Here is a 72,089-nt window from a genome sequence, read left to right as displayed (position 1 = left end):
ACCACGAGCCCAAATATATAATTTATTCCTAATTCTATATCCAATTTTGTGGTCAAAATCCAAAAATAGCAATTCTAGATTTTTTTCCAAAATCCCACAATTTCTACAAAATTTAATGTTTAAATACATATATAATCCATGTATTTAGCTCACAATATATAGATATTAATTACCTCAAGATAGATGATGAAAGTGGCTCCTCCAAATCGTCCAACAATTGTCCAAAAATCACCCAAGCAAGAGAGAAACAAGTGAAATGAGCAAAAATCCAGATTGGCTAACTTATAATTTGCCTAGGTGTCCTTCGTGAATGCGGTATGTGCCTCATGTTCGCGAAGCAAAAATTCAACTACAGTCCAAATCCTTCTTCGCGATCGCGAGAACAGGCCTGCGAACGTGATGCCTTACCCGGCCTGACCATTGTGAAGGCGGCTTGTCTTTTGCCAATGTGGAGGCCATGACCCCAAGGCCCAGCTTCTCTTACGCGAATGCGACAAGGCTATCGTGAGCGCGGAGCACCATTACCCAAACCTTTACGAACGCAGCTGGCCTATCATGAACGCGATAAATGAAAGACCTCCAGCTCAAATCCTTCTTTATGAACAAAACCAGAACTAGCAATCAGCAGCAATAAATTGTTACATCTCGCATTTTTATACGTTAAAGTTTTGTCGTAAGTTAATCGACGTAAGTTCGAGAATGAGATTTTTTTTGGCAATTATAAGCATTATACTATTTCAAACAAGTGATGAGTAAATTCGTGAAGGTGAGCGGGTAAGCAAATCGAAGAAAATGAATTTCGTCATAATTTGATATTTTTGGACAAAATACGGCCGGAGCTAAAATACCTGGTATTTATGGACTAGTACCATAAAAGATGCCACATGGCCATGATAGTAAGGTGTATAAGGTGTGCTAAAAGTGAGTAGTATTTTAAGTAATTTGAGATAATTCTTAGTTATGTGGATAATTGGTTGATTATTGGTTAATGGAAGATTAATTAGTTAAACAATGAATTAGGGAATAATTAAGATTTTAGATAAGGCTTAATAAACCCTCCTAAACGTGGCAGCCCAAGAATATTGATTTACGTGACTCTTTTGTCACATTGCTAGATGGCACACATTGGGAAACACGTGGTGCCCACATAAAGACCAACCATTTATAACAATTTCATCACCTCACGAATGGAAACAATCTAACCATTTCTAAGAAAAATCTCATCAACATTATGAATGAAGGACATGCTACGGATGGAGCTCCATAGCTCACTAGAAATTTCATAACATAATATAGTGTGAGATTTTGCAATTTTAAGGAATACGATGTAATCATTCTCAAGAATATCATACGAATTATTTCCTATTTAGATCCACCGTTACATGTTGTCGCAGTTGACATGTGTTAGGGGGGTCGTCAAGAGAATCAGCTCAGGTATGTGAAGGCTATCTCTTCTTTCTTTTTGGCATGATCCATACGATAGAAACGAAACGAGTAAATGCATAATTTTCATAAATGACTCTATTCATAGAAGTACTAGGGGTGTCTATATTCTTGATTTCCCGTGTGAATTATTATTATATCTTCTGTTCATGGGTCTCAGAAAAATATGTATTTGATAAAGTTTATCCGAAAAGCATATTGATTTTATGATATTCCGAGAAATCTTATTAACGTATTTCTTATGCATTTATACATGTGCATTGATCCCTGACCAAATGGCATTTAATACGCGTATATGTATGTATATATATGTATATGGGATATGAGAAATGGTTACGGCGTTATATACGCACCACCGCCTGATCAGCTAGTATACGTTGATGATTTGCCCACAGTGGCCGAGATGATATGATGGGATGCCCTAAGAGGCTTGATAATGTTGTGAACGCATATACCTAAGTATGGTATGATATTTATACGCATATGCATGACATTTTAAATATTAATGATGCACAGAGTTATTCAGACATACATGTGGAGTCTTTTATTCCATGTTTTTCTCATGTCTATTATTTATTGATTTTCATTCCTTACATACTCGGTACAGTATTTGTACTGACATTCCTTTTTCCTAGGGATGCTGCGTTTCATGCCCCCAGCTCCCGCTAGATAGGTCGAGAGTCCTCCAAGTAGGCTATCAGCTCAGCGGAAGGTGTTGGTGCGCTCTATTTACTCCGGAGTTGCTTGTTTGGGCAGTATGATTTAGGCGTGCATTATTTGGTATGGCGGGGCTCTGTCCCGACCTTTATGACAATTATGTATTCTTAGAGGCTTGTAGACAGACGTCATGTAGGTAAACGATTGTATGGCCTTGTCGCCCTATGTTCAGTGTACGAGTGATTATTTTTGTCTTATAGGCCGTATGTCTCACGTCTGCCTCTCCAGCTCAGTTATCTATGATAGTATGGTACGAAAAGATACGTTATGTTGGTACTCGGTTGAGTAAGGTACCGAGTGCCCGTCGCGGCCCATCGGTTTGGGTCGTGAAAAAAGTGGTATCAGAGCAGTTCTATCCTAGGGAGTCTACAAGTCGTGTCTAGTAGAGTCTTGTTTATGGGTGTGTTGTGCACCACACTTATAAGCAAGAGGCTACAGGGCATTTAGGATTGTCATTCTTTCTTCTTACTCGAGATCATGTGATAGAGCTCACTTATAAGAATTCAAACTCCTAACTTCTAATTTATTCATAACACGGTGATGCCTCTATCCAGAAAGATGGTTGGCAAGAGTTATAGTTGTGGAAGAGTTGAGTCAGAGGAACTCTATTTGTGCATCATGCTTATGATGGATAAATATGAGGTATCCAGCAGATCATGTGTGTACTAAGATGTGTAAGTTTCTTGATAAGGAACCCTAAGGAAAGAATGTCTATCCACTCTTACGGTAAAAAAAGGAATAAGAGAATCAGAAGGTAGACACAAGTTTCAGCAAGTAAAAGAAGCAAGGTGAACAAGGGCACAAGGTACCCAGTTAATGAAGATTAACAGTATTTACAATTCAATTAGAGAAATATAATCATTTTGAGTTACCTTCAATTGTAACAGAGGTATGTACAATTAGTCACACCCATCTCAGTTATGCTCCATGGGAGCCAACAGATATAGTTTAAGAGAAGGGCGGGATATCAGGAACCGACTGGGGTTAGAGTGACCCAAAATGATGGTTGGATTTTTGCGTTAGTTGACATTTCCGAAGGATATTGTAAATGTGCTAACAAAATCTCCTTGTGAGACACCCAGATGGTGCACTCTAGAATAGTACATCTAGATATGAATACAAGAATGATAAAATATTACCTTAGTATGGCTCCTGTCCCTAATAGAGCGAGATTGTTAGGCAACCCTAAGTGCTAAGGGATGTAGCAAGGGGAGCTAAAAGAAAAATAATGTCTTGTTGGAGTTTTCCGAATAAAGTGATAGGCGTAAATGTTAGTACGAAAATAAGAAGAGAGTTAATGAAGCATTATGAGTAAGATGTGATACATGGATGACAACGGTAGAAATAAAATCAAAATGATGACATTATTATAGAGACTATAGCCAAGGGAAGGAAAGAAGAGAGGTGACAGGCCTTAAGACAACAAACGAATATAGGCCATAAAGTCATATCTTCATTTCAAAAAATAAGTTTGTGACTCTAACATGATTACCAGAAGGAAATATTAGACCCCAGAGTAATGGAAATCAGCATGGGCTGGTGAACAAGATAAATTAAACATGAATTAGGGACTGAGTGATTTGATAATGGCCAGCATCATGAGAATTTCAGAGATTACGTTCCGGTAATAATAGAATGGACAACAGAAGAATAATCTTTAAAGGTCATTCAGGAAGACGCTCCCCTAAAGCAAGCAATGTGAGCAAAGTTAAGCTTAAGGAGGTATGTGTGCCAGTTACACTAAGTGTCACCCTCGTGAGTAAGGAAATTTGTTATCCTTGGTACAGAAGGATTACTGCAAGGCGCGTAAAGATGCCAATATGAAGAGGTAAAACATCTATACTTAGATCATCGTAGCTCTAGATCTTAGCACTCCCCTAAAGAGGGGAAATATGGAGTGATGTAGTATTAATTAAGAATTAAGTGGTTCTAGTAATTATGGAATGGTAAGGGAAGAATGCGATAAAAAAATGAAAAAGGGATGAGATTGCACTTATTCAAAGCCTACAGATATGCTACGATTCCAGAAAATTATGCAAACACGATGTCAAGGAAAGGAAGTAAGGGTCAATGCCCGAGATTTTATTGATAGATAAGGAGCCAGTGCGAGACGTAAGTTAAGACAAAGAAAATAACCCAATATAGATTATGCAGAATATTGATATGAGAATGGGCCAACGAGTAGTTAGTAGTTGATTCAGGAAGAGCCTAGTTATGGCTAGACGAGAGGTTACAGACAGATCAGTATATCATGCAAGATGAACATAGTAAAACCCGATATAGTGAATTCAGCCTCGCAGTTATGATATTGTAATACTTGAGAAATATTCAGATAGGAGTTGGGTAGTTAAAGGTACTATATGAGTGTTACTGAAATAAAAGAGAGTGCCACTGGAATGACAGTCAAATATCAAGTTCAGAAGCAACCCTACTAGCACAAGGATAATTATAGGCGAGGAAGGACATCAAAAATTTCATCGAGTATACGATGTAATAAGCTTGCAGCCTTGCAAGAATCAGAGGGTCCTCCCTAAGTACTACAATGAAAGTCTAGCTTAGGGAATAAGGAAGATGGATTTAACCTAAACATAGTAACTTGAAGGAGAAATGGTCATGTAAAAACAGTCTCACTACAAAATTGTATGCATGCCAAAAGAAAGTGGCACCTACCATGGGTAATGAACTGGAAGTAAAATCAAAAGTAATATTCATGATCATATGAGTCGCACGAATCTTCTGGTATGAGTGGGAACTAAGATAAGCCAAGTATTCACGCAACAAGTGGCAGAACAACCAAGAAAAGCAATTGCTTGCAATTAAAGAAAGTTGGGAAGGAACAAAAGGAATTATTCGATCAATGATCCAGAGATAATTACATTATGAATGCACCTAAGATTTCGGAGTATTATCCATGCAGCATATATGTTAACAACCATATGGCCGTAAAAGACTTTGTTATAAGTTAAAAGAAAGAATTGATTCTAGGTCATAGACGAAGGATTGAATTGTTAAAAGACTATATCAAGGATATTCCATAGCATCCGTGAAGGGCTAAAATAATAGCTAATACCAGAGCGGGAGATAGCTTAAGCCTACATATAGGCCGATCAGAAGGAAAAGGAAACTAAGGACTTACATCAACTAAGTAAATTAGGAGTCTAATTATTGGACCCAGAAAGTTATAGACATCATGATTGAGAACATTGCAGAATCACACTTAATATCTGAGGTACACGAGATATAATACAACAACCATATTCTACAACGGCTCTACGATAAAGCCTGTTAGAAGAGTACCAGACTCATAAGAAGTGAGTATGAAGCTCCCAGCGGATTGTGTATGCACCAGAGGTGCAAGTATTATAATAGAGCTTCAAGTTGTGGAGGTTAATTATACTATTTTTAAGGGAGGTTATGAAAGGAATAGAAGAGGTGAAGCAATATTTTAAGGTAAGTAAGGTAAAGGTGAACAACGTATGAGATACTCAGGTGCAAAAAATTGTGAATAATTCATACTTCAGATAGAAGCACTGAGATTTAGTATCCAGTAATGGTAGCGGCATCGTCAGTGGCATATTTTCTGGCCTATGATTTCTATGTATCAAGAGGTCTAGTTAAAAGAATAAAGAAGAGTTGGAGACGATATGATGTCTCGCTTGATGTTCTAGAATAACATAAGGAAAATAGATACGTATAGGTCGTAATCTAAAGTATAGTAAAGCAACAAGGTTTTATGACATGAGTAAGGATGAGAAAGGCCGAGTGAGAAGGAGATGAGAATGGATAAGTCCTCAGGATTAATCCCATGTAAACAAGAGAGCTAATTGTTTCTCTAATTTATAGAAAGTTTAGTGTACCCTGAATGAACGCAAAGGAATCTAAGACTAATAGCATTTAGAAGAGATGGAATGCTGCCTGGTAGTAGAATAAGGGTGTAATTGTGATAGATAAAAGATGACGTTTGGACCTTCGATTGAGTAATGATTTCATGAATTGTACAAGATTAAAATACTCACATAAGGTAAATCGCATTGGGATGCTATGAAATACGATTGTCGAAGTATAGTATCGTATTGCCTCCAGGTGGATCAGGAAAATCACTTCACATGTTCCACGATGCAACGTGAGCCCTAGTGATTACGTAAGAGATTTCAAGTTATCAGTGGTAGATTGAAGATCAATATTGAGGTGAATCAACAATGGATGAACAAAATTCAGAAAGTATGACATGAGATTAGGCCATCATTCTTAAGATGAACAGTAATGAGGAATCATTAAAGGACTTAGATTTATACATATAGGATGAGCAACGATAGTAACCCGGAGTTTGGTAGCAGACCTCAATAACAATAAATTGAAGTAAGAGTTACGGTATAGTATGATCTACCTTGGTGCAGTAAAGCCATACAGATTGATAAACGAATCTATGAAACAAGATATAGCAATATTCGTAAGTTCAACAAAGTACCGAGTGAAGAACCTCATTGTACTTATAGATTCCCAGAGGGACATCTTATTAAGCTCTGTATATGTTCACAAAATGAGGCCTAGGGATTGGCTAAAAGCTGAAGGAAAGAGGATAGAAGAGTCGCATAGGCACACTTACAAAGTCGGAGTCGTACAGGCTGCATGATAAAAGATAGCAACAGTTACAAGATTTGAATGATTCCGACCACGAGTCATGGTGTGAGAAAGAGGACAAAAGGGGGGAATGCCCTGTCCTTTGGATTTATTCACATAACAGTTGCCTAGATGGCAAGGAGAGTACTAAAGTATTCGCAAGAGTTATAGGTTATGATAATGATAAATGCACCAGTCAACATTCGAGGACGAATGTTCCAAAGGGGGGAATGATGTTACACCCCATATTTTCATACATAAAAGTACGCCATAAATAAATTGATGAAAGCTCGGAAATGAGATGTTACATCCCGCATTTTTGTACATTAAAGTTTCGTCGTAAGTTAATCGACGTAAGTTCGGGAATGAGATTTTATTTTGGGGATTATAAGCATTATGCTATTTCAAACAAGTGATGAGTAAATTTGTGAAGGTGAGAGGGTAAGCAAATCGAAGAAAATGAATCTCGTTTCAATTTGACATTTTGGGACAAAATACGGCACGAGCTAAAATACCCGGTATTTATGGACTAGTACCATACAAGGTACCACATGGCAATGATAGTAAGATGTATAAGGTATTTTTAAAAGTGAGTCGTATTTTAAGTAATTTGAGATAATTCTTAATTATGTGGGTAATTGGTTAATTATTGGTTAATGGGAGATTAATTAGTTAAAAAATGAATTAGGGAATAATTAAGATTTTCGATAAGGCTTAATAAACCCTCCCAAACAGTGGCGGCCCAAGAATATTGATTTAAGTTACTCTTTTGTCACATTGCTAGATGGCACACTTTGGGAAACATGTGGGGGCCACATAAAGACCAACCATTTATAAAAATTTCATCACCTCACGGTTGGAAAAAAGCTAACCTTTTCTAAGAAAAATCTAATCAACATTATGAATGAAGTCTATGCTACGGATGGAGCTCCATAGCTCACTAGAAATTTCATAACACAATATAGTGTGAGATTTTGCAATTTTAAGGAATACGGTGCAATCATTCTCAAGAATATCATACGAATTTTTTCATACTTTGATCCGCCATTACGTGTTATCGAAGTTGACGTGTGTTGGGGGGTTGTCAAGAGAATCGACTCAGGTATGTGAAGGTTATTCCTTCTTTCTTTTTGGCATGATCTATACGATACAAACGAAACGAGTAAACGCTCAATTTTCATAAATAACTCTATTCATAGAAGTACTAGGGGTGTCTATATTTTTGATTCCCCATGTGAATTATTATTATATCTTCTGTTCGTGGGTCTCAGAAAAATACATATTTGATAAAGTTTATCCGAAAGGCATATTGATTTTATGATATTCCAATAAATCTTAGTAACATATTTCTTATGAATTTATACATGTGCATTGAACCCTGACCAGATGGCGTTATATACACATATATGTATGTATATATATATATGTATATGGGATATGGGAAAAGGTTACGACGTTATATACGCACCACCACCTGATCAGCTGGCATACGTTGATGATTTGCCCACAGTGTCTGAGATGATATGACGGGATGCCCTCAGAGGCTTGATGATGTTATGAACGCATATACCTAAGCATGGTATGATATTTATACGCATATGCATGACATTATAAATATTAATGATTCACAGAGTTATTCGGACATACATGTCGAGTCTTTTACTCCACGTTTTTCTCATGTCTATTGTTTACTGATTTTCATTCCTTACATACTCGGTACATTATTTGTAGTGACGTTTCTTTTTCCTGGGGACGCTGCGTTTCATGCCCGCAAGTCCCGATAGACAGGTCGAGAGTCCTCCAAGTAGGCTATCAGCTCAGCGGAAGGTGTTGGTGCACTCCATTTACTCCGGAGTTGCTTGTTTGGTAAGTATGATTTAGACGTGTATTGTTTGGTATGGTGGGGCTCCATCCCGACCTTTATGACAATTATGTATTCTTAAATGCTTGTAAACATACGTCATGTACGTAAAATATTATATGGCCTTGTCAGCCTATGTTTAGTGTAGGAGTGGTTACTTTGGTCTTATAGGCCGTATGTCTTATGTATAAGTTGGTATTTCATGTTGTATTCTACTTATCTCACATCTGCCTCTCTGGCTCAGTTATTTATGATAGTATAATACAAAAAGATACGTTATGTTGATACTCGGTTGAGTAAGGTACCGGGTGCCCATCGCGGCCCATCGGTTTGGTATGTGACATAAATCATCTAAACTTGGTCCGAAACCATGCCGAAACACACCCGAGGCCCCCGGGACAATGTCCAATCACACCAACCAACATTAATACCTTGTCCCAAATTATCCAAAGGCTCGAAACGCCACGAATAACATCAAAGCCATGAAACGACGATCAAAACCTTCTCTTAACTTTCAAACTTCGCCGAATGCATCCGAGTCACACTTAAACATTCCGGAACGATGCCAAATTTTACGTACAAGTCACAAAATCACAATACGAACCTATTCCAAGGATCGGAATCCAAAATGGACCTCGATAACACCAAAGTCCACTTTGAATCAAACTTGGTAAATTCTAAAACCTACAAAATGCCAACTTTCCAGAATAAGTGACGAAACGCTCCCGGTCCACCCGAAACTCGATTTGAACATGCGCCCAAATCCATAATTATCATACGAACCTATTGGAACCGTCAAATCCCGATTCCGATATCGTTTACTCACAAGTCAAACCGTGGTCAACACTTCTAACTTAAAGCTTCCGAATTGAAAATCATTCTTCCAGATCAACCACGAACTTCTCGAAAATCAAAACCAACCACGTGTGCAAGTCATAATACATACGGTGAAGCTACTCAAGGTTTCAAATCGTTAAACGACGTGCTTGACCTCAAAATTACCGGTCGGGTCATTACATTCTTGCCTACTTAAATATACATTCGTCCTCGAACGTGCCAAGAACTACTCCAGTGTTGCCCAAAATCACTATTAACACCTCGTGCACCTACCTGTGCCACCACAACCCATATGAGCACACTAGCTCAAGCCAAACTGAAGATCCTTCCTGATACCTTAGCCCGCAAGCCTTAGAACCAAATTCAAGCATCCGGAATTCTTTTATAAGATATGATTCAAACATACATAAACCATAGAACTCTTAACATGCAGTACCAAAGCATGATCATGCACCCATGCTGAAATCACACAATGCACTGCATAATTCGTATGCCGATAATAACATCCCCAACCACAATAGGTGCAAATTCACAAACTTGATGCTCGTAATATACCTCATAACACAAATAAGCTCTGTTCTAACCCTCGCAGTACCACAACAATGAATGAGATGTGTAGAAACTCATAACCACCTACCAAATCGATAACTCATGAAGTCTCTCCTCTTGACAAGTATCATTACCTCGTTTTGAACTGATTAGTGACATTTTCCCTCTAATATACATTATATAAATCTGATTGCACTAATTTCAGTCCAACAGCATCGTCTCACCCAGTACAAGCTGCTCAGGCAATAAGCCACCTCAAACAACAACTAAAATATCATAAAACGCCATCAGTGTGGCAACAAGCCACAACTCAAATATGACCAATAAGGAAAAAAATGAACTCTAGTAAAAAACTACGCAGCCCGCATATCATTCAAATCAACCAGACAAACGTTATGAACCTACCTCACGGTAAGAAAAAAAACACACGAAATAGGTATAAGGAACCGTACTCAACATTTCACTGTTGAGGCATGCAACCCGATCTAAACATCATGCCCTTAGCGGTGTGCCACCCGGTTCACACATAACAATCGATAAGGGAATACTTATCGAGCCAAGATGTTCATACCCACAAAATGCCCAAATATCGACCACAAGCATGCGAAGTGCATAAACACAACCTTGGGGAGACAGATAGTGTCGTACGCTAAAAAATGCCAAGAACGACTAAGGTGCAATAAAGACATGCGTCTCGAGAGCCATCTCGCTCATATAACACCACAGGCTACAAAGGATCACAACACATATGTGAATAGTCAAGTCCTCTTACACCCACATTGCATAAGAGAGTAGCACTTGAAATAGACGAAGGCAGGAATATTATCTACCACGTTCGAAGACTCATCCATAAGCAATGGTATACCGAGTAAGCTTAAATGATCTGGTATAGAATATAAGTGCATATTAAGCCTACCCAAGGACCTCAAAGTCGACTCCGATCATCCCCAAATAGGTCCAACACACATACAATCAATCGTCAAATCAGGAACAAACTTCCACAGTCTGCAACCAAGGAACAAATTGTCTCTCAGACATAAACTCTTCAATTAGTGACAGTACCAGAATCTTCATACCTGATTTCAATCTCTACCGCATAAATGACTGACACGTGACACTTATATGATCATCACCCGGGAGATACTCCCACGGTCTTCCGCACCAGGTAGCAAAATCTACATAACCATGGCTACCAACCATACTATTCCTGCAATACAAATCAAGAATCCGCAATTCAATACACAATGCCTTTTTCACATAACATTATTCTCATTCGACAATAGAATAGTTCCAGCATGCTCTAGACATCTAAAATTTCTCCTCCGCTCATCCGAGCTCATGACATTACTATCAAAACTGGACCGCAACCTTAATCTTCAAATTCTAATTTCCAAACTACTCACTGCACCTATTATGCTATTACACAAAAGCGCAAGAATCCCATCATAAATAGTGAACCACAGGAGGAATTAACACTCAATCGGCTAGAGCCTTTCACTTAACTCATTTCAGGAGAAAACATCGCAACACACAACCAACTCCCCATAACTACATAAAATGCAAACCTCAAGTCGCGGTCTAAACTACCATATCTTTTTCGGGACCAATTTATACATAGCCCAAACCATCCTAATTGAATTCCTCCAACTTGATCAAATCACTGAGACTGCCAAGCCCGCAAGTATAGCCACGAAACATCTGTATAAAATTATCATACTTAGGGGAACAGATCATTTCATTTACCATGCCGCTCCAATCCATCACAAAACTGACTCAACTTCTTCTGATTCCTTCATGACATGCCTCCATAATAAGAACCTCTCCTTCCCATCACACAATGGAACTCATTCCACACTCATTGTGAATGAACCCAGAACACAAAAATGCCTCGCCTCAATACCCATAAGCCATTTTATTCTCTCCTCATGCACTATGTAGTACCTCCAATGGATACACCTGTTCTGATTAGATCTCCTGCGAATGCGAAGTTGTAACTCTCATTTCTCTAACACTGCACTACAGACTCAATGATAACATAGAAATACTCCAAATACTTCTTCACACTCTACTGCAAAACCCAAATCCTCAGCCGCATAACAAACCCAAAAATTCTTAAGCACCACACCTTAAATCTTGAATCCACTAGAACCATTATTGAGAGTCGCCAACTCTAATCCAGTCCCGATATTTAACCATGCAACTAGTGCTCCGTTAGCACCTAAACACTCCAAATAAGGCAACAGGATAAATCCTTTCCCTTGTACATCACATCCACCAGAAGTATAAAGCTGGAGTCATCCCACAACCTTCACATAACATATTAAGGTTAAACGTAGCACACATCCATCAAATCCCTTGCTCGGATTAACCCTGATATTTTCTTCCCTTATTCATAACTAATCCACCAACGTACTAACAACAAAAAACTTCAAGGACAAATAACCACGTAACCCAATCATAAACGGTAGCTCCCCTAATTAGCTTTAAGCCACAATACCATGAATCTAGAACTCACAATGACTCCTCCTTCTCCGTTACCATGATCTCACACCCTTATTCAGCAAAATTCTCACTATCTCTTATTGCACTAATTGTGACACACCCCGACTTACCAGTCGTAACATCTTCTTTATGCGATCCAAGCCCACATCGTAGTACATGCCTCTGGCTGGATAGAACGTAGAAACCTTCATTAGAAGATCATCAGAAATCACACAACTGCTATCCTACTCACAGGAGATAGCCCACCTGTGTAATTCCATATTGACATCTTCCAACAACATTTCCCTGGTTACAACCACCATGAAATCAGGAAATCCTCCTGAGCCCATACTAACCCACCATCTGTAAGAGTCTATTTATTTCCATTAACAACAGCTAATGATCCATCAATGCGTTCCAGAACTCGAAGTCATATTGCATCCCAAAATGATAATCAAGCATCCACGTTCCTCTACTTTACAAGAAAACTCTCCCCATCACATTCAAACTTCCTACGTACAGAAATCGCTGCCCCAAATAGAATACACAGACTTAGTCATTTGACAACCATGACCCCAATCGCTCTAAACTTTCTCAAAGCACGTGGCTATCCTACCACCAAAAATCCAAATGATATGCTTCCACTCCTATTCCGGTTAATCCATGCTCCTAAGCAAACTACTCAATATCTGCTGCTCGTACTTGAACTGCCAACAATTCAACCATTGTGAGACATATTCCCCCCCCCCCCCGTGTCCTTTCTTATCCTTTGCTACCAACAATGCTGTCTCTGTAGTATCCGGCGAAATATATTACCATTAATTCTAAGACTCATTAAGATCATTTTTCTCGAGCCATCGACACTAGAAAGACCGATTTGACCTTGAAGTCACAACACCCCGCCATATCCGATAACCACTTTATAGATACCATTTCACAACACCGTGCCCCAAAGGTAAACAACTAAAGACTATCATACCGACGAGCCTTATTGTGTCAAAACAAGGACAACAACAACACAACACAAACAAGATTTTCACCATGTTCGAAAATACCCAATCTCGATACTCCTTCAATCAAAGCCTGAACATCCATAGTCCAATTGCCTCTCCTCTACTGGGATTAAATGTCGAACCACTAAACTATGAACCGAATAATCCTCCTCTCAAGTCATTCACTACCGCAACACATAATTATGCATCCTACCATTTACAACATCATTGCGCAGGTAACAACGCATGAACATCACAATACATTGTGCAAAGCCTCGAAACCGTGGGCAACACTAACACTGGGTTGAAACGACAGAACACCACTCCACAAAGCGGCGATGATAGTTCCCCCGAATACGCAGGGAAAAAGATCCTGCACCACATCTGCAGTACCACTACAACTCTTAGATGCCCAATTGATAACCAGAGCTAAACATCGTATATGAACGAGTAGCAAGGAAATGAAGACATAACATTCAGTGAAATCAAATCGCACAATAAGGAATCAACAAGGGAAATTCTTCTAACAGCCACGTAGCCTCTCGAAGATAAGTACATACGTCTCTGTACCAATCCGCAAGACTCTACTAGACTTTCTCATGACTCATGAGACCTAATTGAATGACCTAATTCCCGCTATAGATCCCGATGGTGCCCAACATCGTCGTTAGACAAGCCAACGATAAACTATCAACTTAATTATTCATTTTATTTTTTTAAAAATTATGGATTTCATTAACTAAAGAAAAGTAAGTGTAGAAAAACATTGTGATGTAAAGCATTAATAAAATCATAAAAGGAAAAGATAACAACACTAGATAATTAAATACCATAAACAACTGCTAGAAATTTCCAAAACCCGACGGCACAAGTCCATGAGCATCAACTAGGAAGTACGATATTACTACTACATATGGAATGTAATAGACATAACAATATTAATTAAAATGATGGAGATACCGTGTACTTTAAATCGTAATATGAAATACAGCTCACCGTAAAGTCCCCTTAACAGCTGCGCGCATGCGCCCAAATGACCATCAAAATATATCTGCACAATCAGTGCAGAAGTGTAGCATGAGTACTTAAATCAACACGTACCCAGTAAGTATCTAGTTTAACCCCGGAGAAGTAGTGACGAGGGGCCGACATCGACACTTACTAGTGATCCAATAAACCAGTACAATAAATGATAAATAGATATGAAATACGATGGTAACAATGCTGTAAGAAACTGTACCTAACATAATCTTCCGACATAATAACAAAATGAATTCCTCAAACATCAGGTGCTATTTCAAATAAATAGGAAGTATTATGTAAATACCATGTCTCCAAAAAAGGGAAAATCTCAAGACTATTCGGACTCCTAGCGATATTACGCACGGGTTATGCCGAGGTCGTATGGTCTGATCCATAAAGTTGTGTACATACACTGCCGAGGTCATACGGCCCAATTCCTGGATGCATCTCATATTTCTATTTCATAGCACTGCCGAGGCATTCGACCCCATACCCAGGAAGAGAAGAAACTTATTGAATTGTGGACCACGTATTTGCAACACAAGGATAAGAGCATAAAGTAAGCATGACTTTTACCAACAATTAAATACTCCATCAAAAAACTCAAAGTCATGAGTTTGTACTAACTTGATCTCTGATCAAATTTGAATTATAAGTTTTAGGTAATCAAACTAACAAGTTGAGTTCAAGTAATATAAATATTGCATAATAACGTCCGAAGTCTACCTGGACACGAACATGATTTTAGCCACATATGGACTCTCGTCATCTGGTGCGTACATAGCACCCACAAATAGTAGCACTAAACAAATATAGCACCTACGGGGTAAATTGCCCCCTTATAAGGTTAGACAGGAGACTTTCCTTTTCTCAACAAACCTAACTTTCTTTTGAGTTGCTTGCGACTTAGCATTACATGAATCTCTTTAAAGTTACCAATGTTATCATAGTATGTGCGAAAATGATTTTCAAGGATAGGGAGATGCTTACTTTTGGAACCATATGTGGTCTTAACTTGTAACACTTCTGAGGACCTGGTCCATTGAAGTGATCTATCTAGCTCATACTCAGTCTTATTCAGATTCTCCTAAAGCAAACTACTATTTTCATGTTCAACACAAAGATCATTTGTACCTTTTCATTTTCTAGGTTTTCTTGAATCTCACTAGAATAATTCTTTCCGTTAGCAGGTGCATCAAGAAGAATTTTATCTCAATCTCTAATACTGTTTTTTCATTACCTTGAGTAAGAACCTGGTCATTTAGATCTTTAATAATTCCTTTTTAGGTTTTCTTTACTTACCTCTAGGTCTATAAAATTGAAGAGACACATATTCGTTTATGAGTTTTTCCTTTTCAGCACAGAGACTATGATATGCCTCAATGACGATCTTAGATAGAGAAACCAATTTCTTTTAAGAGTAAGTATGAACCTTTTCTTTAACATCAAGAAAACATACCTCATCTTGAACATCTTCCACTTTTGAATCTAAATTTTCCATCAATGCAATGATATTTTAATTATCTCACTTTCATCCTTAGATTCGCCACTGGAGGTATTTCCCATGGTAGCTAGTGTCTTTCTCACAATCTCATCAGTTGTCCTCTTCTGCATCTTTCGATCAAGGACCCGGTTCTTCTTCAGTTCTTTCACTTTATCAGAATTATTTCTTTTCCATATTGAATAATACCTATCAAAGTGATCAAGGGTGCAACACTTGTAACACATATCTGAATTGCTCTTGTATAGAGCCTTCGATATGTAGGTGCTATCTTTTTTTCTGGAACCCACCTTTTCTGATCATCTTTTGAGACCTATGTGTCAATACTGCCATATCATCATCATCAGTTCCCAGATTTTTAGTGTTCTTGAGAACCGGGTTATTTTCCTTGTGAATTTGAACTATATCACGATCCTGATACTTCTTTAGCTCGTAGGTCCGCAAATTTTCAATAAAGTCATCCATGGTCATTGTATTCAAATTTAGTCCTTCAATGATTGCATGGACCTTGCTATCCCAGGAAGGTGGAAGAATACTCAAGATCTTTCTAACGATTTTATGTCTGGGAATAACTTTTTCAAGAGAGATCAATTTGTTTATGATCGAAGTAAGCCGTGTATTCATATCTTATATAGTTTCCCCCTCCTCCATCATGAAACGTTCATACTGACTTGTAAGCATAATCATAGTTTATTTGACCTGGTTCCTACCTTCATGAGCAGTCTGTAAAGTGTCCCATATTTGCTTAACATTAGTGCAGGCAGAAATTTGATTGTACTCGTCATGTCAACGCCCTAGGTTAAGATCTTTTTGGTCTTGGCATTCTTCTGAACAACTTCGACATCTTCACTAGTATATTGCTCCCAGGTTTTAGGGCCAATTACTTCACCTTTATCATCTTTTGCCATGGGAACCATTGGATCTCATTCAATAATGTCCCAGAGTTCTAAATCTTTGCTTGTATTCTTTCTTTCCACCATCCATAGTAGTTTTCGTTGAGCAATGGTGGCATTATGGTTGATTGTTCTTCTTGAACGCTTGGAGGTGCAACCATCTTGGATCCATTCAAGGTGTTAGCCTTTAGTTGAAAATGCATGTTGTGATATCAATTATTATTTTAGGATGCACCTAGACATAAGAGAAATAAGGGTAAAAAATGTGTCGCACCCAATTTTCGTGTGCCAAAGAAACTAGTACTTTGACTGGACCATTTTGACATAAATGAAAGTAAAGTGACAAAATATAAACAACACAATTAATTTTACGTGGAAAGCCTCCTTGCTCAAGAGAGTAAAAATCATGACCTACCCTCATAGGATTTTCCTTCAAAACTTCAGTAACTTCAAAGAGCAATTTTAGGTTACAACTCAATAACCAGGGGTACTAACTCTAGCATCCTATCCCATACAATCAACTAAATTGCAACAAAGCTTTAGGTTAGAACTCTATAACCAACAAGACTAACTCTAGTACCCTTCCCCTACAATCAACATAATTATAGCTACCCCTTTCTAAACTAACACTAGCTTATAAAGCCAAAACAAATTCTTTATAATTGTTCTCCTATTTTTACAGTTCATAAAAAGCAAAATAGGTTGCAATTTAAGAACAATTCACTCACCTTAAATAACTAAAGAACTTCAGCATGTCTTCAGGACCAGGTTCTTCAGTTTAGTAGCTTGAATCCTTGAAAGCACCTTCTTGCTATGAATGCTGTTCTCTTTGGATTATTGTCTATATTTATGTAGAATAACATTAGCTTCAATAGAACTTACATGATGCTTTATATAGGCATGAGGTTGGATGAAATCCTTCTCCAATGTATGATCCAAAACATAAAACAAATGGTTTAGGGAAAGGAATTCAAGTATTTCGATAATTGTTAAATCCTTTTCAAATATGAATTCCTCTAGCTAATATTTTTCTTGTAGCCCACGAATTTAATTCTTCAAGGAATCCGACTTGCATTAGGATTTGTCTTTCCATAAAAGACTCCTTCTCAAACTTTTCCTTTATATTCTCATGATTAATGAATCATTGTTGAGCACGAAGTCCTCTAATTATTACCATACTTTCAGCCCACGAAATAACTCCTCCAAGAAATCCAAATTGTAACAGAATTCCAGTTCAACCGACTTGCATTAGGAGTATGCTTCCAGCTTCTGATCAACGTCCTCAAGAGACATGGTTCTTTTGATATTTGCATGACACATCTGCAACTCTACATATCAGCACAATAAATGCCTTCATGAGATCCGATTCATCGTCAGCTATTGGTTAATCATCAAAACCACTTTTTAGCATATATTCTTCAGACATCTGCTTCGAGGAACCTGGTTCTTTCATTGACAACATAACATATTTGTATACCAGTCCAGTAGCATAGTAGCCTATTCATAAAACCTGATTCTTTCAACAAAGTCAGTCCATGTTTGTTAATTATCTAAACATAACACATGCTAAGCTCAACACACCTATACATATATGGTTCTTTATTGTTTCCAACTTTTAAAGAGTTATAGAAAAGACATGAAAATTCTTGTTTATTAGTTAAACTAATACAAGGATTAAAAATAGCACTAATTAGGTAATACTACAAGAAAATTGTCTTTTAGCAACGAGAAAAATGGTTCCTAAAGCTCTAATTCTAGCCTCGAAAAGTCAATACGACGAGTCAGTGGCATAGCCACCCTATGCCAAGGGTGGTCAAGCGCACACCTTTGCCTAAAAATTATACTACGTGTATAAGTTAAATATTACTTTATATGATTATATATTATATTTGAACACTCTTAACATAGTTGAGTGAGGCAGTCTAACGGTCCAGGGTGTTCAAAGTGACGTGTTGTTCACGGGTTCAAAGTTCTGCCCATTGTATTTGTCAAAACTAAACGACGACCACTATGTATTTGTCTATTTGAACCTAGAAAATTCCTAATAAAGTAACTCTTAAAATTTAAAATTTGTGAAGAAATAAACAACTAATCATAAAAGTAATTTTTTAATTAAAAGTTATTTCTTAAACAAAATTTATAATTTAAAAGCAAAGCTATATAAAAATTTCTTCAACAAAAGTACTCTACAAACTATAAATCTTCTTTACGCTCTCTTTCCTTAGTTTTTATGCTTACTTTTATTAATAAAATTTCTAATGTTGTCTTTTTATTTTTAATTTTGATTTATAAAATTGTAGTTCTATTATAAGTTTTTTTATTGTTTAGCTAAATGTTGCGTAGTTTGATCTATAAGTTTTGGTACACCATTCATTGATAAAAAATATTACTGACTTATTTAAAGTTTGAATATTCTTGACGGGATTCCTGGCTATGTCACTGCGACTAGTCAATGGAAATAAGGTCTAGGTGTAGTCAGTGGCCATTAAGGACTTTTAGCGATCAACAATATTTTGGTGTCTAAAACACGTTTAGGAACCATACTCCTGGTCCCAAACAAAGACCCATCTGGTGCCTATACATTTTTAGGTGCCAACAAATATTGCCCGTAAAGATCTTTAAGGACCAAACGAGTGATTACTATTTCTATCATATCCAATTTATCACAGGAATATTTTATAATTTTCAACAAAGATAATCAACCTAATACAAACAAAATTATTAATAACATCAAGCTGTCACGACCCTAAATTCCCATCTTAGGATGTCGTGATGACACCTACTCTATAAGACTATGTAAGCCTAACATACACTAAGAATTAATAGAAACAACAACTTAGATATCAAATTAAACTGTAAAACTATCATAACATGCCCAGAGGGCACAACAATGAAATATCTCCCAAAATCAGTGGAACTGAGTCATAAGATCTAAGAAGAGTACACCTAGAATCTCTAAATACAATGTATCGAACTGAAAATAAATAGTAGTACATCAAAAAGCAGAAGGTGACTCTGAGGCATGCGAGCATCGAGCAGGTATACCTTGAAGTCTCCGAAGTAACTGATCAAATCACTGGCGTCCAGCTCGAGCGAATTTACTTGGATCTGCAAAACAAAGTGCAGAAGCATAGCATGAGTACACCACAACTTTACCCAGTAAGTATCAAGCCTAACTTTGGTATAGTAGTGACGAGGACAAGGCAAGACACCTGCTAGAAAAAATAAATCTGAACAGAATATAATATAATATAATGTCAAGAAACAAGAAATAAAGGGCAATAGAGGAGTACAGTGATATAAGGCAAACAATGGAAATTAAGGCAATAAAGGGGAAACAAAGAGTGAACATGTAACAGGTACAACAAGTGATCAAGTACGATGAGAATACAAGCAAAACAATGAAGGTAAGATAATAACCGTTCAAATCAAAAAGCATTTTCAACATAGAATGTGCAACAAGAATCACACCGAGGTACCATACATCATATTCACATTTCATAAGTCATAGTCACATTCTTCCTTATATCACCACCTAAGGCTTGTATTTATATTTTAAAAATATTGTTTCCAAAATAGCTACACACGCTTTAGCCACCTTATCTCACTGCGTGGCTTCAAGTAATTTTCTCACTACCAACACGCGTATAAATCCCACCTTATCTCGCCGCATGCACATCAACCCCTATTCTTATATTGCCACATGGGCATCAATATCACAACACAATAATCAACTCGCAACACACGTGCCCATATGCCACAACATTTCCAAAATTAACAATATCGATGTTACTACAATATATAGCCCAAGGCTCAACCATAGTGTTTACAAGAATTTAAATAGCAACAAAAGGGATGAGAAACAACTCAACAAGAAAAGTTATCTCAACAATTAACAACTTCAACCATAATGTGTTAATAGCTTTTACAACTATAACTTCGATAACTCAAAAATGAATGTATTCCATGAAATGGTAACTTCCAATTCAAGTACTGTAAGGCCCCGTAAAAACCAAAAATTTGAGGTTTCATAGAGCCGAGGTAGGATAAAGTGTTTGGAGTGGTATAGACTTTTTGGGTTATGCAATACGTTGGGGAGTTGGTGGAATAATTTTTGAAGAACATGGCATTTCTGCGGTCTATTATGCGGTAAGAAAACTACTCCACAGACCGCAGATATGCCATGGAGTGTAACAGAAGAAAATCCAATTTTTGGAGGTCGTTTTGCGGTCAATTAAGCGACCGCATAATCATTTTACGGACCGCACTTCCATCACAGATTTAACGTGATAAATTCTGGAGGCTGATTATGCGGTCAATTTTGTGGCTGCATAACTGGTCTGCGGACCGCAGACCTGCGGCATACCTAACCTGACTAGCCTAATTTTGAAGGATTATTTTGCGGTACCCTATGCAGACTATTTTGAAGGATTCGTGTTGAAATATGACCACTTCGTTCTTTAATAGTGGCCTATAATGGTCAAGTTTGACTTGAGTCAACATTATGAGTAAACAATCTTGGAACTGAAATTTGATGGTTCCAATAGGTTTGCATAATTATTTCGGATAGGGTTTCAGATGACCTGGAAGCATTTTGGCACTTGATATTGAAAGTTGGCACGTTGAAAGTTTTTCAAGTTCTTTAAGTTTGGTTTGGAGTCGACTTTGGTGTTATCAGATCGGATTTCGATTCTGGAAGTTCCGAGTTGATTTGATAGGAATCGGACGCACGAAAGTGTTTCCAGATATTCTTGAGTTTCATGATTGAATTCATGCATTTTGTCATCCGATTTGTGATTCTAGATGTTATTTCGCTGCTTTGATCGTGCGAGCAAGTTCATATAATATTTTTAGACTTGTGAAGATCTTTGGTGTGGAGCCCCGGAGGCTCGGGTGAGTTTCACGCGTGTTCGGAGAGTTGGAGGAACTTCAATTTTCTAGTTTCTGGTCTGGTGTTGCAGGTCTCGTAAATGCGAGGTTTTTTTCACATTTACGAATATCGCATTTGCGAGGAGCGATTCCCATTTGCGAGGAGCGATTCGCATTTGCAAACATTTTTCCACTTTTGCGAGCTGCCTATCTTCACATTTGCGATATTTTGGGTCGCAATTGTGACCTTGGCAGAGATGGCCAGTATTTGCATTTGCGATGCATTTGTTGTATTTGCGACCATCGCATTTACGAACAAGATGTCGCAAATGCGGCATCTGCGACTGGTGCAAGGGCTTTTTATTACGGAACTTAGCTTCATTTCACTCATTTTTCAATTGGTCTTAGACTATTTTGAGAGCATTTTGTGGGGAAATTTCATCAACACCAACAGGTAAGCATTCCCTATCAATTCTTTAGCTAAACACATGAATTATGGGTTGATTAAACATGGAAAATTGTGAAATTAGTGGAATTTTGTGAAGAAACTAGGGTTTAGATAAAATTGGGATTTGATCATGGTTTTGGTGGTGGAAATTGGAATAAATTATATATTTTACTTCGGGACATCATGGGTAAATTTTATATTCAAAAATTTTCGGAATCCGGGCACGTGGGCCTGGGGTTGAATTTTAGGAATCTTCCAAATTGGGTTGGATAATTACTCGAATAGCTAAATTATGATCTTTTGAGTATATATTGATTAATTTATATAATATTTGGCTAGTTTCGAATTGTTCGGCACCGACTTGAGGCTAGGTAAGTCTCTTGCCTAACATTGTAAGAGGGAATTTACCCCACGGACGTGGGTGCCATGTACACACGAACTGACGAGAGTCCGTGCGTAGCTACAAATCATGCGTATGTCCGGGTAGCTTTAGGACTCTTTCATGTAATACTTGTATTATTTGCATTTTACTTGTTAATTTAAAAGATTAAATTACATTGAAACTTGATAAAGGATTCGTAAAGACCAAAATTTATTTGCTTTGAGTTTTGGCGGGTTACTCGACCGATGGTAGAAATTGTACCTTCTTGTATATTAGTCTTGTAGTAGCCGTTAAATCAGAGTTCGTAGAGTATTCTCTTTTCTTATGGAGCAGGTCGAACACCTCGACAGTATAATAGATGCATCTATAGTTCGCGCCGGTCGACCCTCGGCTACGTACACATTATTCTGGATTGGGCTGTACAACCTCGGCATAAATCGTACGTGATAATGCTAGGAATCCGATTAAGCTTGATATTATTTTCATGACTTGAGAAATTTTAATTTACTTGATGGCACGTATTTGTTGAAGTTAGTATGTGATAATTGGAGATTTCAAATTGACTTCTAGTTAAAGATTCACTTATTAACTGTTTAATATTGCGTTATTATTATTGATGTATTCCATGCCTATTTTGAATTTATGTACTTCAATTATTGGCCTATAATAAGTATTGATGTCGACCCTTTGTCACTAATTCTTCGAGGTTAGACTAGATACTTACTGGGTACCTGTTGTTTATGTACTCAAGATACACTTCTGCACTAATCGTGCAGTATCTGAGGCAGGTGCATCTGGCGGTCAATTAGGCGCATATCACCGTTACCCCGAGGCATACTAGTGAGCTGCTCTCCGTGTCCGTTCTATAGCACCTACAGTCTCTCTTTTGTATTTATTTTCTGTCTATCTTATTCCAGAGATTAGTATAGGTGATTTTGTATATTCTAGTACTTGCTCATACACTTGTGTCACTGGGTTTTCGGAATATTCTAGTAGATACTTAATGGTTTTGAGTATTAAATTCAATGTATTTACACTTTCGTTTGTTTATGCTTTACTTTACCATAAATTCCCACTAATCATTCCCTAAATAAATAAAATCAATTGCTTTGAAATTATTTAAAAGAACAAATACATGTCTAGTTCACCGTTGGCTTGCCTAGCAACGACGTTTGACGCCATTACGGCCTATAGGGGAAATTGGGTCGTGACAGCTTGGTATTAGAGCACTAGGTTCACATAGGTCTCACAAGTCATGAGCAGACCTAATAGGTTCTTGAAAATCGGTGCAGAGACGTTTGTACTTATCTTCGAAAGGCTATAAGGTGTTATGAAACTTCTCTTTCTGTATCTCCTATCGTGCAGTTGATATTGTGCTAAACATATTTCTCTTATTCTCTCATAGACGGTAAGAACGCGCACGGCAGATTCACCTGACCATGGAGGAATTGCTCCCCCTGTTGCTAGATGCCGATGGAGAGGCTGAGGGAGGGCTCCAGCTCCTGCCAGAGCACGAGGGCATCCTAGAGTTGCTCTAGTTGTACCACTAGTGGATCCAATGGAGAATTCTATTATTAAAGAGCAGGGCGATGTACCTGCAGCTGAGCCGGCCTTAGTGGATTCCATGTCCGCACCAGGATTCCAGGAGGTCATGGGCCGTATGCTACAGTTCATGGACTCTATGATGCATGTTGCTTTATTTTCAGCAGACCCAGCCACATCTCGGGCGGGAGGGAGAGCACAGACCCCTATCGTTCAGGATCCAGGGCATGCGTCTACCGTATATCTGACCGGGGTGTACTACCCGTGGGTGGGGCTCAGCCAGTTGCTGCGGCTATACCAGAGACCAAACCATCCTCGACCGGCGAGCCACAATAGTTATTGGATATATAGACCAGGCTACATCCTCCTTTCTTTGGCAGGGAGCGACATGAGGACCCCCAGGAGTTGATTAATCATTGTAGGGACAAACTGCACAACATGAGAGTATTGGAATCCCACGGGGTGGACTTTACCACCTTTCAGCTGGAGGGCAGGGCCCGTAGATAGTGGCAGTCCTATCTTCTCAACAGACTAGCAGGTTCTCCTCCCTTGACTTGGGACTAGTTCACACATCTCTTTCTAGAGAGATATATCCCACCCTCTCAGAGGGAAGAGTTACAGGGTCAGTTCGAGCGGCTCTAGCAGGGTCAGATGTCTATTACCGACTATATGGCAAGATTCTCTGAGTTATCTCGCAATGCACTTATGATACTCCCCACTGATGCAGAGAGAGTGCAGAGGTTTATTGTGGGCTTGCACTATGGTATCCATGTCACTATGGCCCGAGAGATTGAGATGGGGACTCCTTACGAACAGGTTGTGGAGATAGCTTGGAGGATCGAGGGCATTCATCAGCAGGGCCTAGAGCAAGTGCCTAGGGACAAGCTATCTCGATATTCTGTAGGGTTTGGTGGTGCTCTGTCTGGGGGTAGAGGTTAGTTTAAGAGGGGCGAGTCTAGCAGGCCCACGTATCCAGCACCTGCGCCTTCTTGGGGTGCTCTAGTGAGGTCATATTTTATCGCCATTCTAGAGAGGTCCTACTGTTCACCGACTATTCAGGGTCGATGTTCAAGTCCCCAGAGTCAGAGTCGGGGTCAGTCATCTTCCACACCGAGTGGTTTCTTTGAGTGCGGAGATCTTCGTCATGTGAGGAGATTCTGTCCCAGGCTTCAGGGGAAAGGAGTACAGTAGGGTCATCATCCCATGATTTCAACACCAGCTGCCGCACCAGTTATTCGTTAGCCAAGAGGCGGGGGGTAGGTGGGTAGGGGCGCGCCCTAGAGGTGGAGGCCAGTCAGGTGGCACACCATCTAGGTTCTATGTCTATCCAGCCAGACCAGATATAGTAGCCTCATATGCCGTGATCACATGTATTATTTTTGTATGCGGTAGGGATGCTTCGGTACTATTCGATCTAGGGTTCTACTTATTGATAGGTTTTATCTCTGTTTGCTCATTTTCTCGGTGTTAATCACGAATCCTAGGGTACTCCTGTATATGTGTCCATGCTAGTGGGTGATTCTGTTCTGGGTGATCAGATTTATTGGTCCTGTATATTGACTTTCTGTGATTGTGAAACCAGAGCAGTTCTTCTATTGCTCGACATGACCGACTTTAAGGTCATCCTGGGCTCGGACTAGTTGCCTCCGTACCATGCCGTCCTTGATTGCCATGCCAAGACTGTTACCTTGGCGATGTTAGAGTTTCCTAGATTGGAATGGAAGGGTTCATCTAACAGTTCATCTAGCTGGTTTATCTCTTTCTTGAAGGCTCAACATATGGTCGAGAAGGGTTGTTTGGCTTGTCTAGCTTATGTTCGAGATACTGTCGTGGAGTCTCTGATGATTGATTCAAATCTACTAGCCTTTCCACTAGATCGTGATATCAATTTTTTTTATTGATTTGCCTTAAGGTACCCAGCCTATCTCTATTCTGCCATACCACATGCCTCCGAAAGAGTTGAAACAACATCTTGAGGAGCTGCTAGCAAAGGAGTTCGTCAGGCCAAGTATGTCGCCTTACGGTGCACCGGTGTTGTTCGTGAAGAAGAAGGATGGGACTATACGGATGTACATTAATTACCGCCAGTTGAACAATGTTATCATTAAGAACAAGTACCCTTTGTCGCGTATTGATGATTTGTTTGACCAGTTGCAGGGTGCCACAGTGTTCTCTAAGATCGACTTGAGATCGGGGTATCATCAGCTGAAGATTCGTGCTTCGAATGTTCTAAAGACAGCTTTCGAGACTAGATATGGCCACTATGAGTTTCTAGTGATGTCCTTCGGCTTGACCAACGCCCCGATGACATTTTATTGATTTGATGAATCGGATGTTCAGGCCATATATTGACTCGTTTTTCATTGTCTTCATTGATGACATATTGATCTACTCGCGTAGTATCGGGGAGCACAAGCAGCATTTGAGAGTCGTGCTTCAGACCTCGCGGGAAAGAAGCTATATGCTAAGTTCTCCAAGTGCGAGTTCTGGTTATATTCTGTGGCATTATTGGGGCACGTTGTATCAGGCGAGGGTATTAAGGTAGATCCCAGGAAGATCGAGGCAATCCAGAGTTGGCCTCGTCCTACCATAGCGTCCGAGATTAGGAGTTTCTTGGGGTTAGTAGGTTACTATCATTGGTTTGTGGAGGGCATCTTATCTATTGCAACACCTTTCTCAAGATTGACCCAGAAGGGTTCTCCATTTTAATGGTCCGATGATTGTGAGGCGAGCTTTCAGAAGCTCAAACCGCACTGACTACAATACCGATGTTAGTGTTGCCTTCCAGTTCAGGGATGTATATTGTGTATTGCGATGCTTCATGCATTGTCCTAGGTTGTGTATTGATGCAGGAGGGGCGAGTTATTGCATATGCTTCACGTCTGCTGAAGCCCCACGAGAAGAATTACCCCGTATATGACTTGGAGTTGGCCGCGATAGTTCATGCTCTCAAGATCTTGAGGCATTATCTTTATGGGGTGTCCTGTGAGGTTTACACTAATCATCCCAGCTTGCAGCATTTGTTCAAGCAGAGGGATCTCAATTTGAGGCAGCACAGGGTGGCTTAAATTACTAAAGGACTATGATATTACCATCCTTTATCATCCGGGCAAGGCGAATGTGGTTGCGGAGTGCCTTGAGAAGAAAGGCTGAGAGTATGGGTAGTTTGGCCTTCATTGAAGTAGAGAAGAGACCATTGGCTCTGGACATCAGTCCTTGGCTAATAGACTTGTGATGTTGGATATTTCAGAGCCCAGTTGAGTTCTTGCATGCGTCGTTGCTCAGCCTTCATTATTTGAGCGGATCAAGGCTCGTCAGTACGATGATTCGCACTTGCTAGTTCTTAGGGAGACGGTACTGTAGGGTGGTGCCATGGAAGTTACTATCGGTGAGGATGGTATTCCGCGACTCCAGGGTCAGATATCTATTACAAACTATAAGGCGAAATTCTCTGAGTTGTCTCGCAATGTACTCATGATACTCCCCACTGATGCAGAGAGAGTGCGAAGGTTTATTGTGGACTTGTACTATGGTATCCATGTCACTATGGCCCGAGAGATTGAGATGGGGACTCCTTACGAGCAGGTTGTGGAGATAGCTTGGAGGATCAAGTGCATTCATCAGCAGGGCCAAGAGCAGGCGCCGAGGGACAAACTATATCGATATTCTGGAGGGTTCAGTGGTGCTCCGTCTGGGGGCAGAGGTCAGTTTAAGAGGGGTGAGTCTAGCAGGCCCACGTATCCAGCACCGGTGCCTTCTTGGGGTGCTCTAGTGAGGCCATATTTTAGCACCATTATAGAGAGGTCCTACTGTTCACCGACTATTCAGGGTGGTTGTTCAGTTCCCCAGGGTCAGACTCGGCGTCAGTCATCTTCCGCACCGAGAGGTTTCTTTGAGTGCGGGGATCTTGGTCATGTGAGGAGATTATGCCCCAGGCTTCGGCGGAAGGCAGTACAGTAGGGTCACAGCCCAACATATCCACACCAGCTGTCGCACCAGCCGTTCAGCAGCCAAGAGGCAGAGGGTAGGTGGGTAGGGGCTGCCCCAGAGGTGGAGGCCAGCCAGGTGGTGCACCATCTATGTTCTATGCCTATCCAGCCAGACCAGATGCAGTAGCCTCATCTACCGTGATCACATGTATGTTTTTGTATGTGGTAAGGATGCTTAGATACTATTTAATCAAGGGTTCTACTTATTCATATGTTTTATCTCTATTTGCTCATTTTCTAGGTGTTACTCACTAGTCCTTGGGTACTCCTGTATATGTGTCCATACTAGTGGGCGATTCTGTTTTGGTGGATCGTATTTACCGGTCTTGTATCGTGACTTTCTGTGGTTATGAGACCAGAGCAATTCTTCTGTTGCTCGACATGACCGACTTTGAGGTCATCCTGGAATCGGACTGGTTGCCTCCGTACCATGTCGTCCTTGATTGCCTTGCCAAGACTGTTACCTTGGCGATGCCAGAGTTGCCTAGATTGGAATGGAAGGGTTCATCTATCAGTTCATCTAGCCGGTTTATCTCTTTCTTGAAGGTTCGACATATGGTTGAGAAGGGTTGTTTTGCTTATCTAGCTTATGGTCGAGATATTGCTGCGGAGTCTCTGATGATTGATTCAGTGCCCATTGTGCGGGAGTTCTCTGATGTGTTACCTTCTGATCTACCAAGCATGTCACCAGATCGTGATATTGATTTTTGTATTGATTTGGCTCAAGGTACCCAGCCTATCTCTATTCCACCATACCGCATGGCTCCATAAGAGTTGAAAGAGTTGAAACAACATCTTGAGGAGTTGCTAGCAAAGGGGTTTGTCAGGCCAAGTGTGTCGCCTTGGGGTGCACCAGTGTTGTTCCTGAAGAAGAAGGATGGGACTATGTTGATGTACATTGATTACCGCCAGTTGAACAAAGTTATCATTAAGAACAAGTACCCTTTGCCGTGTATTGATGATTTGTTTGACCAGTTGTAGGGTGCCACGGTGTTCTCTATGATCGACTTGAGATTGAGGTATCATCAGCTAAAGATTCGTGCTTCAGATGTTTCGAAGACGGCTTTCCAGACTAGATATGGTCACTATGAGTTTCTAGTGATGTCCTTCGTCTTGACCAACGCCCCGATGACATTTTATGGATTCAACCAATGCAACATACTATCCATAAATATTGTACTCCCATAATATAATAAGGCAAGAAAGCGGAAAATTTTAAAAACGTAAAATGGAAAAGTGCCCCCTTTTGATTAGCATGTTTCCAAGAGGGAGGATGTCTTATGGCAATCTCAAGCATAATCAAAATCGCTTATTTGGACTAATCGAGCAACCTATGAACAGTTGTCACCTACATAACCTACCTCCCAGACCAAGGGAAGAAGGTATCAAATCACTTTTGAGAGCCCTTTTGTTAAAACAGTTCCTTTACTCTTTTTGAATGAATTACAGTCAGTAAAGTAATCAAGTTGAAGGGGTCCATAGAATAAAAATTCACTTCTTTTTGTTTTTTCTATTTTTAGAATAGAGAAAGAGTCGAAACTAAGGGTACGTTCTCTAGAAGATTTTCTCGGAGCTTTTTTTTTTCACTTGGTCGCCTGGTATCTTGAAACCTCTTTGCATACGGGGGTAGGAGTGGAAAGAGCGCTTCGCGAAAGAATCATGTGGCACAGTGAAAGGTTTCCCATTGGGGTTTCCGACCCTCCAGGTCTCCACCTACTTGTGGAATAGGGGGGGGGGGCTTCCTTGATATTAAGGTGTCAAGGCGGTCTAAGAAGGCCACAGGTGGAAGCAACCGATGCTTTGATCATTCAATTGACTCGTTGCTACCAGTCCGTGCATGCTGTCATGCTAGAAAAAGCAGGGGTTTCAGTTGGTTTTACCTACTATTGGATCTGAACCAATGACTCTCGCTGTATGAAAGCGATACTCTAACCGCTGAGTCAAGTAGGTCAAGCTGAGTCAAGTCACCCTATAAAAGAAAGCCGCACAACCAAAGTAGCCCTTACTATACAAGGGAGACAGAGCGCTAAGAAAGAGAAAGCGTTATCACTATACGAAATAAAGCAGCGGCTAGCATGCTGATCTAAGATCAACCAATGTTTGAACGCGGAACCTTTCTTTCTCGGTCGCCTGTCTTAATAAGTGGATTCCGATTCATGCAGTCGTTCTCTGCTGCATTGGTCTTTTCACTCCCCACTCTCTGCCATAATATAATGTTTCCAATATATCTCAAGAGAAGTCAAAGGAAGTACGGCGGGTTCGAGTAGGAAGAAATTTACTAAGAAGTAGGGCGTACAACAATGGATCAATTCATTCAACAAGATCTGTATGGATCAGACCTGGATGACCGGGATTGGTTTGACCTCTCACTTGGATGTAAGACTCCCGCCGCTGATAGATGTCCCATGCCACCTTTCGTGAATAGCTATGCCTGAGAATGAATTGTGATATAGCGCCAAATAAGTCACTGCTCTATTCCCGACTCGAAATCCATAAAGGACTTTAAGGGAGATAAAATAGGGGGGCCTATACCATACATCATGCTGCCTTGGGAACAACTGCACGTTACATCATAGCAGCACGACCAAATGGAGGTGAAAAGCCCTTGTACAGGTTGGGCGCTAGCTAGCGCCTTCCTTATACTAATATAAAATGTTGGGAAGTTGCTCGAGACTTCTACTGGGAATGAAAGTTCCCTATTATAGGATCCCTAGTAAAGCCAATTTAATGATGGTCGCTTATCTGAGTAAGAAGACGATGGCTCCTATTATTGGTGAGCGATCTCATCTACACGTTATCTTTGGGCGTTTTACTGTCTTTCAAAGAGATGACTATTCAAACCTCAATGTATTTGGATGCACGTGCTTTGTTAAAATTCCATTTACTGCACAAGACAAACTAATCCCTACATCTCACTCTATGTGATTTCATGAGTGAGGTCGGGGTACCCCTCTCTTAAAAGGGCTACAAGTGTTAATGATCCTTCTACACGATGGTTCCACCTTTCTCAACATGTCACCTTTTTCGAACATGTGCCTTACTACAGAGCTTGGGGCTTTGAGATTCCCTATGATGGTGGGCCATTATGTTCCCTTGTCTCCCCTTAGAGGGGAGGGGTGGAACTATTGAGGAGTTTATGTGAGATAGCATCAGAATTCTCCGATTTAATAGAGTCAGCAAGATCCGGTTGACCAGAATGATCAGTAGCTTGATCAGCTTAAGGGGATGTTTCGCAGGTATGTGAAGACAGATTCTCGTCACTCAGTTTTCAGAGCTGAGCCAACTGATTCAGTGGTCTCCTCTCTCCCGATACTTCGAACCAAAACTCTTCTTCTGACTTAGGTTCTCTAGCTTATATTCTCGGGGTACGTAGATCCATCCATCTTCGTTTTCCTATTCATAGGTTTGTATCAACTAAGTCTTTGTCTACTTCCCACGAGTCCTTTTTTGCAATTTCATCCATCATTTTTAACCTGATACCTTTGTAGTGGCCATACCTCAACCCTGCTGGAAGCTCTATGCAGAAAGAAATCGTAGCACTATAATGGTTTGCTACTTAGGATTGAGTCTCTCTTCCTCTAGGGAAATCAGTAGTGTGGCTATAAGTGGGTCTATTAAGTCAACAAAAAGCTGATGGAGCTGTTGAGGGGTTGAAGGTTAGATTGGTGGCCAAAAGATATACACAAGAGTATTATGTCGAACCCCTTTAGAGATAGGGGAAAGATTTGCCCCAGCTTGGCGAATCGCATCCCTGCACAACGAATTACATTGCCAACCTCCTGATTGTCTTCTTATCATTTTTCATTGCATGTTTGGGATACGTTTGGTGTTCAATATATTCCCTGATGTCAATAAACCATGGTTTACTGTTGGGTGCCCTTTTAATGGCCAAAAGATCACTATTGAACATGCCGGGAGTCAACTAAAAAATTTCTATTAGGTTGCAATACACCGGGCTGCTTCTTTGTTCTATCATGATTGGGCAGACTTTCCTCAGGAATGTTTATCATGGAGGCCAGTGTTGCCAATGCATCCGCAAAATTATTTTTTCTCTAGGTAGTCGAGAGAAACTGATTTTCTTGAATTGCTCAGTGAGCTTTTCAAGATAAGCATGGTATGTCAAAAGTTTTTCATATTTTGTTTTTAATTTCTTTTGGGTTTGGCAGATGATAAGTGTCGAATCCCTAAAACTTCGATTTCTTATATTCCCAGGGTTAAGGCAGTCTTTAATCCGTGGATACATGCTTCATCTTCTATGGTATTCTTAGTTCCTTAAAAGTTCCGCTTAATGGCAATGAGGGTGTGTGATTCATCAGGTGCAATAAGCAATGCCCCTACTATGTACCCATTTTGATTAGTCGTGCCATCAAAGTCAAATTTCCATGCCCTCCTCTTCTGCGACATCTATTTCTTTGTCTGGGAAGCAATCATGAAACTCATGTTCCTCCTTGATAAGGTGCAAGGTGTTCTGCTATTGCCCTTCCTTTTTGGCTACATACGTGATGTCGAATTCAGACAGAAGCAGTAACCATCTTGCGGTCCTTCCCGTTATGTTAAGGCGGGTTTCTCGAACAAATACTTTTTTTGTAGGTCCATGGAAGCTATTAAATGTACTGGTCAAGACAGCATGTAATGCCTCAATTTCCGCCTTATCAAAACCAAAGCCAAGCAAGTTTTCTCCAAATTGGTATACCTGGTCTTGTAGTTAGTCATTTTCATACATTGGTAGTATATGTCCCTTTACTTCCGTCTGTCTTTATCGTATTAAGCCAACATAGACTCCATAGTGGTTTCAATGACTGATAGGTATAGTAATAAAGGCTTTCTGGCATTGTAGGCACTAGAATGGAGTCCTTTATTTTGTCAAAAGATTTATGGCGGGCTTTATCCCATTTTCCTGCTAAATTTTGATTTTGAAATTTGTGTATAGGCTCGCAACTGGTTATACAAGAGAAAGTCAAAGCCTGATGGGACTATTGATCGCTAAAAGGCTCGCATGGTAGCCCAAGGCTATAACCAACAATAGGGTATAGACTATGATGAGACATTCATTCCAATTATCAAGATGGCATCAAGGGCGATTAGGTATGACTTGCTTGATAAGGGAAAGAGAAGACGTCCCTCAAAGCCCCATTAATGCAATACAAGTCGATTCCTATGTTTGTATATTACCAGAAGCTCTTAACTACTCAGCTATACTATAGGCTCTAAAGGAATTACTTGACTGAACGAGTGCTTATATTATGGGGGCTTCCCTTTCCAACATCTAACTTATATACAGGTCAACATTGACTTAAGAAGCACGAAAAAAAAATTAGCTACCTCGGGAGAAGGATGAGAGTAGTCTTTTTCCAATAGGCTAGCTGCCTATTGCACGAGTTCCTGACCTGAAAGGACACCAGCAAGCTACTATTGAATGTAAGCAAAGGCAAGGTGATGGAATCAACTTAATAGAATGACTGCTGAAGTGACCGAACGAAATGTTGGATTGATTCAATACCGAATCCCAGATCTCCATAGACGACTAATGGTAGGGGCTGCATTTTTTGGAAAGAAGGATAGTGGCAAAAGGATGTTAATCAAGAACCGACGTCTCATGCAGACCCCGTCTGCAGTTGCTACTACACTGTTACATTCGGATAAAGTCACCTGTACTGGTGGAATAATTGCAATGCGACTATACCGCCTGGTAATAAAGGGAAGACAGTAAACCAAGCTTGTCCCAGCAGTCAAGTTTGGTCCTCCGGGTAGCAACCTGGCCGGTATACACCCCACAGAGGAAATTGGGCTGTGAGATGAGTAACTATATTCAACAATCATTTGCCAACATCGTTCCTAAGCCCTACTAAGTAAAGGGGATGTGTTCAATCCAAAGCATCTCCGTCAATACTCCATCTGCCCCCCCCCCCCCTCCCCCACCGGGGGGTTAAGGGGGAGGATGTCAAAACCTTACCCTTAAAAAAAGTACATAGACCAGCTCACAAAGAGCTACAAGACAGCCAAAAATATAACTGCTAATAAAATGAAAGTGAACAAAGCCAAACCAATATGATATTCAATAAGCCCACTTTTTTGAGAGAAAAACCTGAATTTGTTGAGGAAGATCAGCTGTAGAGGAAAACCTATAGTCAAAATAAGAATAGCAGCCGAAGTTTGATAAAGAGTCTGCCACTTTGTTGTTTTCTCTAAATGTATAGACGGTTTTAAAATGACCAGCCAATAATTTGGATGAAATGAAGCTCCACCATGAGTCTAGGTATGGGTAATTTTAGGGCTTCTTTATTTTCATTGAAGCAATCAACAATGGTTTTGGAGTCGATTGCAAGTTTACGAGCTTGATAAAGGTAGAGCACATCCAGAAGAATAGAATCACTAAACATCCAAGATGATCTCATGTCAAGAAGTTGAAAACAGTCTTTCAGCCAGTCCGTAATTTTTTGAATAATAGCAGCCGGTCGAGATATTGGGTTTTCTAATTTACTGATATTACCTTCCTTCCAGAGTTCCCAAACTGAAAAAATAGTAAGCATAGACGTGATGTAACCAACTTGGGATTTCATGCGAGATCTATTAAACTGCCGTGACTGCATGGAATTCATTTGTAAGGATCTAATATTGAAAAGGCGATCAAAATGGTTCCAAACCTCCATAACAAGCTCACTCTTGATGAAGAGGTGATCAATACTTTATTTATCATGCTCCAAACAGCACAACCATTTGCTTGCTAATCTTATACCTTTCGTCTTAATTTATTCCATTAACTGATTCTGAAATCCTCCATGTCATCTAATAGAAGTGGAGGCATATGGTAGCATGTCAAATTGAACTAACAACTCATTAAAATACATGACGGATTTTTAGGAAAAACATGTATATGATCAAAATATCATCCCCGTTTCGACACATAAAGATCATCAAGAGAATCACCCCCAAATCATTACATAATATCATAAATAGTGCCGCTCTTATTGTGCCGCATGTGGAAATAACAATAGATACCATCCTTATTTTGCCACATGCACATATCACTACCATTATTTCGCCACATGGGCAACCCGAGAAAATGCCGCCCTTATTTCGCCCCATGCGCACAAAAATAATAACAATCACACAGAAAAGACCTCGTGCCAACACCCAATCAATCCGCCCAACATGTCTACATGTGCCACAATTATCACAAAATGATATTGCCAAATTTCATCAAAGATATAAGCTCATAATTTATCAACGAAGTGAACAAGGACATGCCAATAGTTAAATGTGGATGGGTGTTTAACATATAAAGCATTACTACAGCAAAATCAGCTGTAGTGATCATGTTCACGTAGCCACAAAGTGATTAAGCATGTTTCATACAAAACGACATACTCAAATTACGGCATATTAATAGCCTAAGGACTAATCTGGTCATAAGCCACACATAGCACCCGTGTACATGCTCGTCACCCCATGTACACGTCAGCTTTCACCTAACACGAATAAAAAATTAACTCCAAGTCCTAAGGGGTATTTTACCCACATAAAGTTAGGCAAGATACCTCAAACAAGCCAAATCAATACTCTAGAAATGTCTTCCCACGTGAATCGACCTCCGAACGGCTAGAATCTAGCAAAAAATAACTCAATAACATATAACAAAGCTATAAGAACTAATTCCAAGTAATAAAGCTCCAATTTTTATTCATTAGTGAAAAGTCAAATAAAAGGTCAACCAGGGCCTGACGAGCGCAAAACAAACACTTAAATATGCTCGTTACTCGAATATGGTATAATATAATATCGTATCCACATGGATTGGAGTTAAACAATATTTTCGTACTTTATAGCTTGATTGCAATCCAAGATAATCAACGATTGAGATTTATGTGATTAAAACTAAAATTAACTAAGAGTCTAACTTATTGACGAATGACACTCGAACAAAAGTAAGCAAGGAAGATAACAATGGGAGAAAATAGGGATTGATTGGATATGTGCAAGATAAATATCTGGGATTTAACTCTAGTTAATTCACTTCTAATGTTAAAGTGAGTCTCTCGAATTCACTCAATTATTAGTTCAAACATTGAGTAGAAACTCCTCTCTCGATTAAGTCTCAACCTCACAATATGAATCAATTTAAGCTTAGTGAAGATATGCAAGATTTCATAGTGGATTGGTCTTTAGGAGAACCTCTCTCGATTAACCTCCTAACTAGGGTTAAACAATAATTCAACTAGCCTCTTTCTATTACTAAGATGAATTAATGAACTCAACCAACAAGATAATGCAATGATATCAAAGTTATGCCTATCTAGATTACATGAACATGTGAATATAGATACAAAAATTAAATCATCAAAAGCGATTCAACACTTAAAAACTAGAGTTATAATCCACAAACAAATATCAATACACCAAATCCATGAAACCCTAAAAAGAACTGCTCCATAGATATGGAGCAATTCATCACAAATATGTTTAAAGTAAAACAAAACATAAAACGATCCAAACTCTTGTCTTGAGTGAGGATTGAATGATGAACTCCTTGTGCTTTTGCTTTTCTAACTCCGCCTTAGACTCCTTCGGTCTTATATGTGTCAAAAGTCCAGAAAATATGATTTTTCCACGTATATATACCAATTAGGGTCGGTCCCAAATGAACACACCTTTTCCTATGCGAAATAGGATAATTCTGGGATTGGACGTGTGCGGCCGCGCACCTGGAGGTGTGCTCGCACATATGGCCACGCACTTTGGATAGTGTACTGTTCTACTTGCGCGCCCATTGTGCGCCCAGTGCGCGATCGCTCACCTGGGTGACCTCTTGCTCGCGATTTGTTTCTCCCGTTAAGTGTATTATTGCCTGTTGATCCCCGAACATGACTCCAACTTAATCCTTGGGCTTTTAGTGAGACTTCAACACTTCAGAATAGCTCGAATTCATTCCTAAACATCTACATAGCTCGGAATCACTCCTAAAAGGTATAAAACACACAGTTAGTGCAAAACACTAGCGATTAAAGCTCAAACTAAATTGAAGTGCAGTAAATTATAGTGCAATAGGCAACTAAAACACGATATTATAGCCTACCATCAACACCCCACACTTAAACCATTGCTTGTCCTCGAGCAATCAAACTACACTTTATAACGACACGAACGTTTTAAACAACTCTCATAACTTGTCATACCAAGAATATTTAAAATAGACTAAGCACAATAGTATAACAGCCTAGCCTCAAGATTTGACCCACAAGCACCACGCATTATTTATAACCCGCTCCCTTACTCTACATAGAGGTCAATGACATTACCTTTCCTTCATGAATTCAGTGCCCTGACATAACAACCGAGAGTAGTTCCGCTCACAATAGAAATTAAGAACAATTAGGAACTCAAGATAGAAAGAATTCACCCACTCTCAGAAACAACATTCATATGCCACAAAAGATGCACCATCGGCTTGCTCATAGTGTACTACTCTACTAATTAAGCTCATTAAGTCAAGGATCATGGAGGACTTTAATTGGTTGTAATGTAGACTGCGGGATGGGTAGAGGAACTTCCCTGAATATCTAGTCGGGGTCATAATCAAAGTCGGGCTCCATTCTTTTCGCCCGAACTAGTGCGCACATCCATGCAGACAGCTTCTTCTCAGCCTTCTTGGGATACACCCCACACTTATCATGATCACTAAATAGTGCCTTATCTCTTGAACTCTTCCCCTTCCATTCAACACTTATAGCTGACTTCTCCTTTCTCAGCCCCGTCTCTACATTCATCTCAAACATCACAGTCTCTTCACCCACTCTAAGCATGAGTTTTCTATCATGTATATCCAATATTGCTCTACCCGTTGCTCAGAATGGTCATTCTAAGATAAGGGGGACCTCTTTGTTCTCCTCCATATTCACCACTATGAAATTTACAGGAAAAACAAACTTATCTACCTTAACTAAGACATATTCCACTATCCCCTCGGGTATGATAGTTATTTGCTCTGCTAGCTGCAAAGATATTGGTGCAGACCTTATCTCTCCAATCTCATTCTCCAGCTTCTTGTAAATAGACAAAGGCATTAAACTAATTGAGGCACCGAAATCACACAAAGACTTATCAAAATTAAGAGTGCCTAACGACCAAGGTATAGTAAAACTCCCTGGATCTCCACACTTTTGTGGGAGTTTGTTTTGAAAGATTGCACTACAATGCTCTTTGATCTTGTCCACTGAGGTATATTCTATCTTCCTCTTCTTTTTGAGGATCTCCTACAAGAATCTGGCATAAGCTGTCATTTGAGAGAACAATTCTATGAATTGCAAATTTACGTTAACCTGTTTTAGCATATCCAGGAATCTCTCTAACTGCTTATCCAGCTTTTCTCTATATAGCTTTTGGGGAAACGGTAGAGCAGGCAGGTTCCCACTCTCATTTATTTCCTCCCGTCTCGAAGTCTCCTCCTTCTTCTTTTTCTCAGCTCCCTTCTTGCCTTTCTTCTTTTTATCAACTTCATTTTTCAGCTTCTCCTCACTTTCTTTTTCAGGTACCACCTCTTTTTGGACTGTAGTGGGATCTTTCAACACTTATCCGCTTCTCAATATCATAGCATTCACTGTTTCTTTGGGCTTTCTTTCAGTATCAGCTGGCAGAGTACCTGGGATTCTCTCAGCCAATATATTTTCAATTTGCCCCACTTGCTTCTCCAAGTTTAGCAACCCTGTGTCAAGTTCTTTGATAGTTTTACCATGAGCATCTAATCTCTCATCTGTCTTGACAATGAAGGACTTCATTAGATCTTCTAGCCGAAGCTGAGTGAAATATTGAGGCTGGAACTGCAACCTCAGCTGATTTTGGAAGCCTGGGGCTCCTTGTTCCTGGAATCTGGAGTTGTTTTGTTACCTTGCATTTGTAGTACCCCCAGGTGAACTCCACGAAAAACTAGGGTACTTATGACCTATTGCATTGAAGTTATGATTCCCAACAACATTAACTTCCTCAATTGAGGCTTGACACTCATGTGTAGGGTGTCCATTTCCACATATATCACAAGCTGTGTGAGGCTCACTATGTACTGAAGCTAAGGTCAGCTTCATTATTTCCTTGGCCATGGCATTAAGCTGTACTTGCACAGATGTGTTAGCATTAACTTGGTGAACACCAGTTGATCTTTTTCTTTCAGCAATCTCAGAGGGCCACTAATTTGCATCTTCAAATAAATTATCTAGAATTGTGACTATCTCCTCTAGAGTCTTCTTCATCAACGAGCCTCCAGCTGCATTGCTCAATGTTCTGCGTGCGGCGGGTGTCAATCCATCCCAAAAGTCTTGGAGTTGCATCCAGAGTTTAATTCCACTATGTTGACACTTTCGCACTATCTCCTTAAACCTCTCCCAAGCTTCAAACACAGTTTTGGCCTCTTTCTAGCAAAAGTTATAGATTTCTCTTCTAAACTTGCCCGTCTTAGCTGATGAGAAATATTTATCAAGAAATGTTCTGGTCATCTCATCCCATGTTCTAATCGATCCATTAGGCAAGATTCTAAGCCAGTGTTTTGCATCATCCTTGAGTGTGAAGGGGAATACCCTTAAGTAGACTGCATCTTGTGACACACCATTGTATTGAAAGGTGTTCATAATCTCCTCGAAGTCCATCACATGATTGTTTGGATCTTTATTTATCTTTCCTCTGAAGACAAAACTGTTTTGCAGAGTTTGAAGCAACCCCTGCTTAAACTCAAAATTGATAGCTGCAACTGGAGGTGGTCTCACACTTGATAAGTCTTGGTTGTAGACCGGTCTAGCATAATCGCCAAGTGGTCTCCCAGTACCGGGAGATATATTTCCTAACTGGTCTGCAACCAAAGGTTTATTCTGAGCCATTCTCTGAGCTGTCTCTTCTACATAGATTATCTGTGCATCTCTAATAGCTGCTTCCTTAGCATCCCTTGCAACTTTCTCTCGTTGTTGGGTTGCCTCTCTTGCAGCCAAGTCCACATTATCATCATCTCCAGCCATGATTTCTTTGGTTGAGGATTTCCCAGCCTTCTCTATACTCTCGGGGAGATTTCTTTCCTTCCTTAGCTGTCATAGTTGTTTCTCGATTTCTGGTTCGTATGGTAGCACTTCCTTAGCAGAAGCTCGAGCATGCACCAATCTAAACCTATAACCTGCGCATAGTCAAAGAACACCAAACATAAAAAGAGAACAAAAAAGAAAAATTCCTCAATTAGAACTACAAACTATTTCAAACACTATTGATTACCAATCCCCGGCAACTGCGCCAAAATTTGACGAGCGCAAAACACACACTTAAATATGCTCGCTAGTGGAATATAGTATAATATAATATCGTATCCATAGGGATTGGAGTTAAACAGAATTTTCGTAGTTTATAGCTCGATTTCTATCCAAGATGATCAGCAATTGAGATTTATGTGATTAAAGTAAAAATTAACTAAGAGTCTAACTTATTGACGAATGACACTCGAACAAAAGTAAGCAAGGAAGATATCAATGGAAGAAAATAGGGATTGATTGGATAGGTGAAAGATAAATGTCTGGGATTTAACTCTAGTTAATTCACTTCTAATGTTAAAGTGAGTCTCTCGAATTCACTCAATTATTAGTTCAAACGTTTAGTATAAACACCTCTCTCAATTAAGTCTCAACCTCACAATATGAACCAATTTAAGCTTAGTGAAGATATGCAAGAATCCGTAGTGGATTGGTCTTTAGGAGAACCTCACTCTATTATCCTCCTAACTAGGGTTAAACAATAATTCAACTAGCCTCTTTCGATTAATAAGAAGAATTAATGAACTCAACCAACAAGATAATGCAACAATATCACAAGTTATGCCTCTCTCGATTACACTAACATGTGAATATAGATGCAATAATTAAATCATCCAAAACGATTCAATACATAAGATCTAGAGTTATAATCTACAAACAAATATCAATACACCAAATCCATCAAACATTAAAAAGAACTACTCCATAGATATGGAGAAATTCATCACAAATATGTTTAAAGTAAAAGAAAACATAAAACGATCCAAACTCTTGTCTTGAGTGAGGATTGAATGATGAACTCCTTATGCTTTTTCATCTCTAATTCCTCCTTAGCCTCCTTCTGTCTTAGATGTGTCAAAAGTCAAGAAAATACCATTTTTTCATGTATATATACCAACTAGGGTCGGGCCCAAACGAACACACCTTTTCCTACGCGAAATAGGACAATTTCGGGATTGGACGTGCGCGGCCGCGCACCTGGAGGTGTGCTCGCACATATGGCCGCGCACTTTGGACAGTGTACTATTTTACTTGCGCGCCCATTGTGCGTCCAGTGCGCGATCGCTCACCTGGGTGACCTCTTGCTCTCGATTTGTTTCTCCCGTTAAGTGTACTATTGCCCGTTGATCCCCGAACACGACTCCAACTTAATCCTTGGGCTTTTACTTAGACGTCAAAGCTTAAGAATTGCTCGAATTCATTCCAAAACATCTACATAGCTTGGAATCACTCCTACAAGGCATAAAACACACAATTAGCGTAAAACACTAGCGATTAAAGCTCAAACTCAATTGAAGTGCAGTAAATTGGACTGCAATAGGCAACTAAAATATGAGATTATAGCCTACCATCAGGGCCCTCTTCTCGAAACTCGACAAAAGTCACAAATCCTGCCTAACCATTCGAATACGAGTCCAAATATACATGTTTCATCCAAGTATACTCACTCGAGCCCCTCGGGACCCCGTCCTAATATACCAACAAGTTCCATAACATAACACAGACCTACTCAAGGCCTAAAATCACACATAACAACATCGAAACGACGAATCGCACCTCAAATCAAACTCAAATAAACTTTGAACTTTAACTTCCAAAAGTCGCGTCGAAACACAATAAATCAACTCGGAATGAACTCAAATTTTGCAGTCCCAAATGATATAACGAAGCTATTCCAATTCCCGGAACCACAATCCGAGACCGATATCCTCAAAGTCAACTCGCGATCAAACATATGAACTTTCGAAACCTTCAAATTTCCCACTTTCGCCCATTAGTGCCAAATTCTTCTAGAAATATCGAAATACAAATCCGGGCATACGCCCCAGTCTAAAATCACCATCCGGACCTAACGGAACCATCAGAACTCCATTTCGGGGTCAAATTCACAAAAGTCAAATTTAATCACCTCTTCCAACTTTAAGCTTCAACAATAAAATTCATTCTTCCAAATCAATTACAAATAACGTGAAAACCAAAACCTACGATTCACACAAGTCATAATACATCATACAGAGCTACTCATGCCCTCAAACTACCGAGCGAAGTGCAATTGCTCAAATCGACCTGTCGAGTCGTTACAAAAAGTTCCAAATGGCATAACGAACCCATTCCAATTCCAAAAACAGCAATTTGAACTCGATAATATGTAAGTAACTCTCGGTCAAACCTATGAAACTTCCAAACCTTCAAATGTCCAACTTTCGCCAAATAGAACCAAATTAACCTAGGAACCTCCAAATGCAAATCCGAACATACACGTAAGTCAAAAATGACCATACGAACCTATTGGAACTATCAAAACACAATTCTTCGACCATTTAGGTCATGCCCCGACCTCGGGGAGCACGATCGCGCTCCACCGAGATGACCCGATCAAGCAAGCCTGCTAGATACATTCTTCCCGAACATACCAATGAATAAAGAGAAGATATAATTCATCAATTAGACCATGAGAAGATCGTGTGGGCAACACCCATTCATTACCATTAGTTACGTAATTTATAAGTCTCCAAAATGTTTCATCACACATTCATAGTTTCGAAATTGAAACATGTGACAAAATTACAACATCTTTAGTTTGACTTTCCCAACACCAATATACAACCCACACTATGTCTACAGAGCCTGTAACAGATACAAAAGAGTACTATGATAGTGCTGGCAACAAGGCCCCGGCTATACCTCAAAACATAAAATACAAGGAACAAAAGATACACGACCCCAAAATGAAGTGGGGCTCACCAAATCAGCTAGGAATAAGGTGTACCACTATCAATGATCAATGCCGCTTGTTGTGGAACAACCAGCATCCATTAAAGATGCAGCGCCCCCGGCAAAAGGGACATTAGTACATATGGAATAGTACTAGTATGTAAGACTAAACTGCCTCTCAATAGAATGAGTAATTATACGAGAAACAATCATAAGAGAAACGGAAGCCGCAAACAATACCAAAGCATTAAGTTAGGAGCAAGATAGGTTTTCAAGTAAATTTCAATATTTTAGGTTGTGAGATCTTTAGTACCGATATACCACCGTGATTTTAGCACGGAGTCCGATCACGGACCGATTGGCTAGGCCGTCTTACCCAAAGACATCCAATCAGAATCACAATCACCACTATGTGCGCAGCATGGCATCTGATCTCGACCCGATCGGCTAGGCCGTCACACCACAATGTCGTATGGATCAACTTCACTATCTGCTAGCAATCATCTCATCCTAATTAAGGGGAATAATTTGAACACATCAATCTCATCCATTTAAGGGGAATAATCGCAACACATCAATCCCATCCCATTTAAGAGGAATATTCTCAACACCTTAGTACATGGATTTACCCCTCAATCACTCCTACACCGGCACATATAGTTTCGGGGTTAGGTTATTTCAACCTACCCTTTCTCGGTGACTAACGATACTCCCAGAATGTTTATTATATAAAGGATTTTCAGCTCATTTCATAATCTTTTACACATCTATTCATTTCTCTGGCACATGTGGTCACAAATGTAATATCATTCTTGGCACGTTGGTCGTATTTCATATTTCATGATAACCCCTTTCACTTTCAAACATCATCGTGAATTATCAACAACAAGGCATTTCTAATCAAGACTTTAAGTATACATATGAGCAAATAATATTCTTAAGCACATTGAGTTTACTTCCATAATTTGGCATACTAACTTTCATTTGAAACACGACTCGAATTCATTCCTGAAGGATAACATAATATTATAAGAGCATTCGGAACACATTCTGAACATATATCATTCGACACAGAATTTATTCGGAATAGTCAAATTTATAATGAATAATTCGGAACATGAGCATAAGAATTTGGCCCATAATACTTGAGACTTACGAGAACATTGTGGGATTCCATTATAATAGAGAAGTTTAGCCAACATATCTCACTTTGAGCTTTCCTTGAATTACTATAATGTTTCGCGAAATGGACCTCCAAAATTGGGCTGGCCAGGTCAAGTATGCCACATATCTGCAGTCCGCAGATCAGTTATACGGTCACATAGTGCACATCAAAATGTTCCTACAAAGTTTCCTCATGCTGGTTCTGCGATGGATGTGCGGCCCGTGAAACTATTAAATAGTTGCATAGTTAACCGCAAAACGACCTCAAAAATGGCCCATTTTTCCGCTCCACTCCACGACAGATCTGCGTTCAGCGGAGTAGTTATACGGTCGCATAATGGACGGCAGAAATGCCATGTTTTGTAATAATTTTCCTCCAACTCCCGTACACACTATACAACCCAACTCGCCGCGAAGAATTCTACAATCATCAAACACATTAGCCTACCTCTGTACGATGAAACCTCGAGTTTTAGTAAACTTTTACGGGGCCTTACATCCTTCCCCGGTTAAGATCATCCATCCTCGAATGAAGGTCAAAATCTGCCATCAGCATCCAATGTGATCCAACTCTTAATTCATGCACCCGCAGTTCCAAATTTTTTTGACTAACCCCAAAAATCTCCAAAAGTTTCGGCAGAGTTTCCCCTATAACAGGGCCTATCAACCTGTCAATGAATCCCAGAAATCAGTCCTAACAACATATCCATAATCCAATGGCATAACATAACATGAATACAACACCAACCGTGGCCTCATAAGCAATACATTACCAGAAAGGAACACCCTTAACATCAACTATACAAGTGATACATAATTCATGGAAGGTAAGCTCTTAACATTTTCATAGAACACCACTACCTAAATACATATTTATTCAAACAAATGGGGATACTTCTTCTTCAGCTCTTCCTTGGCCTCCCAGGTGGCCTCTTCAACATTCTAGTTTCACGGAGATAATTTCTTTATTTCTCAGCTTTCAAACTTGCCTGTCAAAAATGGCGACTGAATTTGTTCATAACTCAATTCCTCATTAACCTCGATAGTCTCAACCGGAACAATGAGTGGCGGGTCTACAACTACCTTCTTCAACATAGAAACATGAAACACCGGATGCATTAAGGACATCTTTGGATGTAGCTCAAGCTTGTAAACCACCTGACCAATCCTCTGAATGATTTTGTACGGTCCGACATACCTCGGTCTCAATTTCCCTTTCTTACCAAATCGCATTATACCCTTCATGGGGGAAACCTTCAAGAATACCCAATCATCCTCTTTGAACTCCAAATCCCTACGACGTACATCCGAATAGGACTTCTAATGACTCTGGGCAGTTCTCAACCGTTCCGTAATTGTCTTAATCTTCTCCATAGCCTGAAGCACGAGGTCTAGCCCAATCAACTATGCTTCCACAATCTCGAACCACCCAATGGGAGATCTACATATCCTACCATATAGAGCCTCAAACGGTGCCATCTGAGTACTAGCATGATAACTATTGTTGTAGGCAAATTCTATGAGCGGCAAATGATCATCCCAGCTACCCTTGAAGTCAAGAACACATGCGCGCGACAATCCTCAAGCGTATGAATAGTCCGTTCTTCTTGCCCGTCGGTCTGTGAATGGAAGGCTATACTAAGATTTACCGGAATACCCAAACCTTACTGAAATGTCTTCCAAACATAGCTATGAACTCTTCCCCTCGATCTGAGATAATAGAAACTGGAGTGCCATGTAACCTGACTATTTCCTTGATATACGACTAAGCATACTATTTCGCTGTGTCGGTAGCCTTAACAGGTAAAATCTGAGTTGATTTCTTGAGTGCATACAAAATCACCCAAATCAAGTTGAACTTGCAAGGAATGCGAGGTAGTCCTACCATAAAATCCATACTGATCATCTCCCACTTCCACACTGGAATTTCTACATTATGTGCGAACCCATCAGGCCTTTGGTGTTCGGCCTTCACTTGCTGACAATTTGGATATCTTGCCACAAATTCTGCTACAGTACTCTTCATATCATTCCACCAGTAGACTTCCTTAAGATCATGATACATCTTTTAGAGCCTGGGTGCATGGAATACCTAGAAGTGTGAGCCTCGGTCATGATTCTTTCTCGGAGACCATCTGCATTTGGAACACAAAATCGTCCTTGGTTCCTTAGTGTACCATCATCCATGCAAAGAGAAAAATCTGTGGTATTATGTTTATGAATCTCCTCCTTCAACTAAACCAACAACGGACCGTTGTATTACTTCTCCTTGACCTCCAGAACAAGCGATGATTCAACCCTATTTTGCACAATCACCCCTCATTCACAAGAGTCCTCAAGGCGAAGTCCCAAACTAGGAAACCGATGAACCTCCTTGGCCAATGGCCTTTGATATGCCTCCAAGTGAGCCAAACTACCCATATATTTCCGCCTAAGAGCATCCGCCACAACATTAGATTTCCCCTGATGATATAGGATATCGATGTCGTAATCCTTGAGTAACTCAAGACATCTTCTCTACCTCAGATTCAATTCCTTCTGCTTGAAAATATGTTGAAGGCTCTTATGATCCGTGAATATATCCATATAGACCACATACAAATAATGACGCCAAATCTTCAATGCAAAACCCACCACCACAAGCTCTAAGTCATGTATTGGATAGTTCTTTTAATGATTCTTGAGTTGCCTAGAGGCTTAAGCAATCACCTTGCCATGTTGCATCAGTACACACCCAAGTCCGATCCTTGAAGCATTATAATATACTACAAAACCATTTGTACCCTCTGTTAGGGTCAACACTGGTGACGTAGTCAATCTTGATTTCAACTCTTGGAAGCTCTTTTCACAAGCATCTGACCATTGGAACCTATCTACCTTCTGCGTCAATTTAGTCAACGGAGAGACAAGGGTAGTGTAAGGCCCCGTGAAATTTTTCCTAAAATCGAGGTTCCGTGATGCTGGGGTAGGGGCGTAGGGGTTAATAATAGTAGAAATTGGCCAGTAGACCAGGCCCAGTAGATCTTCAAGCAGCGACAAACTTCATTCAACAAAGGTGTCCAAGACTGGAGTTTGGGCCTGAGTTCCAAAGAACTCGCAAGGCCTAGTTTAAACATGCACACAAATAGATAAAGAAGATAATCAGTGAAACCAACATGAGGCCCAACAAAACAAAAATCACAACAAGTAAACAAGATTAAAGAGTATCGTAAAGTCTAATTTCATTTGTCTTAATCCTAAAAGGATTAATAAGAGTCAATGATTAGAGTCCTAGAGAAAAACCTTATTCATGGGCAAAATATCCTTTGGATCCCTGACAATTCAGAGTCCACAAGGGTCTCATAGACCCTGAGAGTGCTTGTGTCAGGGAAAGGCACTTTAACCATAAACCAGGTTCCACTCAAAATACCCTTAACCACTCACACTTGCTATTCCTCAGAGGTTTATACACAAATAAGGTATTCACTTAGTAATTAACATGAGAGCAGCAGTGGACACACATAATTTCTATAGAAACTATATAAAACATTTTCATCAGAGTGTAGGGATGTGAGCAGTTCAGAATTACACCATTAACTTTAGGATTAGAACCCAAGTACATGAAGGCAAGTTACTACAAGTACTTATAGTATCCAGTGGTATCAATGGCCATTCATAGCATATATCAGAACACTTAAAGGAAACTGTCACACAAATGTAAGAACAAGAGGAGTAAGTGGCATTTAGCAGCAAACCAATTCCAGTTCAGATATTCTAAGTTAAGTGATCAAAGTGATAGGGGAGACATACTCAATAATCTCATTAGTCTTGCTGAAGGTTCAACATTTAGGAACCCTCGATTAGGTTTAAAGTACTTTAACAGTCATTTAAACTATCTTAAGAACAATTAGTAGTACATACACACATGGTTGAGTCCTCACGCCAATAAATACCTATACCAACAACCTTGTTCAGGTTCCCTAAAAGTAACAACACTAGCAGAGGCATCAATATAAGTAGGAGGACATGTTTTGATCTAGTTAAAACTTAACACCATGATCCTTAGTTCATCAGGTTACTTCCTAATTCATGATTATGTCATACAGACAAGGATATCAACCAGATACGGAGCAGTGTTCATTTTAACAAGACAAGCATGTATTAATGAGTTTGCTTAAACCTATGAATGACAACAGTAAACATCCCATTTCAGATTCTATATTACTCAAACTGTTAGTTATTAAGGTAGGCAGGATTCAATCACATTTTTGACAAAATAGTTTTAAATGAAGAATATATTAGTGAAAGTATGAAACTTTGTCAAATGAAACACATATAAGGATTCATAAGTATTACTAAACCAGCACAAACATAGAGGTCAACGGAAGTTACTCAACCTATATATAGTGGGGTTTCTACAGAGTTTCATGGTCCTATAAGGGCAGATCAGATGAGCAAATAGTGTGATGGCTATGCCTATGAGTTCATTACATGAGTTCAGAATATAGTGACAACTTTGGATGAGTTTATTAGTATGTACAACATGCATGATTTCAATAAATTGTTCAGTCAAAACAAACATGTCAAAGGTGTAATATAAACTATGATGAATATCACTTCTATTGAACCAGAACAACGTAGCATGAAATTACAAATATAGGATCAATATAGCATAGTGCAGTAGATGAACTCTTAACAAGACATTAGGCAAAGTCTGAGAGCATAGCTCATTGATTTAGTTAAACATGGTAGTACAGCTGACAACATGCATAAAGACCAGAACTTTTTAAATCTTTTAATGTTTTTGCTGACAAAGTTAGGTGTATTCGTCTATGTTAGGTTATGTTAGGTGAGAGCATTGAAAGCTTCTATTTATAGTGAATGTTGAAGCCTTGGGGTTCCAGCTAATTCAAAATCGGTAGTGGATAATGCCGATAGTGAGAAGGTGAAATCAGAGAGAAAAAGGGGAAATCAGTGACGAAGTTTACCTGAGAAGAGAGAAGGTCGACTGTTGAAGTATTCAACCCAATGGTCAAACCCTAATGTCGAGAGGTCACTTTCTTCGACCTCTGGACAGGGAAAAATGATGAGAATGGGAGAAATCGACTAGATTCGTGGGTATAGGGGGCATATTGAGTGTTTAGTGTTTGAATTTGTGACCTTTTGAATTCATGACTTTGCTGGTCTGGGTGAGAAACGATTAGGTTTTTTTTTTTTTTTTTGACAATCCACTAGGCAAGTGCCTAGGGCTGCTTTTTATGATTAGGGTTTGGGGGGTGGTCTTTATGTTAAAATGGGAGATAGATTCTGGGCCGTTGGATTATTTGATCAACGACCCTGATAATTCAGGTCCTGAGATTTATTATAAATGTGGTTTTAGGAAAAAACGGAGACCGTTGGATCTATGTGATCCAAGGATGGAGATATAATCTAGCATAGGGTTTAAAATAAAAGGGAAATGCAAGAATAAATGTGGACCGTGGATGATTTAGATCGATGGTCCAGATCCATTGTGCTTGCTTTGTGGGTGAAGGGGACGGGTGATGTGGCACGATTCTATTCGCTCCATAAAGTTGACATGGATTGCCAAAGTTGATGGAGGGGTAGTTCCGGACTGGGTAAGGTCACATTGGGCCCGTGTTTTGGGCTGAATTTGATTTAAAGAATAGCCACATTGTTTAATTGGTTATTTGCAATTGTAGCCTTTTAATCTCTTAACACCTTTAAAATTAAGTTAATTAAAATTAGTTAATTCTAATTAAATGTAATAAAAAATATAATCATCAAATACATTATAAATTATTGTAATTAATTATCTATTAAAATACTTTATTTACTATATTAGGAAACTAATTTAATATTAGTTTAAAATGGTAAGCGATGTAAAACAAAATCAAAGACTAATTTGTTAAATTAATTGGAAAACTTGTGTATCAAAATATATAGGTTATTTTAATGGTTTTAAAATAGTAAGGGTAATATATATTTTATAAATATTTAATATCGATTTATTAATTTAACACTATTAATTACTAATTTCCTATTATATTTATATAAAAATAGGTATTATTTATTAGAAAATATCTTACCACATTTATTGAAAATTGTTAAGCATAAATAATTAATTTTAAAAGGGAGCGTCTAAGTTGGTTGTCAACAGCTGCCCCTCTTTGACCGGAAACGATGAAAGATTTTGTGAGTAAAGAAATTGAACCAAGACCAAATTAGTCCCGACTTTAGGCATGTATTGCAGTAATGGCATGTGGATCTGGGAAAGATTATGAGTTGCAAGATTAGGGAAAGGTTAGGGGCCGAATTCTTTCTTTGAATAGCCTACATACCTCGGGCTAAACGAGTATCAGGCCTCAAGTAGTTCTGGAATGATGATTGGAGGAGAGTCATATTTGTAGGTGTTTCCCCAGTATCATGTTATGATGATACTACGAGACGGGAAGATCTTGGAACCCATAATGACTTCAGGGATTGTAGCTTGATTATGAGACTTGAAAGATTTGACGATTTGGAATTCTACTGATTAGATTGAGTTGGGATTTGTCTCCTTGGCTTGCTTATGAGTTTGTTATCCCTCATAGCGGTGTAGCTTGGTTTACTTCATAGAAGAAGTTCCACGCTGCAGTGTTTGATCCTACAAAAGAAGATGCATACATAGTCATATATCGTAATGCAAATACATTAAAATATGATGCAAATAATGTTAGAATGTTGATGTCTGGCTGCCGGCTAGCCGTTATTCGAGATTGGGGCAATCCAATGTTTGAATCTGAAATCTCCGAGCTCTCGAGCATTTTTTGGGATGCTGGGGGTGTGCCTTTTAATTTGACTTGATTGTTAGTCGTGCTGTGTACCATTCCGTAGCTGTCAGAGCATTAAGACTCCATGCGATGGGATTATCTCCTCGCTATGGGAGTATCTCCCCGCGATGGGAGTAGATGACTTTGAATGTAAAATGCATGTACACTGCATAAATAAAATGTCAAAATAGTCAAGATAAAATAGAGAAATAAATGAGCATGCCTAAGAGATACTCTTGACTGCAGAACTAGTTTGCGACCACCGATCGGCGGAAAGTATGATAGAACTGGATGGTCCACCCTTTGATTGGTGGAGCTGGCGACGTTACGATTTTTGTGAAATGCTCCAGTGGGCAAAGTGAACTTTTTGCTATATGCAGGGCTCCGTTTGGCAAAGCTAGCAGCTCGATATGTACAAAGCACTCTGATTGGCTGAGTAGGCAGTTTGCTATATACATGGATCTGATTGGCGGGGCCGGCGGCTCGATATATTCCAGGCGCTCTGATTGCTCGAGCAGACAATTAGCTATATACATGTTGCTTTGAACGTATCGACGACTTGGTTCTGGAATACCTGCAAAGAATTAGAAGTTAGTTCTTAACCATATGAGAAAATGAATTAAGGGCTCAGTGAGATGGTAGCAGGTCCGTCATTGCTCCTGGTGTAATACGACATCCTTCGATTCTTGTTGTTCCTGCGTTCGAAGAAGAATTCTTAATAGGGGAGGGGCATTGGTTTGTGTTGATTGTGAGTATGTCCTTGCCCCGGATCTTGTGGATTAATCAACGAAGTACGGTGTGTGGAAAAATAGAGTTTTCTTAAAAAACATTTTGAAAATCATTTATTTTTATGACCAATGTCGTTGTTCCGGATTATGACATGTTTAGAAGTTCCCTTCGACGCGAGTATCATTTCTGGGTGATTCTTCCCCATTGATGTTGATTCCTGGAGATGCCTCTAATGACGTAGCTTCTTGATGTCACGATCGTGTCCTAATCTAAACAAATACATTAAAAAGCTTTCTTTGGGTTATCACCAAACCTTTTCAGGTTGCCTACATATAAGAACAGAATGAGGTCTGAACATAGTTCAAGGATAATAAATGAATTATGATAAAATGACTGATCCTGACTCAGGCAGCCTATGTATCCACATGGAATCAGGTTAAAATGTAGTTCAGTTACAATACATGCAAAATGATAGTGAATTCAAATGAAGTGGCCGAGTCTGACATAGACTACTTATGTATCCAAATGGAATCTGGCCAAGACATAGTTCAATTACTATAGATGACTGAATTCGATGTGGATTTCCTACGTATTCCCACCAAAGGAAATCAAGTCATGGCATAGTTCCGAATACATACAAAATGATATTTGGATTTCTATTACAAAGAAGGAGGGAGACTGAACCCTACGTAGATTGCCTATGTATCCCACCGTGGGAAGTCAGGTCAGGTGTAGTTATGCTACAACCCGAACCCTAATTCTATTTGTCTTCAAATATAGTGTCTCTAGATTGCCTCTCAGTTGATGGGCTTTGTTTTCACTCTTCCGTCCATTTATGCTAAGATCAATGCTTCTCCTGACTATACTCGATGGACCACGTAAGGACCTCGCTAGTTTGGTGCAAATTTTCTTTGGCCTCTTCTTAATGAGGGAATATCTTCCTCAAAACCAGCTTCCTCGGTGTGAATTGCCGAGGTTTCACTTTTCTCTTGAATGCCTGGACATCCTTTTTTATTATAGCTGGCTCTTACATACTGTGTGCATTCTCCTTTTATCAATGTGCATGAGTTGTTCTTGCCTGACACGCCTGTGTCGTCTTATTTGGCTTCCTGAATGACTATCAAAGATGGTATCTCGACCTTTGCGGGTATCAAAACTTTCGTGCCATATACCAATATGTATGGTGTTGCTCTAGTGGACATTCTCATAGTGGTACGGTAACCCATCAAGGAGAAAGACAACTTCTTGTGCCAGTGTCTGTGATTGTCCACTATCTTCCGTAAGATCCCTTTGATGTTTTTGTTTGCTGCTTCAACCACTCCATTCATTTGTGTCCTGTAGGCTGTGGAATTGCGGTGGATGATTCTGAACTTCTTGCTAATCTCCTCATGAGATCACTATTGAGATTGCCTACATTGCCAGTTATGATTGACTCTTGGATGCTCGATCTGCAGACTATGTTGTTATAGACAAAGTCTGCCACTACTTTCTTTGTGCCAGCTTGGTATGTTGAGGTTTCGACACATTTGGTGAATTTGTCGATGGCTATCATGATGAAGAAATGTCCGTTTGATGCGGCAGGTTCTATAGGTCCAATCACATCCATGCGCCAAGCGGCGAACGGCTAAGGAGAACCCATTACGTTCAGCTCATTAGGTGGAACCTGGATGAAATCCACGTGAATTTGGCACTAGTGACACTTCTGCATGTAATAGATACTATCACTTTCCATGGTCATCCAAAAATATCTGGCTCTTAAAATCTTCTTGGCAAAAGTGAAGCCGTTCATGTGAGGCCCCCATCTTCCTGCATGTATTTCTTCCAGTAATCTTTTTGCTTTGGCAACGTCTACGCACCTTGACCGAACCAAGTTCGGGGTCCTCCACTACAAGACTTCCCCGTTAAGGAAAAAGAGATTTGCTAGTTTTCTTAGTTCTTACCTTAACAATTGGTGGCATTCGCTACGTATTTGTAAGGACCCGTAAAAATTTAAACCAAAAACTTGGAGTTTTGTGGTGCCAAGTTAGATTCCTGAGACTTTTTGGATTGGACAGTACCCAATGGACTGAGAGGAAAATATTTCGCAGAAGAACGCATTTCTGCGGCCCATTATGCGGCCACATAATCACTCTGCGGACCGCATATCGATCGCATAATCACTCTTGAGTTTTTGCGGAGGGAGTTCTGTGGTGCATTAGGCGACCGCAGAATGAGTATGCGGACCGCATACTGGTAGCATACCTAAGCCGTAAGTTCAAGCCCCTGAGGGCCATTTCTGCGGTCACTTTGCGGACGGCATAACCATTATGCGGTCGCATATGCGATCGCAGACCTGTGTCGGGGCACCATTTTTCTTTGTTTAAAACCCGACCCCCATTCCGTTAAAACACCCCATTTAGTCTATTTTGAGCTCATTTATGATATTTTTAGTGTGGGAGAGAGAGGTTTCTAGAGGGAGAAACTAATTTTCATCAATCAATCTTCATCCATCACTCAAAGCTTGGAAATACTCGAGTAGAGCACTCAATTTCTACATCCAAAAAGGTAAGACTTCATCATCCCAGCTCTAAATTTCAAACATAGCTATAATGAGGTATTAATAAGATGGTCCATGGGTGTGAGGGTTGTTTATCTTGCATGCATGTGATAAAGAGTGTGGGAAAAATAAGAAGTGAACTAGAACCATGAATGTTTTCCTAATTTTGGGTTCAATTTGTATATTGCTTAAATAGATTGAGGTTGCTAAGGGTTCCGGAAATTGAAGAGTCTAAAGAAGCGCAGTTGAGGTATGTATGGCTAACTCTTTTCTTCCTTGAATCGAACTCCTAGTGTCCAAATGATTGGTGTAAGTTCCAACTTGATCTTACTAGAATTGTTTGCCTTAGTGTGTTGGGTTGAGAGATTTATGTTCCCTCATTGTTTTAGATATTTAGTATGTCATTATGCTATTTGAGGACGTATCTATGATTTTCCAAGTTCCTTCCCTTATGTGTGTAATGCCTTATTTGATTGAATAAAAAGGGTAAGACTTGAATTGCAAAATGTGCCCAAGTGCCAAGAACTATTTAATAAATGAGGCTGTTTGTGCCATATAATGAAAGATGGGAAAGAGATGTGAATTGTGTTAACAATTGGAAGAGGTTATGTCTCAAGTGAGATGGCTTAGCCGATCGGGTCGAGATCGGACGTCATGTCGTGCACATGGTGGCATTTGTGTTGGAACTATTGATTTACATTGTGGATATGGATATATCTCACTTGGGATGGCTTAGTCGGTCGGGCCGAGACCGGACTCCGTGTAAAACACGGTGGCATTATGAGTTGTGGCTTTGGCACTAAAGATTATTAACCTAAAAAGATGAAAAGATTGAATTGGGAATTGTGTGATACTTATTTGGTGTTTTCTTGTATTTTCATGAAGTACTTATTAATTATTGTGACTGCCTTCTTTTTGTTTAACTGTTCATTCTACTGAGATTGGTGTTTGCCTTACATACTAGTACTATTCGACAGTACTAACGTCCATTTTGCCGGGGGCGCTACATCTTTTAATGGATGTAGGTGGTTCTATCGCAGATAGTGGTGTTCTACCTCACACTCATCACAGCAACCTTGGTGAGCCCCATTTCTTCCTGGGGTCATGTAGTCCTTCTTTGTATAAGTTTTCATATTTTGAGGTATAGCCAGGGCCTTGTTGCCGGTATTGTCATGTTTCTCTTTTGTACCCTTAGAGGCTTCGTAAACATTTATGTGGGTCATGTACGTATGTTGGGGTGTCATTGGATCGAGTTGTAGTTTGGGAACTTAACTACGACATAATGTATATAATGAAAAATGAACTAGCAGCGTTTATATATTTATATAACTAATCTCTCTCCTTTTTTACAAATGGTGACGCGTTCCATTTATGGATCATGAATGAGTCGGGTAGGAAAGGTTTACTAGGCTTGCTCGACCAGGTTCACTCGATTGAGTGTTGGGCATGCTCCCCGAGGTTGGGGCATGACAGTATTCTCTTACTTTGAGGCACCTTTTGATGTCGTAGTATGATAATTGGCTTAATGTATGCATATTTTAATATATATCGCCTCACATTTTGCTCATGTCTCGACGATTTGAGATGTTTAATATGATTATTTGTGCTAAATTTTGGTATTTCTATGTGTAGGGATTATTCGGATGCAATTTGGGACGAAAGGGCGTGAATTGGAGCGAAATCGGGACAAAAATGCAAAAAGTGAAATTTGAGGGCCACAGCGAGCGTGGGGCGCTGGCTGTGGCGCAATTTACAGTAGCCAAGAAATTTGAGCGCCAGGGCCAGTGCCCCACGCTGCCCTGGACGCTCAAGACGGGAAAGTGTCCTATTTCGATTGGGACTCGGTTATTTCGACCCCAAGACGCCCCAACTAATATAAAAGCCAACCTAAACCTATTTTGGAAGGGGAGGACATTTTTGAGAGGAAAACACAAGAACAGAGCCGCCGTGGAGGCTGGGTTTCATCTTTTCTTCCACCAAACTTAGTAACTTTTATATTTCATTGCATGATTTGTTGTTTGGCTGCCATGTCTATATGGAGCTAAACTTCACGTTCTAGGGTTGTGGTTCTTTCATGACTATTATTATTCGGATATTGATTTTGACTTCTTGATTTATCATATTAGTTTATTTATTCAATCTTGCGCTTAATTATTTAATTGCTTGATCACCAATTGAATATTATCTACGAATCTAGAATTGAACTCAAAAGTGGAAATTCTATATTGCATATAGAATTGAGTAGGGCAAGTTCTTGAACTCAGGCATCGGGGAACGGATTCGTGGTTAGGATAGACATATACCTAATTGCCTTGCTTGGTTGATTTACAGGAATTATAAATGTGTTCTTGTTGATTCTAACTCCATAGACATATAGGCGTTAGGTTAGCTTGAATAGGCGAGTAAGAACTCGACAGATTCTTATGAGCAATATTAACCCTGTCAACCAATAAGCTAGATAAATTAGTCGGTCAATTCAATTTAAGAATACAATAGGATTGTTAGATAGCCCATAACCCTTGATCGTTTTCATTACATTGATATCATAAAAAATCTGCTCTTTCTCTGTTCAAAGTTCATTATTTATATTTTTTATTTAATTAGTTTAGAATAAAATATTTTTAGGTTTAATTCTTGTTTAGATAATTAGGACAGTCTAATTTAGTTAATAGTTAATCATAAATCCTCGTGGGTTTGACATCCGACTTATAATCACTTTATTATTTGACCACCGCGTATACTTGCGTGAGTGTGTTTGGTCGCAACATAGTACCAAGGCTTACCATCCAGCTCTTTATCCACATGGAAATTGTACCCATGTTGATCTCGAACCTCAAATTTGATGAGGTCGATGTAATTCTTGTTCGGATGATGGATCATAGATGACAAGGTTGCAAGAGCATCAGCAAACTCATTCTTGATTCTAGTAACTTGTTTAAACTCGATCATGGTAAACTTCTTACACAACTCTTTTGTGCAGTGCAAGTATGGAAGGTTCTTAACATTCTTGGTGTTCCATTCATCGTGAACTTAGTGTATCCGCAAATCGGAATCTCCTATGAGCAAAAGTTCCTTGATGTTCATATCGACTGCCATCCTAATCCCAAGGATATATGCTTCATATTTCACCATATTATTTGTGCAAGGAAAGCTTATCTTGGCTGAAGCCGGGTAATGTTGTACTAACTCAGAAATTAGGACTGCAACAATACATACACCTTTGAAATTTGCCGCTCCGTTGAAGAACATTCTCCACCTTGGGTATGACTCTACAATGTCCTTTCCTGCAAACAACACTTCTTCATCTGGGAAATGTGTGGTAAGTGGCTCGTAATCCTTATCTATCGGGTTCCATGCGAGATGATCGGCCAATTCTTGTCCCTTGATGGCATTATGCATCACATAAACACTATCGAATTCGCTGAGAAAAATCTTCCATTTGTCCAACTTTCTTGCAGGCATCGGCTTCTGGAAGATATACTTGAGCGGATCGAGTTGGGATATCATATGCGTGAAATATGCTGACAGGTAGTGCCTTAACTTCTGAGTGATCCAGGTCTAATCGTAGCAGGTCCATTCCAACAAGGTGTATCTAGCTTCATAAGATGTGAACTTCTAACTCAGGTAGTAGATAGCTTTCTCCCTCCTCCCAGTCTCGTCGTGTTATACTAATACGCACCCAAATGCATTATCCAAAATGAACAAGTATAATAACAGTGGCTTCCCGTGTTCGGGAGGAACTAACACTAGTGGACTCAACAAATACTCATTGATACCGTTGAAAGCTTTCTGACATTCCTCCATCCATTTTCTAGCAGCATCCTTCTTCAACAACTTGAAAATAGGCTCGCAGATTTCTGTTGATTGGGATATGAACCTACTGATGTAGTTTTATCTACCTAGGAAGCTCATCACATCCTTCTTGCTTTTGGGTGGTGGCAAGTCTTGAATGGCCTTGATCTTTGAAGGGTCCAATTCTATCCCTTTCTCGCTGATGTTGAAACCTAATATTTTTCCTGTGGGGACTCCGAATGCACACTTCGCTGGATTCAACTTCAAATAGTACCAACGCAAACATTTGAAGAACTTCTTTAAGTCACTTATATAATCTGCACTCTTCTGAGACTTGATGTGATGTCGTCCACATATACCTAAATTTCTTTGTGGATCATATCGTGAAAGAGGGTCATCATGGCCCTCATGTAGGTAGCACCGGAATTCTTGAGACCAAATGGAATGACCCTCTAAAAATAAAATCCCCGTGGTGTGGTGAACATTCTTTTCTCCGCTTCTTCTTCGTGCATCAAAATCTGGTGGTATCCGACGAATCAATCCATGAACGATTGCAACTCATGCTTCACGTAGTTGTCGATGAGGATACTAATATTTGGTTGAAGAAAATCATCCTTTGGACTGGCTTTGTTGAGATCTCGATAGTCCACACATATCCTAATCTTTCCATCCTTCTTTGGTACTGATACAATGTTCGCCAACCATGTAGAATAATTGGTTACTTTTGCCACATTCGCCTCTAACTGCTTGGGGATTCTGATGGTTCTTGGGTGAACAAGTTTCTTCAGTTGGAACGTCCAGTGTTCACAGATGCTAATCCCGAGGAGGACCCACAGGACTTCATTGATGATACGCGTAAAACTCTTCAGGTTATGCGTGCTATTGAGATGGAGGGAGTGGAGTTGGCCCCCTATCGCCTGAAAGGGGTGGCCTATTCTTGGGTTGAGCTGTGGGAGGACTCTCGGGAGGTGGGGAGCCCTCCAATAAGGTGGAGTGAGTTTGTTAACAATTTCATGGACCATTTCTTACCTGCCAAGATGAGGGCAGCCTGTGCCACAGAGTTTGAGAACCTTAAGCAAGGAAGTAAGAGTGTGTGGGAGTATCACATGGAGTTCGCGCGTCTGTCTAAATATGCCATTCTCATGTTGCCTACTATGGAGACTAGAGTGCGCCAGTTTGTGCAGGGCCTTAGCCCCTTGGTTATCAATGAGGCCGCTACAGCTGCCTTGAATTCATATATGAACTATGGGAAGATTTTTGCATTTGCTCAAGCTACAGAGAACCATAAGTTGAAGAATAAAATGGAGCGAGAGGGTAACAGCAAGGCCCGGTCCGCGGGCCACTTTTGAGAGTCATTTGGTGGGGGAAGATCAGCTTTTAGGGGAGGTTCATTAGGGCCATCCCAGTCTTTTGCTCAGTCTTCAGCCAGTGCACCGCCAGTAGAGCCCAATCAGGGCAGTAGGGGACCCCACCAGCAAGGCAATCAGGAGGGAGATTCCAGCAGCAGCAGAGGCCCCATGCCCCAGGTGTGGGAAGATGCACTCAGGGATCTGCTATATGGACTTACCTATATGTTACGGTTGCAGATTGAGGGGTCACATTCATAGGGAGTGTCGTTCATCCCGCCAGGGTGCGGGCAGGGGCATAGCGCATCCATCCAGTTTTGTAGATGCTATATCTTTAGCACCCCCTTCAGCTCGAGGCACTCCAGCACCAGCAGTGCATGGTGCAGCTAGGGGTGGTGCGCAAAGTTCAGGAAGACCGAGCCATTTCTATGTCGTGAGTGGTCTCCAGAGTGTAGAGGCTTCTCCAGATGTTGTCACAGGTATATTAACTGTCCAATCTCATGATGTATATGCTCTTATTGATCCCGGTTCCACTTTGTCCTATGTTACCCCTTATGTTGCTATGGAATTTGGGATAGAACCAGAACAGCTTCCTGAGGCATTCTCCGTATCTACTCTGGTTGGCGAGTCTATTGTGGCCGCAAAGGTTTATAGGGGTTGTGTTGTCACGGTACGTTGTCGGGACACCATGGCCGATCTCATTGAATTAGGGATGGTCGATTTTGATGTAATTATGGGAATAGATTGGCTTTATTCATGTTTTGCCAAGCTCGATTGCCGAACTAGAACTGTGAGGTTTGAATTTTTGAATGAGCGAGTTGTAGAATGGAAGGGGGATAATGTGATGCCAAAAGGTAGGTTTATATTTTACCTTAAGGCCACAAAGATGATTAACAAGGGGTGTATCTATCATTTGGTCCGAGTTATGGACACCGATGCTGAGGCACCTACACTCGTGTCTGTGCCAATGGTGAATGAATTTCCGCAGGTCTTTCGTGATGAGCTCCCTGGGATTCCGCCAGACAGGGAATTTGATTTTGGGATTGATGTGATGCCAGGCACGCAGCCTTTATCTATTCCGCCCTACATACAGCAGAATTAAAGGAGCTAAAGGAACAATTGAAGGATTTGTTAGAGAAGGATTTCATCCGACCGAGTGTGTTACTATGGGGCGCACCGATTCTCTTTGTGAGGAAGAAAGATGGATCACTGAGGATATGTATTGACTACCAGCAGTTCCACAAAGTCACAATCTAAAACAAGTGCCCATTACGAAGAATAGACGATTTGTTTGATCAGTTACAGGATGCTAGGTACTTCTCCAAAATTGATTTACGCTCCAGGTACCACCAATTGAAGATCAGGGAGCAGGATATTCCGCAAATAGATTTCAGGACCCGGTATGGGCACTTTGAAATTTCTGGTAATGTCTTTTTGGCTAACAAATATCTCGACAGCTTTCATGGATCTTATGAATCAGGTTTTCAAGCCTTTTATCGATTCCTTTATGATAGTGTTCATTGACGATATTCTTGTGTATTCGCAAGGTCAAGAGGATCATACCGATCATCTCAGGGCAGTTTTGCAGACTCTTCATCCGCACCAATTGTACGCGAAATTTTCAAAATGTGAATTTTGGCTCGAATTTGTCACATTCTTGGGTCATGTTATCTCCAAAGAAGGAATTAAGGTTGATCTTCAAAAGATTTCAGCGGTGAAGAATTGGCCTAGACCTACAACACCAACCGAGATTTGCAGTTTCTTAGGCTTAGCAGGGTATTACACGAAGTTTGTGGAGGGGTTATCTACTCTTGCCTCTCCATTGACTAAATTGACTCAGAAAGCGGTTAAGTTCCAATGGTCCGATGCTTGTGAAAGGAGCTTATAGGAGTTGAAATCAAGATTGACTACAGCGCCGGTGTTGACCCTGCCAGAGGGTACATATGGGTTTGTAGTGTATTGCGATACTTCAAGGATCGGGCTTGGGTGTGTGTTAATGCAACACAGCAAGGTTATAGCTTATGCTTCTAGGCAACTCAAGAATCATGAAAAGAACTACCCAACGCATGACTTAGAACTTGCGGCGGTGGTTTTTGCATTAAAGATTTGGCGTCATTATTTGTATGGGGTCTACGTGGATGTATTCACGGACCATAGGAGTCTTCAATATATTTTCAAAAAAAAGGAGTTGAATCAGAGGCAGAGAAGATGGCTTGAGTTACTCAAGGATTACGACATCGATATTCTATATCACCCGGGGAAAGCCAATGTGGTGGCGGATGCTCTTAGACGGAAATCTATGGGTAGTTTGGCTCACTTGGAGGCATGTTAGTAGATTTTTGAAATTATGGGCTAGGGCATAGACTCTTACCTTTAGGATGAAGACTTTCTTGATAATCTTCAAGGATTGAGAAATAATTGTTGGATATTAGGTTGAAGATTACTTCCCCACTCTAAGAACTATTTCTCACTCTAAAAATATCAGAAATATGCTCAAAAATGGACTATGTCATATGTTTTAACGAAATAGGGTCGGGTTTACAAACCAAAAAATGAAGCTGCAGAACAGGGTATGCGGTCGCATATGTGATCGTAGAATGGCTATGCGGTCCGCATATCGGCCGCATAATTTGGTGCCAAAAATTGGAAAACATCTGCCTAGGTCTGTGGTAGTTATGCGGCCCGCAGACCTATTCTGCGGTCACATAATACACCGCAGAACCTCCCTCCAAAACAATTCTAAGGCTGATTGTGTGACAAAAGTGCAGCCCGCAAAATGATTGTGCGGCCGCATAACTGGCCGTGAAATTGACATCAAAATGGCCCAAGTAGCTACTCCACTCTGCGGCCCGCAGAGTGATTATGCGGCTGCATAATGGGCCGCAGAAATGCCTATTTTTGCCAGATATTTTCCTTTTACGCCTACCTCGGCATCACGGAATACCAGTTTTTAGGAAACATTTCACGTGGCCTTACATCCTCCCCCCACTTAAGATCATTCGTCCTCGAATGAGGGTCAAGGTTCACTATTAGCATCTTATCCTACTCAGTTTTCATACCACACACCAGCAGCCCCAAATTTGACTAACTCCCTATATTTCCAAATATTTCGCTGGAGTTTCCCCTATAACTAGGCCTATCCACCTATAAGAGAGCCCCAGAAACATAACCTTAAAACATATACATAAGCCAATGACGTAACATAACTCATTACAGCACCAACCGTGGCCTCACATACAATATATTTAGAAAGAAGCACATTTACATTAACTGAACAAGTGATACAAAAAATTTATAAGGATACTTCTTTTTCATCTTTTCCTCGGCCTCCCAAGTAGCCTCTTCAACCTGTTGGTTTCACCATGACACCTTCACGGAGGCAATTTCTTTATTCCTCAACATTCGGACTTGCCTATCAAGAATGGCAACTGGAATTTCTTCATATGATAGTTCTTCATTAACCTCAATGGTCTCAACCGGCACAATAGCTGACGGATCTCCAACTACCTTCTTCAACATAGACACATTGAATACCAGGTGCACTAATGACATCTCGGGTGGTAGATCAAGCTTGTACGCTACCTGACCAATCCTCTGAATACTTTTGTACGGCCCGACATACCTCGGACCCAATTTCCCTGTCCTTCCAAACCGCATTTTACCCTTCATGGGGGAAACCTTCAAGAATACCCAATCATCTTCTTTGAACTCTAAGTCTCTGTGACGAACATCCGAATAGGACATTTGATGACTCTGAGCAGTTTTCAAATGCTCTTTAATGATCTTAACCTTCTCCATAGCCTGGTGCACGAGGTCTAGCCCTATCAACTCAGCTTCCCCAATTCCGAACCACCCAATGGGAGATCTACATCTCCTACCATATAATGCCTCAAGTGGTTCCATTTGAATACTAGCATGAAAGATGTTGTTATAAGCAAACTCTATGAGTGGAAAATGATCATCCCAGCTACCTTTGAAGTCGAGAACACAAGCACGCAACATGTCCTCGAGCATCTGAATAGTCCGCTCTGCTTGCCCGTTGGTCTATGGATGGAAGGTTGTACTAAGATTCACCTGAGTACCCGAACCTTGCTAAAATTTCTTCCAAAAATTGGCCGTGAACTGAGCCCCTCGATCGGAAATGATAGAAACTGGAGTGCCATGCAGCATGACTATTTCCTTGATATACAACTGAGCATTTTGTTGTGCTGTGTCAATAGATTTAGCTGGCAAGAAATTTGTTGATTTCGTGAGTCAATCCACAATCACCCAAATAGAGTCAAACTTGTGCGGAGTACGCAGAAATCCTACCACAGAATCCATATTAATCATTTCCCACATCCACATTGGAATTTCTATGTTCTGTGCCAATCCATCAGGCCCTTGGTGTTCCGCCTTTACTTGCTGACAATTCGGACACCTTGCCACAAAGTCCGCCACATTCCTTTTCATGTCATTCCACCAATAGACTTCCTTGAGATCATGATACCTCTTTGTAGAACCTGGGTGCACAGAATGCCTTGAAGTGTGAGCCTCGGTCATAATTCTTTCCCGGAGACCATCTACATTCGGAACACATAGCCTCCCTTGGTACCTTAGTGTACCATTATCCATGACAAGAGTAAAAGCCATAGTTTTATGTTTGTGAATCCCATCTTTCAACTGCACCAACAATGGATCGTCGTATTGTTTCTCTTTGACTTCCACAACAAGCAATGATTCAGCCCTATTTTCCATAATTACCCCTCTTTCACTAGAGTCCGCAAGACAAACTCCCAAACTAGCTGACTGGTGAACCTCCCTGGCCAACAAAAAAACAGAGTAATTAGCAAGACAATTTTGGGTGTGGGAGTTGTTACTTTGCATGCATGTGTTATCAATTTATGTAGGAAGGTTGTGACCTAAAAATGGTAGAGAATGGGTTGAGAAAAGATATAATCTTTGGTAAAAGGGCCTTAAAAACTATAATGCACACCTAATGCTTGATAATATACCCAAATGAGCTAGAATCATGATCATCTTCCTAATTTTGGTTCAACTTGTTATATTTCTAAAATATATTGAATTTTAATAAGAATTCTAAAACTTTTTAAAAGTTTAAGGAAGCTCAATTGAGGTATGTTGGCTAAACCCCCTTCTTCTTATAATCAAATCCCACGGTGTTCATGTAATTGGTGTTAGTCCCAAATTGATCATTACATAATTGGCTAATCCTAATGTGTTTGTGTTGAAGGATGTATGTTCAATATTTATTATAAATTCTTCATCATGTCATCTTGCCATTTGAGGATGTGTTCAAAATGTGGAATATGTGTTAGAAATGTTAAGACTTCATGCCAAGATCGCATAAAGGTTGTTATGCCAAATTGTATGAAAAGCCTCTATGTGCCTAAGATTCCCAAATTGCTCATATGTGAATTTAATGTCTTGAATGGGAAGCCTTATTATTGTTGATAATGATAATGATGTTTGAATGTGGAAAGGGGAACTGGAAATATGAAATATGGCCAAATGCCAAGGATGACTTTATAATTGTAGCCACTAATGCCAATGAATTGAAAGGATGTGGAAGAAGTATGATGTGAGATGATTGACTGAAAAAGGTAATGTCTCGGGTGAGACGGCCTAGCCGATCGGGCCATGATCGGACGCCATGCCGCACACATAGTGGTGGTTGTTCTAGAAATGATAATTGAAATTGTGGTTATGGTTGATGTCTCAAATGAGACGACCTAGCCGATCGGGGCGTGATCGAACTCCGTGTAAGAATACGATGGTATTGTGAATTATGGTATATCAGCTCTAAAGATCACCCAACCTAATAACATGGAAATTGACTTGAGAACTTATGTGATCCTTACTTGATGTTTTAGTATTGTTTGAAGCACTTATTGAAATCATGATTGTTTTCCCCTTGTATTATTATTCATTCTATTGAGATGGTGTTTAGTTTTACATACTAGTACTATTCGACAGTACTAACATCCCTTTTGCCGGGGGCGATGCATCTTTAAATGGATGCAGGTGGTTCCAAATCAGGCAATGTTGATCAGCGATACTGGTACATCCTCTTCCCAATAGACTTGGTGAGCCCCACTTCATCCCGGGGTCATGTATTATATCTTTTGTTCATATTATTATCACGTTTTGAGATATAGCCGGGGCCTTGTTGCCGGCACTATCATAACTCTCTTTTGTATCTTTTAGAGGCTCCGTAGACACTATGTGGGTTGTACATGGGTACTAGAAAAACCAAACAGATTATGATGTGTTTTGATCTCTTGCTCCACACGAATCATAAGAATGTGTGTATATTTAATCGTAAAAGTGATATAACCAATGAGACGATCTAGTATTGTATATATGACTACTGTCTAATTAATGAAATCATGTCTTCTCTTGATCATGAGTGAGTTGGGTAGAAAGTATCTAACAGTCTTGCTCGATCGGGCTCACTCGGTTGAGCACTGGTCGCGCTTCCCGAGGTTGGGCGTGACAGGTAGAGAACTCCTCCACAAACATTCTATAATACCCAGCTAAGCCCAAGAAACTATGAATCTCTATTAGAGTCGTAGGTCTAGGCCAATTCTTCATAGCTGCAATCTTCTGAGGATAAACCTTAATTCCTTCTCTGGAGACAACATGACCCAAGAATGTGCCAGATTCAAGCCAAAATTCACACTTCGAAAACTTTGCATACAACTTATGATGATACAGAGTCTGCAGAACTGCCCTGAGATGATCTGCATGGTCTTCTCGACTTCATAAATATACAATAATATCATAAATGAAAGTTGTCGGGGCATTTGTTAGCCCAAAAGACATTCACCAAAAATTCAAAGTGCCCATACGGGGTCCCGAAAGCTATTTTTGGAATATCCTACTCCCTGATCTTCAATTCGTAATACCCAGATCTTAAATCAATTTTGGAGAAGTACTTAGCACCATGCAATTGACCAGACAAGTCATCTATTCTTGGAAGTGGGTACTTATTCTTGATTGTGGCCTTGCTGAGCTACCGATACTCAATACACATTCTCAGTGAACCATCTTTCTTCCTTACAAAGAGCAGCGGTGCAACCCAAGGAGACACACTCAGATGGATGAAACCCTTCTCTAACAAATCCTTCAATTGTTCCTTTGGTTCCTTCAATTCTTCCGGTGCCATTCGATAGGGTGGAATAGATATAGGCTACGTGCCTGGCATCACATCAATCCCAAAATCAATCTCCCTATCTGGTGGGGATCCTAGGGAGTTCATCAAGAATGACCTCCAGAAATTCATTCACAACTGGCACAGACTCAAGTGTAGGTGCCTCAGCATCGATGAGGCACCTATGTGGCCTTAAGATAGGACATAAACCTAGCCTTTGGCACCACATCATCCCATTCCATTCAATAACTGGCTCATTTGAAAATTCAAACTTAACGGTTCTTGTTCGGTAATCAATCTCGGCAATACATGAATAAAGATAGTCCATCCCCATTATTACATAAAAATCAACCATCCACAATTCAATGAGATCGGCCATGGTATCCCGACCACGCACCATGACAACACAATCTCTATAAATCCACGCGGCCACAATAGACTCACCAACCATAGTAGATACAGAGAACGGCTCATGGAGCTCTTCCAGTTCTATCCCAAATTCCTTAGCAATATAGGGAGTGACATAGGACAAAGTGGAACCAGGATCAATAGGAGCATATACATCATAAGATTGGACAGTCAATATACATGTAACAACATCTGGAGAAGCCTCCAAACTCTGACGGCCCCTCATAACATAAAAATGGCTGGGTCCTCCCGAACTTTGTGCACCACCCCTAGATGCACCATACCCCGCCAGTGCTGGAGTACCTCGAGCTGGAGGAGGGGTTACAGATGCAGTAGATGCATAACTGGTTGGTTTTGCCGCACCCCTGCCCACATTCTAGCGGGACGAACAACAATCCCTCTGAATGTTACCCCTTATACCGCACCAGTATCATATGGGTAGGTCCATGTAGCAGACTCATGTTGCCATAACCAGGCCTAAAACGGCTCCACTACTGTTGTATGGGCCTTGATGGCTGAGCACTGACTGAAGACTGAGCAAAGGACTGGGTTGGCCCTAATGACCCTCCCCTACATGCTGACCTACCACCACTACCAGAAAAACCACCAAAGTTGCCCATGGATCGGACCTTATTGCTACCCTCTCGCTCCATTCTATTCTTCAATTTGCGGGTATCTATGGCTTGACCAAATGCCACCATCATCCCATAGTTCAAATAAGAATTCAAGGCAGCTGTAGCGACCTCAATATTAACCAAAAGGCTGAGGCCCCGTACAAACTGGTGCACCCTAGTGGTCAACATGTAAATAGCATACTTGGACAGGCGCGCGAATCGCATATGGTGCTCCTACATACTCAAGCTACCTTGCCTCAGGCTCTCAAACTCAGCGGCACAAGCTGCCTTAGTCTCGACATGCAAGAAATGATCAATGAAGGCATCGGCAAACCCACTCCACCTCGCCGGAGGGCTCCTCTTCTCACGGGACCCCTCCCACAGCTTAAACCAAGAATATACCACCTCTTTCAGGTGGTAGGAAGTAAACTCTACTGCTTCCATCTCAGTAGCACCCATAACTCAGGGAGTGTTGTGCATCTCATCAATAGAGTCCTGGGGGTCCTCCTCGGGGTTAGTACCAGTGAACACTGGAGGATCTAACTCCTGAAAACTTTTCACCATGGAACTAGCAGAATCCCCTTATTGTCTGGAAGAAGCAGGTGAAATATTCGATATCTGGGCCTGGGAAGCCACTATCCGAGCCAACATCTGTATGCCTTCCCTAAGGTCCCCATAAGAAACATCAGGATCAGAAGTTGGGGGTGGAGGCAAAACTGAAATATCAGTCGGGGTTGGAATAGCCGCACCCTCAGTAGGTGTAGGAATTGGTGTAGTCTGAGCAAGAGTAGTAGAATCGAGTAGTGTAGTAGTTGGGGGAATATCCTCACCCCTCGGGTGCTCACCCGCATCATCAAGTAAATGATCAACTGTCACTCCTAGGGTGTTATTGGCTCCTTGGCCAGTTCTTCCCTTCTTCCTAGGCGCCATGTATTGAAAATTAAAGCAATGCATGAGTTAAAGGAGGAGCAGTATTACAATTAGCTCTATCGCACAACCTAGAACATCAAAGAAGGGTGTTATTCCTAAGCGCCCAAGTAGCCTCCTAATTGTAGATTTGGTCGACAACACACTGATAAGAAGGACTCTACTAGACATGGCTCCAAGACATCCTAGGACACTTTAAAACCTTAGGCTCCGATACCAAGTTTTTCACGCCCCGACCTCGGGAAGCACGACCGGCTCTAAACTGATATAACCCAATCAAGCAAGCCATACTTTCTACCCGATCTTACCCATAAATAAAGAGAAGATATAATTCATCAATTAGACCATGAGAAGATCATATGAGCAACACTAATTCATTACCATTAGTTACGTCATTTATAAGTCTCCAAAATATTACATCACACATTTATAGTTTCGAAGTGGAAACATGTGATACAATTACAACATATTTAGTTTGACTTTCCCAACACCAATATACAACCCACACTATGTCCATAGAGCCTCTAACAGATACAAAAGAGTACTATGATAGTGCCAGCAACAAGGCCCCAACTATACCTCAAAACATAATACACAAGGAACAAAAGATACACGACCCCGAAATGAAGTGGGGCTCACCAAGTCAGCTAGGAAAAGGGTGTACCGCTATCACTGATCAATGCCTCCTGCTGTGGAACAACCGGCATCTATTAAAGATGCAATGCCCCCTGCAAAGGGGATGTTAGTACATATGGATTAGTACTAGTATGTAAGAATAAACACCCTTCTACACTGGCACGTGTAGTTTCAGGGTTAGGTTATTTCAACCTACCATTCCTCGGTTATTAACGATACTCCCAGAATGTTTATTATATAAAGGATTTTCAGTTCATTTCACAATCTTTTGCACATATATTCATTTCATTGGCACTAGTGGCCACAAATATAATATCATTCTTGGCACATTGGCCGTATTTCATATTTCATGCTCACCCCTTTCACTTTCAAACAACATCGTGGATTATCAACAACAAGGCATTTCCAATTAAGACTTAAAGTATACACATGAGCAAATAAGAGTCTTAAGATCATTGAGTCTAATTCAACAATTTGGCATACTATCTTTCATTTGAAACACGACTCGAATTCATAACATTCTAATACACAACCCATACTTTGAACACATTCCCGAAGGATAACATAATATGATAAGAGCATTCGGAACACATTCTGAACATATATCTTTCAACACAAAATTTTTTCGGAATAGTCAAATTTATAATGAATAACTCGGAACATGAGAAATAAGAATTTGGCTCATCATACTTGAGACTTACGAGAACATCGTGGGATTCCATTCTAAGAGAGAAGTTTAGCCAACATACCTCACTTTGAGCTTTCCTTAAATTACTACAATGTTCCAGAAATCTTAGCAACTTCGATCTATTTAGAGGCATGATAACATTTAACCATAATTCGGAAGATATTAGTAGGTTTATCTCATTTAAGCACTTTATCATGAGCTAGGTGTGCATTATGATTCAAGGTTCTTCTATGGTGGATTCCTTCATCCCACAACCCAATGTTTACACATTTGAGCTAAAGAACCTTCCCACAAACCTTGATGGTACATGCATGCATAAATAACACTCTCATACCCAAGAATCACACTCCTTATTACCCATCTTCTACCCCAAATTCGAAATGGAAAGCTATGGCTAGAACCTTACATGTTTTGAAGACAACTAGCATGGTTTCCTTGTGAATTCTCAAAGACTTGAGCAAGGATTGATGACAAAATAGCTTAGGGATTCCTTCTCTCACTCGAGAGCACTTTCCTCTCTCTAAAATAGTAGTTTGAACCTTCTAAAATAACCCCCAAGGTCTGCGGCCCGCAATGTGGACCAAGAAATTGTCCTCCAAAATTGGGCTGGCCTGGTCCAGTCTGCGACAGATCTGCGGTGTGCAGATATGTTATCTAGTCGAATAGTGCGCGACAGAATTTTCCTCCAAAGTTTTCTCATGCTGGTTCTACGACGGATATGCGGCCCGTGAAATAATTATGCTGTCACATAGTTGACCGCAAAACGACCTCCAAAATTGGCCCATTTTTTGGCTCCTCTACGCGGCGGATCTGCGGTCGGCAAAGCAGTTCTGCGGTCGCATAATGGACCGCAGAAATGCCATGTTCTGCAGCAATTTTCCTTCAACTCACTGACGCGCTGTACAACCCACAAATTCTGTACCGCGGCTCACTTCTACAATCATCAAACATATTAGCCTACCCCGGCACCACGAAACCCCGGGTTGTAGTAAAATTTTACTGGGCCTTACAGTTTATACAAAAGTCAAACATCGGTCAATTCTTATGATTTAAGCTTCAAACCTTGGAACTAAATATTCCAATACACTCCAAATTCTTCCCAAACAAAACAAACAAATCCCCCAATGTCACATAACAATAAATAAACATACATGGAGCATTAAATGGGGAAATAAGGCTCAAATATACAAAGTGACCAGCCGAGTTATTACAAGTTTCCAAATATGTTTCCTCTAAATTTACTAGGCATGCCACCCGATAAGTATACTGATTTTGGTATTGACTTGGTGTCTGGCACTCAGCCCATATATATACCCCATACTGTGAGGCTTCAGCTAAGTTGGAAGAGTTGAATAAGCAGTTGTACGAGTTGTTGGATAAGGGATTCATTCGACCGAGTATTTCTCCTTGGGGTATGTTGGTGTTCTTTTTGAAGAAGAAGGATGATTCTACGAGGATATGCAATGATTATAGGACAGGGTCTCTCGATGATTGATTTGACGTCGGGTTATCACCAGTTGAAGATTAGGGCTTTAGATATCCCTAAGACGGCTTTCAAGGCTCATTTTGGATATGTGTTGTGTTTTGTGAAGATGCATCGTGATTTGAAGTAGCATTATTGGTGGGGAAGAATGAAGAAGGACATTGTTGGGCATATTTCGCTGTATTTGAATTGTCATCAGGTTAAGTGTGAGCATCAAAAAAATGGTGGTTTGACTTAGAGATTGGTTTTGTCGAAGTGGAAGTGGGAGTGCATTATTATGGACTTTGTGGAAGGATTGCCATTTACCTTGAGGAAATTTGATGGTGTTTGGATTATTGTGTACAGATTGACCAAGTATGCATATTTTATTTCGGCCATGAATTCTTACACGTCAAAGAAATTTGCTTAGATCTACATCAAAGAGATTGCTCGTCTGCATGGGGTGAATGTTTCTATCATATCGAGCTAGGGTACTCAGTTCACATTGCACTTTTGGAGAGTTGTTAAGCGAGAGTTGGGCACATAGGTGGAGCTTAGCACTGCATTCCACCCACAAATAGATTAGTAGACTGAGAGGACGATTCAGATCTTTCAGGATATGTTGCGAGCCTGTGTTATTGATTTTGGAGGCCATTGTGATTAGTTCCTACCATTTATGGAGTTTGCTTACAACAATAACTTCTAG

At 40.1% G+C, this 72,089-nt stretch overlaps 2 protein-coding genes across 2 annotated transcripts; one reads left to right on the top strand and one right to left on the bottom strand.

Annotated features, from left to right (window-relative positions):
- Positions 1–37,998: 37,998 nt before the first annotated feature.
- On the bottom strand, positions 37,999–38,919 carry LOC138893940 (uncharacterized). Its single transcript, XM_070178611.1, has 3 exons — positions 38,784–38,919; positions 38,464–38,702; positions 37,999–38,397 (listed from the first exon to the last, which is right to left on the bottom strand). Exons 1-3 carry the CDS (start codon positions 38,917–38,919, stop codon positions 37,999–38,001), a joined length of 774 nt encoding a protein of 257 aa, XP_070034712.1.
- Positions 38,920–57,631: 18,712 nt separating this feature from the next.
- Positions 57,632–60,597, top strand: LOC138893939 (uncharacterized). The gene is made up of 4 exons (XM_070178610.1): positions 57,632–57,676; positions 58,938–59,260; positions 59,736–60,165; positions 60,265–60,597. The coding sequence occupies exons 1-4, from the start codon at positions 57,632–57,634 to the stop codon at positions 60,595–60,597; spliced, it is 1,131 nt and encodes a 376-aa protein (XP_070034711.1).
- Positions 60,598–72,089: the final 11,492 nt, after the last annotated feature.

This window comes from Nicotiana tomentosiformis, chromosome 6 (assembly GCF_000390325.3).
Source record: "Nicotiana tomentosiformis chromosome 6, ASM39032v3, whole genome shotgun sequence".
In the NCBI taxonomy this organism is placed as follows: domain Eukaryota; kingdom Viridiplantae; phylum Streptophyta; class Magnoliopsida; order Solanales; family Solanaceae; genus Nicotiana; species Nicotiana tomentosiformis.
The sequence above is the reverse complement of the archived record's forward strand: the minus strand, read 5'-3'. Positions and strand labels throughout refer to the sequence as shown.

Bases quoted from the DNA above. Each gene is read 5' to 3' on its own strand.
- LOC138893939 (XM_070178610.1), top strand. From the start codon at position 57,632: ATGTCCTTTCCTGCAAACAACACTTCTTCATCTGGGAAATGTGTG. The intron at 59,261-59,735 runs GTTCGCGCGTCT...TTACGGTTGCAG, and splicing joins GTGTGGGAGTATCACATGGA to ATTGAGGGGTCACATTCATA. The intron at 60,166-60,264 runs GTACGTTGTCGG...TGTTTTGCCAAG, and splicing joins ATAGGGGTTGTGTTGTCACG to CTCGATTGCCGAACTAGAAC.
- LOC138893940 (XM_070178611.1), bottom strand. From the start codon at position 38,919: ATGAAGTCCTTCATTGTCAAGACAGATGAGAGATTAGATGCTCATGGT. The intron at 38,703-38,783 runs GTACTCTGCCAG...AAGTGTTGAAAG, and splicing joins ATTGGCTGAGAGAATCCCAG to ATCCCACTACAGTCCAAAAA. The intron at 38,398-38,463 runs GTTAACGTAAAT...AGATTCTTGTAG, and splicing joins TCCTGGATATGCTAAAACAG to GAGATCCTCAAAAAGAAGAG.